The sequence below is a fragment of the Panthera leo genome, chromosome F3, assembly GCF_018350215.1.
Source record: "Panthera leo isolate Ple1 chromosome F3, P.leo_Ple1_pat1.1, whole genome shotgun sequence".
Lineage (NCBI taxonomy): Eukaryota > Metazoa > Chordata > Mammalia > Carnivora > Felidae > Panthera > Panthera leo.
In genome coordinates, this window is record NC_056696.1 from 63,690,843 (window position 1) to 63,761,569 (window position 70,727).

Genomic DNA, 70,727 nt, shown 5'->3' on the forward strand with positions numbered 1-70,727 from the left:
TCGGGACACTTAACCGACTGAGCCACCCCTTGACCCTTTTAAGTGTATAGTTCAATAGCATTAAGTACATTCATATTGCTGCATATCGGTCACGTCTTTCCATCTCCAGAAGTCCTGTCGTCTGGCAACACTGACCCTCCGGACCCATTAAACACCACCGTCCATCCCCCTCCTCCCAGTAGAATGGCCACCACCATTCTACCTCCCGTGTCCACGATTTTGACTAAGTTCCTCATATAAATGCAATCATCCACTATTTGTCTTTTTGTGTCTGGCTTATTTCACTTAGCATAACGTCCTCAAGGTTCATCCATGTTGTGACATGTGCCAGAGTTTCCTGCCTTTTCAAGGCAGAACAACACTCCTTCGTATAGGGTTCCTAATACTTTTTGTTATATTAAAAACTACCATCTTAAAGAGAATTATGATCCGGGGGCTGTCCTTTAGCGACATGCTCAGGGAAAGAAATAGCCTTTCTCCATCAGCTATCTTCCTTGTCAATGGACTCCTAGAGAAATATGTTGCCTTTTGCACCCAGAAGCATTGCCACAGCTAGTTAGTCCAATTTTTTTCCCTCCAGAATCTCAGTGTCTGGAAGCTCACCTTTTTTTTTTCTTAAAATGTTTAAGTTTATTTATTTATTCTGAGAGAGAAACGGAGAGAATGGGCGGGAGAGGGGCGAGGAGAGAGGGAGAAAGAGAATTCCAAGCAGGCTCCCCACTGTCAGTGAAGAGCCCGATGAGGGGGCTTGAACTCACCAACAGTGACATCGTGAACTGAACCAAAGCCAAGCGTTGGACACTCAACCAAGGAGCCACCCAGGAGCCCCTGGAAATTCACCTTTTAAAGAGAAGAAGTGGGAGGCGCCTGGGTGGCTCCGGCCGCTGAGCATCAGGCTCTTGACTTTGGCTCAGGTCCTGCTCCCAGGGTCTTGGGAGCGAGCCCCACCCACGTCAGGCTCCGTGCTGAGCCTGGAGCCTGCTTAAGAGTCTCGCTCTCCCTGCGGCCTTGTCTGCTGCCCACGTGCTGCGTGCTCTCTGTCTCTCATAAAAATAAAAATGAAGAGAAGAAGTGCAGGCAGGACAAAGAGAGGTGCAGGAATGGGCAGAAATAATTATTCCAGGGTGGCTCCCTGGACGGCATTCTCCAGCTAGCTCTGCGAAAGAGCAAAAGGGCCGAATTGAAGAGCTAGCTTTTGTAGGACCAGCAGTCGAACTTAGGAAACCAGACTGTCTTCCTTGCTGCCAGTGTTGCGGTTGAGAAGTGCAAAGGGGACTGGAGATACGCGCACTGACGTGGCGGCCCCCAACGTTCCTCACCCGAGGGGAGGGCCACAGTGTGACAGAATGTGGAAGCCTGCGTACCTAAGTCTCGGAGACCGGAGGAGACGCGGGGCGCCTGGGTGGCTCAGTTCGCTAAGCGCCCCACTTCTGCCCCGGCCCCACGCGGAGCTCGCGATGACCGCATGGAACCTGCCTGGGATTCTCTCTCCCTCGCTCTCTGCCCCTCCCCCCACCCGTGAACCTTCTCCCCAAAGAAATAAATTTTAAAAAAGGGGGGGGGGGGGGGAAGAAGAAGAAGTTCACGTAAAGGCTTCCCTGCTGAGGGAGTTTCCGGCCGGGTAGTTTCCTGTAGGTGAGGTCAGATGAGGGCTAGGGTAGCCAGGGCACAAGGGCCCTCCCATCCCCCCTCCCCAGCCCCCTCCCCCCCGCCAGGGGCCACTTTCAGGGTGGGCCAGGCTCTGCCCTCCCTGCCAGGAACCGGGGAGAGGCCGTGCCACGGCCTTTCCCCCCATCAGTCTCTGGGAAGGCAGATCATCGCGTCACTGGGGCTCTGGGGGAGTCCGGAGGGACGGCGGGGACGCCGGGAATCCATCCCCATGACACCTAACCTGGCTCCTGAGAATCCCTACCCGCGCCGTCCACTTCTCCGCAGAAAAGCTGTTGCCCCAGAGCACAGTGACGTCAGCATGTTAATCACCTCCTTTTGGCCCGAGGCGGTGGGAAACCTCCACCCACCGGAAGCTCAAGTTCCCCCGCCCCCAAGTCATCAAGGCTCTTAGAGCCTTTCCAGTTAGTTCCTCGTCCCCCCGCCCCGACCCCTACTTCCTTCTAAAACTTGACTCAGCCCCTGACGCTTTGCTCAGTACCCTCCACCACGTCCTCCTGCTGGCCACTCTGCTACCGACGTGATTTACAGACGGGGAGGCAGGGGAAAGCGGGCAGATTTCTTCCTTTGTGGCGCGGGGTGGCCGGGACTAGTTGTAAAACCAGCCTCCACTAGGGGGAGACTTCGCCTCACGAAAGACAAGGTGGAACTTTGTACCCAGGGGAAGCAGAGGTGTTACCTCGTTTATACAGCTTTTATACTGTAGACACCTCTCTTTAAAAAAAAAAAAAACAAAACTCTTTTGTTAATGCAACTCATTTTTTTTTTTAGTTTTAGGAGTTGCTTTCGCTTTTAAACTAATTTTATAATTATGTAATTACATGGTTCCAAACTCTGCAAAAGAAGGTACAAAGTTTATCTTCTATCCCTGTCTTTTCCACCTTATTTCTTCTCTCTCCCCGGTCATCACTCTTTAATTACACCGTTTATTTTCCATAATTTTTATGTTAGAAATACTATTCACATGTCCGACACCTTGCTTTATTCACTTACAAGTGTTTCTTGATGATCATTCCATAGTAGCCTCTGCCTCCCTACTTTTTAAAAAAAAATTTAATGTTTATTTTTGAGAGAGAGTGACAGAGAGAGAGAGAGAGGGAGAGACAGCGCGAGTGGGGGAGGGGAAGAGAGGGAGGGAGACACAGAATCCAAAGCAGGCTCCAGGCTCTGAGCGGTCAGTGCAGAGACCCCACACAGGCCCAAACTGCCAGATCATGACCTGAGCCAAAGTTGGACGCTCAACTGAGTGAGCCAATGAGGCGCACCTCATTGCTTTTCTTTTTTTTTTTTTTCTTAAGTAAGCTCTACACTCAAGGTGGGGCTTGAACTCAAGATCCCAAGATCAGGAGTTACATGGTCTACCAACAGAGCCAGCCCCCTCTTTGCTTTTTTACAGTTGCATAGTACAGTAGTTTAGGTTGTTTCCAGCTGTTACAAATAACGCTGTGTTTAATGGTGCACACTTCTTTTCATATTTTTTTGCTGGAGTATCGTTGGGACAGATTTCTCGAAGTGGCATTGCTTCATAAAAAGGTATTGCTGGCTGTGGTCAGCCGGCCAGACATGGCCCAACTCCCTGTGATGGAGGTTGTACCGGTCTGCATTTCCACACTAACCGTATCAGAGAGCCTGTTTTCCTCACAGCCTGGCCGGCAGAGCGTGCTCTCTACATTTTGGATTTTGGATTTATGCCAATCCCACGGGTGAGATATGATATCTCCATGTAGTTTTAATGTGCGTTTTTTACAGTTGTAAACAATGTCGAACGTTTTCATATGGTTCACAGCAATTTCTTTCTTTCTCTGTGAGATGTCTGAGTGTATCTCTAGCTCGGTTTTCTCTGAGGTTATCAGGGTCTTTCTCTTCTGGTTTTCTTCTCTTTTTACCAGAGATGTTAACTCTTTGTCTGTAATTTATACTATTTTTCTCAGTTGACTTTTCACTTTGCTTTTTGTTGCTATTATGTATTAAAATCTGTCATTCTGCATCTGTGGAGATAATCATATGTTTTGGTTCACTTTGGATCGATTAATAGGATAGATATTAGATTTCCTAATTTGATTGTCCATTTAAGAAAAAAATTTTTTTAATGTATATTTTTGAGACAATGCAAGAGACAGAGTGCAAGCGGCCGAGGGGCAGACAGAGGGAGGCACAGAATCCGAAGCAGGCTCCAGGCTCTGAGCTGTCAGCACAGAGCCCGATGTGGGGCTCGAACTCACAAACCTCGAGATCATGACCTGAGCCGAAGTCGGCCGCTTAACCGACCGAGCCACTCAGGTGCCCCTGATTGTCCATTCTTGCATTCATGGAGTTATCCATTTGGTCATGATAAATATATGTGTATATATATGTGTATATGTGTGTGTATATATATATATATATATATATATATATATATATATATAAATATATATATAAATATTTTTTTAATGTGCTGTTGGATTCTGTTTGCAACATTTTATATAAGATTTTTGGGGTTTTGTTGTTGTTTTTATTCTTATTTTAGAGAGAGAGTGCAAGCGGGGGAGAGGGACAGAGGGTGAGAGAATCTTAAGCAGACTCTGCATAAACACAGAACCGGATGCGGCATGGGGCTCGATCCCACGACCCTGAGATCATGACCTGAGTGGAAACCAAGAGTTAGAAGGTCAACCCACTGAGACACCCAGGCGCCCCTATATACGATTTTTGCATCTGGGCGCCTGCTGGCTCAGTCTGAAGAGCGTGAGACTCTTGATCTTGGGGACGTGAGTTAAAGCCCCATATTGGGTGTAGAGATTACTTAAACAAAACTTTAAAAAAAGATTTTTGCATCATTATTAATAAGTGAAATGACCTATACTGTTCTTTTTTGTTATAGTCTTTGTCACGGTTCCAAAATTCAGGTTTGGGAATTCATAACTCATTTCATAACATCAATTTGGGAGTTTTCCTTCTTTTATCATTCTCTAGAATAGTTTAAGAAGGTTTTATTTTTTTATAGTTTGATAGAATCTCCTAGTGAAACTGTCTGAACCTGTCTTGTTTTGTAGGAACTCTAGCTAGTAATTTTTTTTTTTTTTTAATGTTAAATAGTCTGTTTAGACTTTCTGTCCCCACAGGGGTCAATTTTGTTAAATTGGATTTTCCTACAAAATTGTTCACTTAATGTAGATTTTCAGGGGTGCCTGGCTGGCTCAGTCAGTGGAGCGTGTGACTCTTGATCTCAGGGTCATGAGTTCAAGCCCCACGTTGAGTGTAGAGATTACTTTTAAAAATAAAACCTTGGGGCGCCTGGGTGGCTCAGTTGGTAAAGCATCTGACTTTGGCTCAGGTCATGATCTCATGGTCTGTGGGAGTCTGTGGGTTCGAGCCCTGCATCGGGCTCTGTGCTGACAGCTCAGAGCCTGGGGCCTGCTTCGGATTCTGTGTCTCCCTCTCTCTGCCCCTCCCCCGCTCATGCTCTGTCTCTCAAAAATGAATAAAAAAATTATTTTTAAATTTTAAATAAAATTTTTATTTTAAAATTTTTATAAATTATTAAAATATTGAAATTAAATTTTGAAATATTAAAAACTATTTTCAAATATATTTACAGAGAATATTTTTAAAATTTCCTCTTCTGGGGCGCCTGGGTGGCGCAGTCGGTTAAGCGTCCGACTTCAGCCAGGTCACGATCTCGCGGTCCGTGAGTTCGAGCCCCGCGTCAGGCTCTGGGCTGATGGCTCGGAGCCTGGAGCCTGTTTCCGATTCTGTGACTCCCTCTCTTTCTGCCCCTCCCCCGTTCATGCTCTGTCTCTCTCTGTCCCAAAAATAAATAAAAAACGTTGAAAAAAAAAATTAAAAAAAAAATAATAATAAAATAAAATAAAATTTCCTCTTCTATGTCTCATCATTTCTAATTTCATGTATATGTGTTCTCACCTTTTTCTTGAGTAGTTTAGCTCAGAAGTTAATTTTCTTGTTCCCAAGTAACTGCGTTTATTAGTGTTACTTTCTGTTGCTGTTGCTTTCGAGCCCATTAATCTCTGCCTTTCTTTTTACTTATTTCTTCCTTCTGCTGTCATTGGTTTACTTTTTTCTCTAGTTTCTTGAGTTGTAATGTTTATTCATTCCTTTTTACTTTTTTTTTTTTTCAACGTTTTTTATTTATTTTTGGGACAGAGAGAGACAGAGCATGAACGGGGGAGGGGCAGAGAGAGAGGGAGACACAGAATCGGAAACAGGCTCCAGGCTCCGAGCCATCAGCCCAGAGCCTGACGCGGGGCTCGAACTCACGGACCGCGAGATCGTGACCTGGCTGAAGTCGGACGCTTAACCGACTGGGCCACCCAGGCGCCCCTCATTCCTTTTTACTTTAATCCATATAGGTATTTAATGTCATAAATATTTCTCTGATAGCTGTTTTAACTATTTCCCAGAGATTCTGGTTCTCATTATTACTATTTTCAAAAAAACTCTACAATTTGTGTTGCATTTCCCCTTTGACCCAGGAGTGGTTTCACAGCATGTTTTTACATTTCCTGTTAGAAGAGCCTTTGGGTTTTTTGTTGTTGATACCTTGTTACATTACACTGCGGCCAGAGACTACGATTTTATTTTTTTTTTTCCCCTTTGAAATTCACTGAGATTTTCTTGATGTGAATGTGCTACATTCTTGTGGATTTTGTGAATGCCTGAGAATGCATTTGGGGAAAAAGTGTGTCCTGTATTACCAAGGTTCAGAGTTTCATGTACATTAAATCTTACTTATTATGTTATTTAGGTTTTCTACACCCTTACTAATTTCGTGCTCGCTGCATCTGAGAAGATTTGTTAAAATCTCCAATTATTGGTATGCCTATATTTCTCCCTGTGTTACATCTAATTCTTTCTCCTTTTTTAAAATTGTGGTAGAACTTTCTCTCTTAAAACATTTTAGTCAGAACTCTCTTTTCCTGGATAATTACAACTGTAATCCCTGCTTATGTTTAAAAAAAAAAATTCTGGCCTGTTTTTGTTTTTGTCATTTATTTGTAGCCTTCCTGATTTTCCTCATCTCAGATGTGTTTCGTTTACACGGCATACTCTTGGATTTTGTTTCGTTACTCAACGTGAAAATCATTTTCCTTTGATGGGCATGGTGGACTTGTTAATATATTTATTAACGTGATCAATATGTCTGACTTCAGATCTGCCTTACTATGCTATATTCGTTATATATTTTAGTCTTATGCCATGTGATCTCTTTCACTTGTTTCCTCCTCTCCCTCCTCCCCCCACCCACCTTTTTTTTTTTAACATACTTTCTGGCATTTAGGAAGAGTTTATATTTTTGTTCTAATGGTCACCTTGATCCTAAAACTTTTATATCATACGTAAGTTCTCTCTCTTTTTGGCTATTGTCTGTGTGAGAAGAAATGGATCTATTGGTCTCGGCCCCTCCCATCCCTGTTCCCAGCACAGGGCTCCTAAAACACTTGTAATTTCCTGGGGAATAGGAGTGTCTTTTGTTCTGATGAGGCGACTCTGGGTGGGCTCCTGGGTGAGGGGCTGGTCAGCAGAAAGACAGAGCCAAGATTAGAAGCCTGGAATTTTCAGGCCCACCCCCATTTCCCAGAGAGGGAGGAAGGGCTGGAAGTGGAGATAATGATTGATCATGTTGACGCGATGAAGCTTCCATCAAGATCCCAACAGTACAGGGTTTGGAGGGCTCTCCAGGTTGGCGAACACGGGGAGGTGCCGGTGAGGGGCCTGCCTGGAGAGGGCGGGAAGCTCCACACCCCTTCCCACATCCCTTGCCCTAAGCCATCTCTTCATCTGGGTGTTCCTCTGTGTCCTTAATCATATCCTCTTACGGGAGGCTGGTAAACAGTAAGTAAACAGCTTTCCTGAGTGCTGTGAGCCGCTCTACCAAATTAAACTCGAGGAAGGCGTCATGAGAACTTCTCACTTATAGCTATCAGGTGACAATCTGGACCTTGCAACTGGCACCTGAACTGGGGGTGGCTGGAGAGGCGCGGTCTTGTGGGACTGAGCCCTTCGCCTCAGGCACCTGATACGATCTCTAGGTGGACAGTGTCAGAACTGAGTTCAATTGTAGGGCACCCAGCTGGAGGAGCCACAGATTTGCTTGGTGTGGAACCCACACACACATCTGGTGCCGGCAGTGTTGTGAACGTGGTAGCAGTGTGTTTGAAAAACTCCTAATATGGAGAAACAGCAAACCCATCTAGGAGTCTCTCCTTTAAAAAAAAAAAAAGAAGTCTTGCTGAGGGGCTGCCTGGGTGGCTGTCGGTTAGGCGTCCGACTTCGGCTTAGGTCTTGATCTCGAGGTTCCTGAGTTCAAGCCCTGCGTTGGGGCTGTCAGCACAGAGCCTGCTTTGGATCCTCTGCCCCTCCCGGCTCATGCTCCCAATCTCTCTTTCAAAAATAAGGAAACGTTTAAAACATCATAAAAAAATAAAAAAGATTAAAAATCTCTTGCTGAGTACTTTTATACCTGCTAGTCCTAGCTGACTTCTGTACCTGACAATCAGGACGTAGTCTACTTCTTACATATTCTCCCCGAACTCCCCTCGCTGATGGCTGTACTACATTCACAGGGTTACGAAACCTGACATAAGAGAATACATATTAATGGTTTGTGGAGATTACATTTCAATACGCTGGAGAATAATCGTATCTGTTCTCAAAGGGAGGGCCGCCCCGCGTGCTGTCCCAGCATATGGCTTAGCACATGCCACACTGTGTCCATCACAGCCGTCGCTATGCTTAGTTGTGCAAGGACACGTAAGTTTAACTCTCACCACTAGTGACACATATTGGTGTCTGCTCGTGTTGGTTGCGTACAGTTTGTTCTCTAGATTCCTCATGAAGGGTTCTGATCAAGAATATTCTTTTCCGGTGTGTGCGGGGTGCGGGGAGATGTAATAGTTTCCAATAGAGGGAGCCTTAGATTCCTCGCAGGAAGAAAACAGAATAGGCGATTTGTAATCTATAGAGAAACTTTGAAATAGCTTCTGTATTTGGGCCCTCCATTTCTTCTGTGCTGTGTCTAGAACTGTCCTATGTCTGGAACTCTGAGGGAATATATAGAAGCCAGGGGAGATAGATAGTTCAAGGTTGGGCCAGTACTCGGTGGGATAAGATCCTTTTAGCCCAGGAAAATAGCCACAAGCCAGGTTTCTCAGCTAAGACTCACCGCCATCTGCCCCAGTAAAGTAGCATGAAGGTACCCTTGGAACTATCTGGAAGAAACCTTCGAGAGCTGATGGTAGGACCAGAGACAGTGATTCAGGAGGTCAAATCGTAATAGATAAGATGCCCAGAGTTTTACTCATAAGGGGTTACTCATGATTTTTCTGATTTAAAAAATTACCGGGGGGGGGGGGGGGACACATGAAAAGTATAAGTTGCTGACTTTTGGCTGTTATAAATTAGAAAGCACCAAATAAGGGAGTTTGTCTAACAATGCAAATTTTTGAGGGAGAAGTTGCTCTAGATCCCTTTAATTTCTGGGAAGGAGTATGGGATGAAAGGAAACAACTTGGGAGATCTGATCAATCTATCAACATTCCAAAATTTGCCTGAGAACTCTGACACATTGCTGGAGGGAGTGTAACCTCTTTGGAAGACGATTTGGCAATGTCTGTCAAAATGCAACACCCTTTGGGCACCCAGCTGGCTCAGTCAGTGGAGCATCCAGCTCTGGACCTAGGGATTGTGGTTTCAAGCCCCACGCTGATGGGGAGAGCACCTCAAAATAAAATCTTTAAAAAAAATGCAATACCCTCTGACTTTATAATTTCATTTCTATAAACATATCCCACAAATATACTCAGAGATGCAAAACAACACAAGTACAAATTATTCATCTCTGCATTGTTGTAATAGCAAGAAACAAACTAAATGTTCAATAATAGGACACTGATTAAAGTGTAATATATCATCCATGTAATACTATGCAGTTATAAAAAAAAGCAAGGAGGCTCTTGATACACTAATATGTAATGATATTCAAAATACATTTCTTTTAGGGGCACCTCAGTGACTCAGTTGGTTAAGCTTCCGACTTCGGCTCAGGTCATGATCTCATGGTTTGTGGGTTTGAGCCCCACGTCGGGTTCTGTGCTGACAGCTCAGAGCCTGGAGCCTGCTTCGGATTCTCTGTCTCCCTCTCTCTGCGCCCCCCCGCCCCCCCTCCCCAACTCGCATGCTGTGTCTCTCTCTCCCTCTCAAAAATAAACTTTACATTTCTTTTCAAAATGTTTCTTTTTTTTTTTTTTTTTTTTTTTTTTTAAAGATAATTTTTTTTTTTTTTTTTTTTTAACGTTTATTCATTTTTGAGACAGAGAGAGACAGAGCATGAACAGGGGAGGGGCAGAGAGAGAGGGAGACACAGAATCTGAAACAGGCTCCAGGCTCTGAGCTGTCAGCACAGAGCCCGACGCGGGGCTCGAACTCACGGACCGCGAGATCGTGACCTGAGCCGAAGTCGGCCGCCTAACCGACTGAGCCACCCAGGCGCCCCTCAAAATGTTTCTTAAAAAAAATTATTTTTAAGTAATCTTCACACACAACGTGGGGCTCAGACTTACAACCCTGAGACCAAGAGTTGCACGTTCCATCAACTGAGCCTGCCTGGCACCCCAAAAATGTATTTCTTTCTTCCTTTCTTCCTCCCTTCCATTTTTTCTTTCTTTCCTCTTTCTTTTCTTCCTTCTTGAAAGTGCAAGCAGGGGAGAGAGAGAAAGAGAAAAGGAGAGAGAAAGAGAAAGAGAGAGAGAGAGAGAGGGAGAGAGAGAAAGAGAAAGAGAAAAAGAGAGAGAAGGAGAGAGAGAGAGAAAGAGAGAGAGAGAGAAAGAGAGAGAGAGAGAAAGAGAGAAAGAGAAAAAGAGAGAGAAAGAGAGAGAGAAAAAGAGAGAGAAAGAGAGAGAGAAAGAGAAAAAGAGAGAAAGAGAGAGAGAAGGAGAGAGAGAGAGAAAGAGAAAAAGAGAGAGAGAGAAAGAGAGAGGGAGAGAATCTTAAGCAGGCTCCGTGCTCAAGCATGGGGCCTGACTCAGGGCTCATTCCCACAACGCTGGGATCATGATTTGAGCCTAAATCAAGAGACAGACGCTCAACCAATTGAGCCACGCAGGTGCCTCCTAAATATATTTCTTAATCTTAAAAGTAAGTGGTATAGCATGCTATAATTATTGTAAAAGATAACAGTGATGAATAAAATACATGTTTGTATTTATTATTTCTAGTTTTTGTGTAGACACAAACTACAACGTGTAGTTTGGAAAACTATACAAGAACTGATCATTGGTTTTGGGAAAGCTATTCCTTATTTTTAAATTAATTAATTAATTAATTGATTTTCATTTATTTGTTTTTATTATTTATTTTTTTAATTAAAATTTTTTATCACTATTTTTTTAAATTTAAATTCCAGGTACTTTTTTTTTTTTTTTTTTTTTTTTTTTTTTTTTTAAGATCTACTGGTTCAAAGCAAAAGCAGGAAACTTTCACCTTCTGTGGTCTCTCTCCACTTAAACTGACCAGTATTCTTTTTCTTCTTCCCAAATTCTATGACATTAGTTAAGACTCTTACTAGGTTGCAAGAAAGGTACAAGCCCAGGGTGCCTGGCTGGCTGAGTCGGAAGAGTGTGTGACTCTTGATCTCAGGGTCATGAGTTTGAGCCCCACATTGGGTGTAGAGATGACTTAAATAAAACTTTAAAAAGAAAGGTAAAGCCTATGTTATTTCAGGATGATGGCTGCCAACGAGGGAACGCTGGCTTTCAGAGAGGAAGAAAGCACTCCCGGGAAAAACACAGATGGAGGAAATGCAATCTCTCTTCATGATCACGTTCTACCTTCTGCATTCTAGAACCCTTTAAGACCCAAACATCTGCTATCTGGGCATATCAGATGTGTCTACCGCTCAAAACGAAGACTCTCCCCAGTTCACACCACAAGGGAACTGAGACGCAGAAAGATGGAGTCACTGTCCAAGGTCACGTGTTTAGGCAAAACCAGAATTTAAAACCAGGCAGTTTGACTCCAGGGTCCAGGCTGGTGGTTACCCTCAGCTAGAAACAATTTACACATTACCTACGGATACAAAGCAAACTTGTAACTCCACAGCAGGTGATCTGAATCCAAATGAAAGATTTCCTGAGGTCTAATTTCAGGCATCAGAGAACTGAAGCAAACAATGAAAATATCTTGAGGCATATTTTGTGACTGGGACCTTTATGGGGCCTTCCAACTTTGAAAGAGTTAAATCTGGTCCAATGAAAGACCATCTCCTGTTCCGGAAGTCAACCGATCAATCTGAAGAAAGACTAAAATTTCAGTACAATTTTGTGAGAAGCTTGAAAATTGCCTGTTATTATTTACAATTTCCTAGTCTTTGTGAAATTCTAACTGGAGAGTTGACACGGGTTCAAGCCCGGATTGGATTTTAAAGAGACAACCTAAAATGGTTACCCTTCCCCCAAGAACAATAGGTTAGAGGATCCAGAAATAGACCTAAATAAATTAGGAAATAAAATAAAGGTGGCATTTCAAGTCAGCAAGGAAACCATGGTTTATTCAATGAATGATTCCAAGACAGCTAGTTAGGCATCTGGGGCCTGATCTCAGTCTAGTCACCAGAATAAATTCCAGGAGGAATTTAAAGCTAGGGGCACCTGGGTGGCTCAGTTGGTTAAGTGTCTGACTCTTGGTATCAGCTCAGGTCACGATCTCACGGTTCATGGGACTGAGCCCACTTTGGGCTCTGAGCTAACAGCATGGAGCCTGTTTGGGATTCTCTCCCTCTCTCTCTGCCCCTCCCCTACTTGGTCTCTCTCTCTCTCAAAATAAATTTAAAAAAAAATTAAATATAAAAAATGAAACTATGAATTATTTTTTTAAACATTCAAATTTACAAAAAGCCATTCAAAGCTTAAGATACAGAAGCACAGAAAGAGTAATCAATTTGACTATGTAAATATTAAAAACACATCCATGGCCAAAAGAAAGAAAAAAGCCCACAACAAAAAATTAAATGACAAGCACACTGGCAGGAAATGTTTGCAATGTTTGCAGCATATTTGACAAAAGAACTAATTTCCTTAATATATAAAGAGTTCAAGATTAATAAAAATGATCAACAGCCCAATTGCAAGTGGCAAAAGACACAGAAGGTTATTTTCAGGGAAAAAAAAATATGAGAAATAATAAACATATGGGGAAAAAATCATAATTGAAAAAATGCAAATTTAAAACAATGATAAGCCATGGTTTGTTCTTTAAGTTTATTAATTAGAGAGAGAATAAGCAGAAGCAGGGGAGGAACAGAGACAGAGGTAGAGAGAAAGAATCCTGAGCAGCCTCCACTCTTTCAGCCCAGACCCTGATGCAGGGCTTGAACTCATGACCTGTGAGATCATGATCTGAGCTGAACCCAAGAGCTGGACACTCAACCGAGTGAGCCACCCAGGCGCCCCCAATGATTTACCACGGTTTACCTCCAACTTTAAGAGATAATATGGTGGAAATGGTTAAAACTGATGGCTCTAGAATCAGAATACCTGGGATGAAATCCTGGCTCTACTCCTTCCTGGGTATGCCCCGGTTTCCTTGACTGGGGTGGTTACGAGAGCCAAGTAAGAAAATGTAATAAAAAGCAATTAAAACCGTGGCTGGTATATAGTAACTATGCTCATTATTGTCAGATTGACAAAAAAAGGAAAAACATTAGTAATAGTGTTAGGAAGAGAGTGGAGGACTAGCCCTCTCATGCACTTCTAGAAGATGTACAAACTGGCATAGTATCTTTGGCAACGTGACATTGTCTACTCAACGTTCTAAATGCACAAGCCTTTTGACTTTCCAATTCACGTTTAGGAACGTATCCTATCAATCCCGTACGTTCGTAGGAATACATACAGGTCTATCTATATCTATTCATAAAGATATATATGCATATATAGATTTTCACTGCAAGCACGTCTATAACAGCAAAAGGCTGGAAATAACCTAAATGGTCAAGTAGTTACGACAGCAATAGTAACAGTAGTTGCCTCTGAGGAGCAAGACTGGGGGTTGAAGTCAGGTAGAGACTTGACATCCTTCTGTAAAACTGGAACTCCCCCCACCCCCAGCACATTGCTTCTCCCATTAAACAACAACTAGTTAATTCTTAAAAATAAGAATGCGGTCATCAGATAATTACAACTCTATCAGAAGAGCGAACCAGCTGAAGGCAGAAGTTCCATGAGAAATGCAGTTGCTTAACTGTCACTGTGCTTTCAGGACCACGAAGGATACCCTAGAGCGCAGTCCTTGGTTCTTAACGGTATCACTCTAGGGTGTTGAGGACCGCAGGGAATGAGCACACACGTCCTTTCCAGACTTCAGGTTATCCCGGGGTTAACTGCCAGAGCCTACAGAACCACGGCTCTTTGTACCTCCAATTCTAGAAGCGCAGGAGTGTTCTTATACCCGGTGTGCTGGTTGGGGTGATGACTTGGGTGGGGGTGGGGGAGAGGAAGGGAGAAGGGACTGACGACTCCCTTATGACGCTCTCTTGGTTCTCCATCATTTCTTTGAACAACTGACTTTTTTCATCTTAACATCTCATGTATGAACAGACTTTACAACTTATGTGGCAGTGCCACTTTCTCATGAATTCTGACAACCCAGTAAATGGATATGCTGATGCCATCTTACAGGAGTCTCAGAGGGCTTGCCCAGTCCCACAAACATTAGGTTTGTGCCCTGGCACCACCACTTAATTCCCCAAATCTGGTGCCTTCCACACCATGGTTTTCTCACCATCCCTGCCCGATCTCCCCCCACCGGCTCCTGATCCTATCCCATCCCTGCCAACACCAAGTATCTGTGTTCTTAAGCCCTGAGATTCTGAAGTGATGGAGGAGACAGGAGCCATTTAAGGACAAAGGACAAGAGATGTTTTCCTTCTGGGGATAAATCTAAGTCGCGTTTTAAAACATTATTCCTCTGTCCGAGAAAATGAAGTAGGGGACCTATAAACAGTTGCCCTAGTACGGAGTACCTCCTATGCAATGACACTGTTTAGACACTTTGCACTTTATCTCATTTACCCTGTAAAGGGAGGCCCTATTATCTTCACAATACAAATGAGTCTACACGAGTTTAGAAGGGAGGGTGGTGCCTGGGTTGCTCGGTCGATTAAATACCCAGCTCTTAGTTTCGGCTCAGGTCACGATCTCATGGTTCAAGGGGTTCGAGCCCCATGTCGGGCTCCGTGCTGATAGTGCAAAGCCTAATTGGGACTCCCTCTCTCCCCCTCTCTGCCGCTCCCCTGCTCACTCTCTCTCAAAACAAACTTCAAAAAAAAGTTTTTTTAAAGAAGAGAGAGGGCTGCTATTTAGCTAACTTTTTCATGTTTAATTACTCTCTCACATCCCTAAAACGAAAATGAACCAAAGTGTCACGGGAAAGGTTGGCGCAGTGTCATCCGAGAAAACGAAGAACAAGTAGAAGGGACCGGCAGTCCCGGAAGGTCCGCCTTCTGCAGTTGCCAGGCAACAAAGGTAAACAGCGAAAAGTGGCAGGATCATGGCCACCAACTACAGTGCAAACCAGGTAAGCTCTTTTCCCATCTCTAACATTTCATCTTGCCTTCCAGACTCCAAGTTTGGACTGACCCTCCCATGGGATTCTGATTATTGAATGGACAGCTGAAAGTGGGGTGAGACTATTTTTCACCTCCTTAGCTCCTCACGGTAGAGGGCCCAATGACGAGCAAAAGGTATTTCAGGGTTAAGTTTGTAGGATCTAAACAAGAGGTCAGCAAGTCTTTTTTTCTGTAAAGGGCAAAGGGATAAATATTTTATTTTTAGGGCCAAGAGACACAATCAGAGATATTATGTGGGTACTTACATCAGCAAAATATTTTTCCATAAAATTTTGACAAGATTGAAAATACAGTAACTGCATTTTTTTGGTAATACTAATGAAAAAACGATTTTTTTTTTATAGATCGTGTTTATTTAAGTTCGAGAGAGACTGAGGCAGCACCAGCGGGGTGGGGGAGGGGGAGAGGGGGAGAGGGAGAGAGGGAGAGAGGGAGAGAGGGAGGGAAGGAGGAAGGGAGGGAGAGAGAGGGAGAGAGAGAAAATCCCAAGCAGGCTCCGCACTGTCAGCACAGAGCCCAATATGGGGCTGGAACTCATGAACTTGCAAGATCATGATCTGAGCTGAAACCAAGAGTCGGGTGCTTAACTGACGGAGCCATCCAGGAGCCCCGAAAAAAATGGAATTCTCATGGGATGAGGAAACATTTTAGTTAATTGGGATACAAAGCTAGCGTCACCTTTTATCATATCAATCGCAAATATTCATCTGTAAAAACCATTCTTAGCTTTCTCAGGTCATCCCAAGACAGACTGGAGGATGGATCTGGCCCACGGGCCAGTTTGCTGACCCCTGTTCTAGACCAGGGGTCCCCAGTAAAAAGATAATGCGAGTCGCAATGTAATTGAAAATTTTCTAGTAGCTACATGAAAAAAATTAAAAAGAAATCAAATTAAGTTTATTTTGAGAGAGAGAGAGAGAGAGAGAGAGAGAGAGAGTGTGTGTGTGTGTGTGTGTGTGTGTGTGCACGTGACCAGGGGAGGGGCAGAGAGAGGATCCCGAGCAGGCTCTGCACTCTCAGCACAGAGACCAATGTAGGGCTCAATCCCACGAACCAGGAGATCATCACCTGAGCTGAAATCAAGAGTAGGATTCTCAACTGCCTGAGCCACCCAGGTGCCCCCGAAATAAAATTAATTTTAATGATACACTTAGTAAGTCCAAAATATTATTTTAATGTTTAATCAATACTTTAAATGTCTGCATTCTCTTTTTTGTACTGTCTTCATTGTATTTTCTATTTCCAAAGCACCTCCATTCAGACTAGTCACGTTTCAAGTGTCCACTAGCCACATGTGGCTAGCGGCCCATGTTGAACAGCACACATGTAGACCAAGAGTACATCCCTTCTACAGTGAGTTAAAGCCTTCAGATCTTTGGTCCTCTGCTCTCAAGAACTCGCCTGGTTATCATTTCCTGGGCACGGGGCCTTTGAGCCTCACAGAGATTCTCGTCTTTCTCTCCAGTATGAAAAAGCTTTCTCACCCAAGTATCTGCAGAACTGGTCTCCCGCCAAGCCAACAAAAGAGGTATTCATGGGCAGGGCTCCTGCAAGGCCGGTTTCTGATTCTTTACCCCATGTTGTCTGTCACTGACTGGCACCTAACTCCTTTAGCCTGTTCTAAAGTCTAAGACCCTCCTCTCCCTCAGCCCTTACTTACCTCAAGCCCCTAGGACACCTTCTCTCTTTTCCACTCCATTTTCACAAACGCTTCTCTCCTCGCTTCTACCCTAGAGAATCTCTTCCCACGAAGGCTACACTCAGTTTATCGCCAATGATCGTGGCCATCTGCTGCCCTCGGTGCCCCGTTCCAAGGTGAGATACTGATCTCCATTCCTACTGAGAAAGGTAAAGAACTGAGGCACAGAACTGGGGTGACCGAGCCTGGAGGTTTGCAATCTAGCACAGCCACTATCTGGAAATTAAAATTCCATCTAATTCGCCACTGCAACACGACCACCCCCAAACTGCCAGTTTATCCAACATGACAGAGTTAGCACCCAGAATTCCTTACACTGATGAACACCTTCACGTGATGATACTTATGCAGTGGGCACTCTGCCAGACTTAGCCCAAGGACACAGGATTTAATTTAGGCCCTCAGAGTTAATATGCTGAAAAAAATGAGTGACCTAAATGAGAAAGGGGGTAAAGCGAGGGTGGGGAGGCTGTGTCTCGGCCTGATTTCGTCGCCACGCCTCCAGAGGGTACAGGGTGGAAGGGAGACAATAGACCTGCCAACAGGTGCGGTACTGGGAGTGGGGACCCTGCCGCAGGACCGCGTCGTCTTCCTTTTAGGCAAGTCCTTGGGGATCCTTCATGGGCACCTGGCAAATGCCTCTGAAGGTGCCCCCCGCCCGGGTGACCCTGACCTCCCGTACAGTGGCTGGTGCTGCCTCCCTCACCAAGTGGATACAGAAGAATCCGGATTTACTCAAGGCCTCCAACGGGCTGCGTCCTGAAATCTTCGGCAAGGTGTCTATTCCTCCCACCCAACCTCAAATCCTATTACCCCCGCTTCTTTTCGACCTCAAAAATGCCTCTTGTTATGGCATCACTATCACAGCAGGGGGAGCCTCTAACCAGCTCTGTCTTAGCCTGTCTAGTGTCTTCTGACACCTAAGGAGAGGAGCTAATGACATTTTACGCCCTCCCCCCCCCCAACTCCCCCCCCCCCCCCGGGGAAAATGACCTGATCTGACCTTTTGTCCATGGTACGGGGAGAAAGGGAGCTAGAATTCTAAGGATTCTAGGGACCAGGAACGATCTAGGCCTGACCAGAAACAACTCTTGCATTCTACCCGACAGCCTCGCGACCCAGACAGTCAGAGGAAACTCGGGAAGTGGGTCACAAAGGCCGTACAACAAGCACCAAGTCCCATCATCATCCCAAACTCCCCAGCTGTAAACCTCAGTTCCCCAGACCAACCCCAAAGCTCACACCCCTCTGCAGGTCACACTCCAGGCCCCCAAAGCCCAGCCAGCTCTCCCAAGAGCCCACCTGGAAGCCCACGCGTGCCGGAGCACTGGGCAGGTCCTAATTTAGCTGAGGTCCAGACGTACAAACCTGGGACTCCGGAGACACCCAGGGACCCTACTGAGAAAACCTGTCTGGAGACTGAGTGAAGGAAGCAAGACCCCTGGTGAGGGATATAGAACGGGGAAATTTCAGGGTGGGGATAAAGGTACGTCTGGAAAATAAACATCATTTGTTGAATCTTTTACTGACTTGGATGTTTTCCTCCTGTTATGGCTGCCCCCGGTAACCCGTTAGGAGGAGGAGGGTTGGAGGAAACAGAATAGGAATAAGAACACGACAGTGGCTTGAGGCGGAATACGTTTTTACAAAGGTTGAGCCACTTATACTCCAAAAGTGACCAAGAGTAAGTTGGCCTGAATCGTAGCAAAAATCTCAAACCACCAGTCCCTCACTGCCACTCCTCATTTTTCACCCCGAGCATTCCTACTACAACTTCTGGGTCAGAAGTACAGGCGTTGAGTAGAGGCTGCATGCGTGTGTCTGGAGAAGATGGGGAAGAAAGGGTAAGGAAAGCCAGACACGGGCAGAAGACACTACCCTTGTGTAAGACTTCACGCCTGAAGATGGTGAACACACCAGGAAGACAAACTAGAGAGAGCTATAAAGGTGAAACTCAAGCAAACGTACATCCATAGTTTGAAAACTGAAGATACAAAAGTGATTAGAAGACAGAGGGGGAAAAAAAAAACCTAAAAAACAAAGAGAGATGGTAAGTAGGAATTGAGGGCAGAATAACAAACTTGATGACCACCGGACCCCAACCCCAACGAGTCAAATGGTTAAGAAGCCACCAAAAAAGTTAAGATCCGCTTCCCGCCTTCTAACACCTGTTTACCATTCTCCTGTTCTGCATCGTTCTGGTGCTGACTGTTCAATGCAATGCCCTTGCCGAACCTTTCCCAGTTCCGATGCCAAAACCTTCCCTCATGGACATTTGTCCCTCACTCCAAGGACAAGGACAAAGGACATAGGGTTTAAGCGGGAGGAAGGCTACAAAGACTCTTCAGGGCTAGTTGCACAAAAAGGGAGAAGCAATCCGCGTGGAAAGCCAAAGACCCCTTGGGGGCCGGGAGGAAGACTCTTGTGGCAGCAGGTCCCCGCGGTCTTGGCTTAAGTGAGGTCTTCCTGCCCAACGGCCACCAGTTATACAGTCCCCGTTCCTCCTCTCCAACCCACAGCGTTAACCAGTTGGCCAACAAGTCAGACAGACAAGACAGATGTTACCCCTGAGTTTCCAAAGAATATCAAAACAGCACTCCCACCAAGGGAGTTAGGGACCCAAGAGCCTGGCTCATATGGATTTTCAAAGCAGCAAGTCTTCCGATTAAATTATAAATGTTTGCCGGGTCTTGAATAATCCCTCCTGTCTCGTCTCTGCCCCCCTTTCTCTCCCGGTCTATGTACCCAGCTCATGATCCCTCAGCTGCCACCTCTGGGGCTCTGGCTCCCTTCCTGGCTCACAGTGTGTTGAACTGCACCAGGAGGTTTAAAAGCAGTTCTCAGCGGGATTCTGGAGCCTGTGGTAACGCCGAGCTTCCACATGCTAAGCTTCCTTTCTCTTGCTCCTTCCGTCTCTGAGGCTTCTGTATGATATTCGATCTCTGGCTACTTGCATTTGATTCCCTAAAGACTGTTGCAGTGGTCAGTGGCAGAGGGACGAGCGGTTTCCCTCCTGTGAAAGGTCAGATTGGGGGATGTGAACGCCTGAGAGCAGAGGGAGTGGGGAGGAAACTGGCTCCTCCCCGACCGCCGTTCTCTGGGTTTCTCTCGATTTCAAGGAGAGTCAAAGACAAAACAATTTTTTTAATTCCGTTTCAGAAAAAGATGCTCTATGAGCTTGGATGAGCAAAGAGGCTCGTTTTTCCAGAAATGCAGGGAGGAAAAAATAACCCTTCACAGGTTCGGCGATAACTTTCTGGGTCTTCCTTTTGCATCAAGAGCTGTGTATCTCCCCCCCCAGAGCACCTGCTTCAAGAGTCTACTGACTCTCTTTATCTCCCTGTAGCTGGGACAGGCTAATTCCCCGCTACCCCCACCCCTCTGCTTTCGGTCATGCTGTGTGGGCGCTGAAGACCCTGGGCTCTGACCAGTGAACAGAACTGTCCTTTAAGCTAGCAACCCACAGGCGGTGGCGCCCACAGCCCCACTCCCAGTCCCCGTGGCAGAGGCCACAGAGCTGGCATTGTTTCCACTGTCTCAGGAAGAAGGAGCCAAAAGCTGACCGTCAGCACAAATCAAGGCCCAATATGGACAGAGAATGAGGGCTCCCAGGCCCGGAGTAGGCTGTAGGCTGGGGGCAGGAAAAGGGAATTTTTGAGTCATTCCATCTTTAGAAACGAGGGGAAACTGGGCCCTTTCCCACTGCCATGGCTCTATAAGGTATCTACTGCTACTGAGCTCCAAGGGGATGTGCGAGCACAAAGGGTCTGAGGAAATCAGAAGAACTGCGCCTCGGCTGGAGAAGAGAGTCACCAACAGGAAGACAGGTCAGTGAATCATTTATGGGAAGACAATGCTGGGAACTTCACTCTTCACATGGCTGCCAGCCCTACAGAGGACAACACAGTAAGAACCAAGACAGCCACTCCAGACTGGTACAGCTGGGGGATCTTCAGACCTTTCCCGAGGTCCCACATCTGCAGAAAAAAGAAGAAAAAAAAAAAAAAAAAGAAGGAGAAGAAAGCAAGCAAGAAAGGATTTCAGCAATCAGTGTCCTGGCTACTGTCCTTTCTGACACAGGAGCCCCACCTCATGGAGGGCAACTGCCCTCAGCCCGGGTCAAGGGGGAAAGCGCTTCTCTCGCACCCGACCCACCTCCACCTTTCTCAAAGCCCGTGCGACATGGCACCCACCACCCCCTTCTCCCGGGGACAGGAAAGGCATCCTCGGCCCCTACATACAGAAGCTTCCAGACTGAAGAGATGTAACTTTCCCTCGTGACACCACCACCAAATCAGTGTTTCCCCAAGTGTGTCCCTCCACAAACTAGTCCCTCAGAATGCTGAAAGTTACTGCACGAGAAAACTTCTATGGTCAAGTGAATTTGGTGGCCGTTTAGCTGCAAGACTTCTGAAACAACTTATTGACGTACAGCGCGAAGCTCCACAACGGGGGCGCACTACACGTGATTCCTCAGTCACAGTTGCTCACGGGACCCCCGCTGAGAAGTCACATCTGTCAGAGAACCAGTACCCTAAGAAAATACTCTGGGATCTAGAACACCAGGTCTCAATTCTGTTTGTCAGTATATTTATAGCGAAAGTTCACGAAAGAATAAGCGATATTTACCATTAGTGTGTGTGTGCTACGTTCTGTATGCCGCATCCTACTAAATTCCTGTTTTGTTGTTTTTTTAAGAACCTCTATGCCCAATGTGGGGCTTGAACCCACGACCCTAAGACCAAGAGTCGCACTCTCCACCGACTGAGCCAGCCGGGCACCCCTAATTTCTGGTTTTGTGGGTAATAACCCACTAACCTGATTTTCTACCCATTGCAACAAAAACCAGGGGTTTAAAAACACTGATCTCGACTCTCTTGTACCCCAGGGACACTAACATACTGTACTCTGAGTCACTAAAAGATCCCCTAGGGCAAAAGCAGAATTTCTAGGTTCTACACTTTCCACACTTGGCTGCCCCCTGCACAGCACCAACGCCCACGCTCTGGGTTAAGCTAAGTCAGGAGCACTTCAGAGAAAAGTCAGGGAGAGCCCAGCGCAGGATCAGGGAGTAGGAGTCAGGCCTCTCTCTACCTGGATCAGATTAGGAGTCAAGCAGATTCCACATAGAGCTGTTCTGCCTACATAGGAACGGTGTTTTACCAAAACAAAACAAAACAAAACAAAACAAAACAAAAAAAAAACCCAAAACAAAACAAAACAGAAAAAAGGAGCCCTACTGGCTGGTAGTGATGGAGGGACACTCCTCAGAACGCCAGAGACCCTGTCACTTCTCAGTCTCCTACATCAATGCCACTGACCACACCCCATCAGGTCTTCAGGGAAGGCAGCTATCAGGCTCAGAGAGGCTCAGAGGGCGAGAGCTAGCACTGTCCGTGCAGAGTAGACCAAATCCTGTCCCACACTCAGAGCCAGCACTCGCCACAAGAAAAAAAAATAAAAGCAGATTTAAGGGCTTAAGAAAAGCCTTTAGGCTCCCCACTTGTGTCAACAAAGAGATTACCATTACAGGCAGGAACCAGGGCAGAAAAACCTTGACTGCATTCTGAGATTTTGCAAGACCTCCTCCCCTAACCCCCCCTCTTACTGAGACCAAAGCAGATACAAGGCAAACCCCGCCTGAGCCAGGATGTGAACAGAGGAAGCTGATCGGCTGATTTTCATTAGAGAGATCTGTTCTGCGGGATAAGAAGTCATTAATGGAAATGCCCTCCTTCCCTATCCCCTCCCAGGGGGCAGTGAAGTCATTGTGAATCAAACTGAACACCACCCCAGGGAACAGTTGATAGATACACTTAATTAAATAGGTCATTCAGTCCCTCACTTTTCTGATTCCATTAAAGTGTCTTTTGGACCAGACTGAAATTTAGAAAGTGCTTGTCTCTAGACTCTGATGTGGAAGGTTTAAAGGTCACATTAAGGCAAAAGTATCCATCTGGCAGATGACTCAGGTTCAGAAGGAAGGAAGATGAGAAACAATGGAATCAAAATTGTCTTCCTGGGAAAGAAAGCAAGGCTGGGGTAGGGAGATCACAAAATCTTAAAACGTTGGAGGAGAGACTAATCTCTGGCCCGGGGCAGGCGTGATTAAGCTTTAATCCCTTTATAAAATAGAAGCGGAAACATTAGTTTTGAACTGACCCAAAGGTCACACAGGAGGCAACATCAGGACAGCTTTTAGGCCATCAACAAATTTTTAACCCCAATATTAAAATCTGGGATCCTAGCTACCCAGCTTCTGTTAAAGGTGGCCCCATTCTCTCTAACAGCTCAACAAAAAACCAAAAACAGTTCGGGCATCTGGGTGGCTCAGTCGGTTGGGCGGCCGACCTCAGCTCAGGTCATGATCCTGTGCTTTGTGGGTTTGAGCCCCGCGTCGGGCTCTGTGCGGACAGCTCGGAGCCTGGAGCCTGGAGCCTGCTTCGGATTCTGTGTCTCCCTCTCTCTCTGCCCTCCCCCACTCACACACACACTCTATCTCTCTCAAAAATAAACACTAAAAAACAAAAACAAACAAACAAAAAAAACAAGCACTCCCCCCTTATCTCCAGTTAAAAAAAAAACAACAACAGTCAACGCGATCCGATGTTAAGATAACAGAAGTTAACAGAAGTTAATATATTTGACTCCAGCAGTTTGTCACCTGGATTGACAGGAATCAGCAACCATCTAGCTCGTAACTGAAACCCCAGGCTCTAGAACAGAGGCTGACACACAGTAGGTACCGTGTACTAAGTACGCCTCCTAGGCCAGAGGGACGTCCTGGCTTCAGGGGTCTCTTGTAGTGACGCGCCTCACACAACGGACGAGTTCGCAGTGAGACCAAGCAAGGGTCTGGCTGGCCTACACCCAGTGCTCGGCGGGGCTGCCGAGCAGGGCACGGGATCCGGGGACCCGTCGAGCTTTCCCCAAGAGGCCCCCGGGCAAAGGTCAGCACAACTAACTTCAGGGGCAGCACCAAACCCAGGCAACAAAGGAGAGAACCCTACGTTCCCCTATATTCCCTTCACCCAGAAAGCGTGTAGACAATGAACTTACCAAGTGTCGGATCCCATTCCAGGTGTGATACATGAGAGGGAAGACAAGAGCGAACTTGGCTGTGTAGATCAGCGATGGCCCCAGACACAGGGACTTGACAAGTTCCAGATGAGACTCAAAGTTCCCAGGGACCAAGAGGGCCGACAAACCAAACAGAGAGACCCCTGAGGAGAAAACCAAATAAGCCCATTAGAGCTGCCCACCAGCTACGGCTAACATAACACATAAAACTGGTTCTACGACAGACCCTGGCACCCGTCGTACAATTCTCACCCATTTTGAAACGGGCAAGATTTAAACTAATGCTCGTGTCTGTGGTGAGCGGGAGGCTGCCTGGCACCTGACCCTAATCTCTGAAATCTGCCACACACGTTAGCACATTATTCCTCCTGTCAACATCCCTCTCTACAAGAGCGACACCTGCCAGTCCAGAAGTCACCTTCTGACTGTATCTAGATTATCATCTCAGGAAGAAAAAAATAAAAACAGGATATTCAGTCCTATGTCAAGACTGAGAAACATTTTTTAAGCCGTTCAAATCTCCACCACACACACACACACACACACAAAATGTAACTCAAAATGGATCAGAGAGCTAAATGGAAGAGCTAAAACAATAAAACTCTCAGGAGATCACGGGAGTAAATCTTTATGACCCTAGATTAGGCGCTGGCTTCTTAATATGATGGCAAAACCATCGGTGACAAAAGAATAAATTGGGCTTTTTTTTTGCTGGGAACCATGTCACCAACAAAGTCAAAAGACGAATAAAAGGATAGCATAGGGAATAAAGTCAATGACACCGTAACAGCGACGCAGCGACGTATAGTGACATGGTGGCTACACTTGCAGCGAGCACAGCGTAATGTACAGAGAAGCTAAGTCCGTGTGTTGTGCACCCGAAACACGCAACACTGCGTGTCAACTACACTCAAAAGAAAAAGTAGGAGAACACAGAAGCTGTTTGTAAATCGTCTGTCTGATAAGGGACCTGTATCCAGAATACATCAAAGACTCTTACAGCTCGATAATAAAAAGACAACCCAATTTAAAAACAGGCAAAGGAGGGGCACCCGGCTGGCTCAGTCAGAGGAGCATAAGACTCTTAATCTCGGGGTCAGGAGTTCGAGCCCCACACTGCTAACAGAGATTACTAAAAAAGATAAACTTAAAAAAATAGGCAAAGGATCTAAATAGTAAAGATAAATAAATGGCTGATAAGTACGTGAAAAGATGCTCAACACCATTAGCCATTAGGGAAACGCAAACCAAACCCATAATGAGCAGCCCCTGGGTGGCTCAGTCAGTTAAGTGTCCGACTTTGGCTCAGGTCATGATCTCAGTTTGTGAGTTCAAGCCCCACACTGGGTTGTCTGTCAGCTCAGAGCCCACTTCAAATCCTCTGTCTCTGTCTGCCCCCCCCCGCTAATAAATTTTTTAAAATCTTAAAAAAACATCACAGTGAGAAGCTACTTCACACCTACTAGGATGCTCCATCTAAATGTAAAATTACGTGCACCTTTATATAAAATATGCACATTTATATAAACATCAAAAGCGTCCAGTCTGTCTTTAGTAACATAAATATAAAAAGACAGATAATAACAAGTGTTGGCAAGCATGCAGACAAATTAGGATCTCAAACACTGCCGGTGGGAATGTGAAATGGTGTTACAGTCACTTTGGACAACAGTCCGGCGTTCCTCAAAATGATAACAGAATTAACACATGAACTAACAATTTCACTTCCAGGTATATACACAAAAGAAATGAAACAGAAGTCTACTCAAACACTTACACACAATAGCAGCATTACTCACGGTAGCCAAAAACTGGGAACAACCCAAATACCCATCAATCGGCGAATGAGTAAATTAAACACGGTCTAGCCGTATACTGACACGTGCTACAACACGGAGGAAATTTGGAAATGTTATCCTAAGTGAAAGACCTGTCACCGAGGACCCCGCGTTGCAGAATCTGCTTATATGAAATGTTCCACACAGACAAGTCTACACAGACCGAGTAGGTAAGTGCTTGCCTTGGGCTAGACGATTGGGAGGGAAATGGGGAGCGATAAACGATATGGGGTTTCCCTTTGTAATGATTAAAACGTTCTAAATCTTCACTGAGGAGGGCACTTGCACTGGGTGTTGTATGTAGCGATGAATCACGGGAATCTGCCCCCAAAACCAAGAGCACACTGTATACACTGTATGTTAGCCCACTTGACAATAAATTATATTAAAAAAAAATATGTTCTAAATCTTATCGTGGTGATTGTTACACAACTCTGGGAAGGTACTAAAAACTGAATTCTACACTTTAAGTGAATTGCATGGTGTATGAATTATGTCTCAATAAAGCGGTCATAAGAAACAATCTCTACTCCAATAGCTGCCACCTAGTTCCCACCCCTACACATTTCCACCAGTAACTGTGGCTCATTACAGAGTGATTCTGAACAGCACGGTGAAAGGCTATTAACTTTATTTTAACAAGCATCTAATTTTCCATCTCCACTCAAGGTAGAAGAGGGACCAGAACTGTGGCAACTGAACACCAGAAGGAATCTTGTGCAAGTCAGGCTATTGAGATGGCTATGCAAACTCTTTCCAAGAAGATCTGTTTTTCTTCAAGCGAGCAAACAAGGGAGAGGGGGCAGAGGGAGAGGGAGAATCTTAAGCAGGCTGCACGCTCAGCATGGAGCCCAATGAGGGGTACGATCCCGCAACCCTGGGATCGTGACCTGAGCCAAAATCCAGAGTCGACACTTAACCAACTGAGCCACCCAAGCGCCCCTCCGAGAAGATCCTAAAGAACATGAAATATTTACAGCGGCAGGAGTTGGAAGACAGCGTGCAGGGAGCGTAACTTCTAGAAGGCCATTCTACTCCACTCTTGTCAAGTGTGGCAAACATGCACACCTCCATTCCACAGACACTTACGAAAAGCATCCTTCGTACTAAATCTGTATGAAGCTTGCAGACAGAAAAATGAAGACCTGGTCTTTGCCCTTAGGAAGCTTAGTGTCCAGTTTTTTTTTTTTTTTTTTTTTTTTTTTTACTTAGGGACATCAATCCACAGGACCAAGTAAGGGGCTAAAGGGCACCAGTCCACAACCAAGGTATCTGTGTGCACAGGGCGCTAAGGAACGCAAAGACAACAATCAAGATCCATCTGGTGGGAGGAGCAGAGTACCCTGAAAAGCTTTTTCGCGGAGGTGCATTTTAGCTAAGTTCAAAAAATCTTTTGTTTAAGTTTATTCATTTATTTTTCAGGGAGGCAGAGACAGTGTGAGCAGGGGAGGGGCAGAGAGAGACAGAGAGAGGGGGACGGAATCCCAAGCAAATGCTGCACTGTCAGCACAGAGCCTGCCACAGGGTTCAACTCACGAAACCTGAAGATCATGACCTGAGCTGAAACTGAGTCAGGTGCTTAACCGACTGAGCCACCCCGGCGCCCCTGAGCTGAGTTTTGAGAAAAGAGATAAGGGGACAGCAAAGTGGGGAGTGGCGGGATACATCCAAGAGGGCCTTACATGCCAAACTACAGAGTTTAAACTTGATCCTGCCGGTTGGGGATGACAGATTTCAGGGGCACCTGGGTGGCTCAGTCAGTTGAGCGGCCGACTTCGGCTCAGGTCATGATCTCGCAGTCCGTGAGTTCGAGCCCCGCGTCAGGCTCTGTGCTGACAGCTCAGAGCCTGGACCCTGCTTTGTCTGTGTCTCCCTCTCTCTCTGCCCCTCCCCTGCTCACACTCAGTCCCTCCCTCTCTCTCTCTCTCTCTCTCTCTCAAAAATAAATAAAAACATTAAAAAAAAAAAAAGGATGAGATTTCATCCTGGTACCAATCAAACGCAGTTCACCTCAGCGCCAATCCGTACCAATTAATAATGACTGTCTCAAGTGTTACACTAAGACATGCAGACAGCCAACAGGCACATGAAGAGATGCACGCCAAGGGTCACCTGGGAAACACAAATCAAAACCACAAGGACACATCACCTCACACCTCTCGGAATGGCTAGTATCAAAAAGAAAAGAAATACCAAACGTCAGCAAGGATGTGGAGAAAAGAGAACCCTTGCGCACTGGTGAAGGGAATGTAAATCGGTGCAAACACTGTGGGAGACAGTATGGAGGTTCCGCAAAAAATGACAAACAGAAATGACATATGATCCAGTAATTCCACTACTGGGTATTTACCCAAAGGAAACAAAAATCTAATTCAGGGCCACCCGGCTGGCTCAATTGGAGGAGCATGTATCTCTTGACATCAGGGTCATGAGTTCAAGTCCCACATTGGGTGTAGAGATTACTAAAAAAACAAATACGTGAACTTAGGGCCCCTGGGTGGCTCAGTTGGTCAAGCGTCCGACTCAGCTCAGGTCATGATCTCACGTTTCATGAGTTAAGCCTCGCTGTGCTGACAGCTCAGAGCCTGGAGCCTGCTTCGGATTCTGTGTCTTCCTCTCTCTCTCGCTCTCTCAAAAATATCAAAAAAAAATTTTTTTTAAATAAATGAACTTAAAAAAATTCACTAATTCAAAAAGATATATGTACCCCTATGTTTATGGCAACATTATTTACCGATGGCCAAGATATGGAAGCAACCCAAGTGTTCACTGGTAGGTGAATGGACAAAGAAGATGTGGCGTATGCACCCAGTGGAATACTACTCGGGCATAAAAAAGAAGGAGACCTGGCTATCTGCTACAACACGGCTGGAGTGAGAGGGTATTATGCTAAGTGAAATAAGTTAGAAAAAGACAAATAGCATATGATTTCACTCATACGTGGAATCTAGAAAACCAAACAGACTCTTAAATACACAGAAAAAATTGGTGGTTGCCAGAGAGGAGGTGGACGGGGGAAGAGGTTAAATAGGTAAGGGGGATTAAGAGGTACAAACTTCTGGGGCGCCTGGGTGGCTCGGTTAAGCGTCCGACTTCCGCCCGGGTCATGATCTCACATTCGTGAGTTCGAGCCCCGTGTCGGACTCTGTGCTGACAGCTCAGAGTCTGGAGCCTGCTTCAGATTCTGTGTCTTCTTCTCTCTCTGCTCCTACCCCGCTCATGCTCTCTCAAAAATAAACATTAAAAAAATTTTAAGAAAAAAAGAGGTACAAATTTCCAGTTATAAATTAAACAAATCACAGAAATGAAAAGTACAGCACAGGGGAGACAGTCAGTAATATTGTAATGACGTTGTACGGGGACAGGTGGTGACTTCACTTATACTGAGCACTGAGAAATGTAGAGTTGTCAAATCAATATACTGTACACCTGAAACAACCAACCAGAAAAAGGTGTTGTAGTGAGAAGGACTGTGAGGCTGTATCACATACACAAACACTGATCTGCCCTGGGCTCAGAAGGAGGAGATGTTTACTTGAGCCAAAACCTGCCGTTCTTTTTTTCTTTTTAATGTTTATTTATTTTTGAGAGAGCGAGACAGAGACAGAGCATGAGCAGGGTAGGAGCAGAGAGAGAGGGAGACACAGAATCTGAAGCAGGTTCCAGGCTCTGAGCTGTCAGCACACAGCCCAATGTGGGCTTGAACCCAGGAACCACAAGATCACGATCTGAGCTGAAGTTGGACACTTAGCCGACTGAGCCACCCAGGTGCCCCAAATCCTGCCATTCCTAATGGGACTGATAAATCCTCAAGAGTTTTAAACTGGACAGTGATATGGTCACATATGCCCTTTGAGAAGGTCAACCTGGCAGCCACAGGGGACAGAGGAGAGTAATCACAGGGGAGGCAGGAAGTCTGAACAGGAGGCTGTGGGTAATTCCGGGTCTTCGGTGGATGAAGGTGGTAGCCTGACTGAAGACAGTAACAGAGTGAAGAATGGACAACTAAAAAAGATATAAGGAGGTAAAATGTGGGGACATGGGGTAAATGAAGGAAGTCAAGGGTGGTGGTCTGCATGGGCGACTGATAATGCCCTTTACCCACGCAGGGAACGATGGAAACGCATTCAGGTTTGGTTTGTCAGAGGACTGACGTTGATACTCTGGGAAGGGAAAGACAGGTTCAATTCAGAGGACACCTAAGGTGGAGGTACGGGAGGAACGTCAAGGTTGCATACGCAGTAAGCAGCTGGACCAAGGTCTAAAGCTCTGGCCTGAAGACACAGATTCGAGCGTCATCCCAAGGTCAGTGATAAGTGGAGTCGGAAGTGTGGACGCGGCAACTGGGGGGAGGGAAATCCACCTGGCGATGAGGTCCTCAAGAGCAAGGGCCATGGCTTACTCATTTCTGTAACCACAGCATTTCACACAGTGGTCGGCACAAACCAGGGTCTCTACGCGACTGGGTCGAGGAGTACAGGTGGCAAGCTGGGACTTGTGACTGGAGCCTAAAGTGGGGGACCATCAGCCCGAAGGGCTGAACCCTTAACCTGTGAGGTCTGCACTAATTCTGAGTGGTGAGTATCACTACTGAGCTGAACTGGAGAACAACTGAAAAATTTGTCGTTAATGGGAAAAATGTGAATTTGGTGTCAGAGTGCTGTGTGTAAAACAGTTCGGAGAAGAGCCCCCGTTTTTTGATGTCTATTTATCTTTGAGAGAGCGAGCAAGCGTGCATGGGTGTGTGCGTACAGGCGAGGGGCAGAGAGAATGGGGGGACAGGGGATCCAAAGCGGGTTCTGTACTGACAGCAGAGAGCCAGATGTGGGGCTCAGACTCCCAAACCGCTCAGTGACCTGAGCTGGAGTCGGATGCTTAACTGACTGAGCCACCCAGGAGCCCCAGAAAAAAAAAGCCCTTTTTAAAAGAACAGAAAGGCAGCCAGCCAACACGGTCTCTCCTCTAATTATACATAGATTGGAATTTGTGTGATGATCCCCAGATCTCCCTAACCTCCCAAAAACATCACTTAATTTTTTTTTTCTGATTACAAAAATACATTGCAAAGAACTACAACATTATAGAAGAGTATGGTTTACAAAGGTTCCCCATAATCCCACTACTCAGAGATCACCATTTTGTGTATATCCAGAGACACTGTGTCATTTCATGTCATTTTCATATCAGAAAAACACCACCTACTGCAAATACCATTATTGCTACAGCCATCGTTCACTGAAAACTTACATAATTATTTAATCCTCCGAACCACCTGAAAAATTAGTACCATCTTCACTTAGCAGTGAATGAAATGAGGTTCAGAAACATGAAGAAGTGTATCCAAGTTTACTTAGCATCAAGTGAACGGGCTGGGATTTGAACGCAAAACTCAGATCCTTTCCACTAACACCACACTTTTTTCTTAAGCACTTATAAACTCCTGACTCGTAATTGTTTTTTTAGACTTGCTGGTGTTTCCATTGTTTAAAAAATACTGATCTTGAAAAAATTGGCTCGGGGTTATGGAGGAGAATGGTGTCGAGAACAACTGATTTATTTTGAGACATTTGTTTGCTTTTGAATTGATTAAGCTGACAAAATTCTATGACATTCATAGAAGCAAAAGCTGAAGACGTTGCTGTTCACATCCCAGGATTTCCATTAGTTTTGACTCTGGAAGGTTATCCCAGAGTAGGTGGTGTTATTCTAAGATGAGGCAGCCTGACCAGTCTGGTCTTCTGGGAGGGGAGTGTTGCTATGAGCGGCCATTCCTGGGACTCAGCAGTTAGACTGCTGTCACATGGGGTGCACAGACCAGAGCGGAGTCTGTCTGGATATCCTAGGCATACGTGTGCCTATCAAAGTTTCGGATGAAGGTTTGCACTGGAATTCCAAGAACAGTGGAGGGGTCCTGTGACCTTCTAACTTTCTATCCAGACCAAATCTATCCAAAGATCCTTGAATCGTCTTGGGCCATATCTTCTCAAATCTTCTCAAACTCTCTCAGTTCATGGTACCTCAGTGTTTTCAGTAATTTTTTTTAAGGGTACCCCTAAGCCAAAAGAGATACCTAACAGTTTTGTTTCTTAACTAATTAGATCCAAACAACTCAAGTATTTATGTCCTGACAATTCAGCAGCCATCTGGAAAAACAAAAAACAAAAAAACTATTCACATAATGGCAAGAGGAATTTTCTTTTTAATTTCAGTTGTCAACAACCACAATGACTTACTAATGGGATGTATACGCTGTTGGATACTGCACAACTTCTCCAACCCCGGCTATCAGACTGGCCGTCACCGTCATCATTTCCAGGTCCACAGATTCTCACACAGGCCAGGCTGAAGGATCAGCCTTTCAGTGAGAGACTGCTTGCGTACACGGGCAAACCTCTGCTCAGGCAGTCGGCTTCCTTTCTGGAAAAGCCAAAGGCCTTACGTACAGACCTATAGGTAATCAGTGGAACTCTGAAGTGGCTGCTTTTCTCTTCTGGGCTTGGCATGAGAGGGAAGGGACATCGGTCACCGATTCTCAAATGTGGCGTGTTATGGACACAGCAGGAATCCTGGCCACTGAGGCGGCGTGGAGAAAGCAGCAGCACAACCTGTGCGGTAAGACAAAGGAGTCCAGTTCTTACTGTCACTACCGGCCACTTACTCCTCACTTCCCTTTCTGCTTGTATTCATGCCAGTTAGGATGGTGAGAATTAAATTAAATACTAGACGTGAATTTCCTAACACAGGCCTGGTGGCGATTATTATTTCTGTGAGTGCTGGGGATACTTCCGCACCGTTCAGAAAATGTCTCATCATCTGTAGCTGAAGAGCTTGTTCTCGGCCTTTCCTGCTCACAAGTGCTACGGTTCTGTCCTCGCATTACCAGGATGAAATGGCCTGGCAAAATCGATGGTCTCCAGAAGAGCAAATGCTTCTCCGAAGGGTTTTACTTTTTCTCAGTGCAGGAACACTCCTGCCGCCGCCCCCTCCAGAGGCTGCAGGGAGGCCGACAGGCACAACAGGACACGATGGATGAGATTAGTGTGTGAGCACTTCGGATACAAGAACAATCAGGTGCTGTCACCAGGGCTGGGTGAACCATCACGTCGACGGCTCCGGCAAGGCTCTTGCACGGGTTTCCGTTCTCATCTGCAGGGACATCTGCAGGGGCGTGCTGGGAAGAAGGGTCTGAAAGGGCTTCGGATGGCTTCTGGAAGCGGCCACAGGACTTGCTGCCAACCTGAGGGGCTCTGTATGTAGCGCTTTACTGCAGTGCAGCAGGCCAGAGCTGGTCCCCACAGCCCAGGGAAAGCACCACTTAATTTGTCTGACTGATTACATGGGACAACTTCAGTGGCTTTGTTTTCCTAATTTACGTTGTTTAGCTGTTAGAGGAGCCCCCCCCTCGGGCACTGAGGTCATTGGAGGAGAGGCTATCACCAGCTTCCTGGTATACTAGGCATCAGAGGGGAATTTGGGAAATCGCATATTTGGTTTCCTCTCATATATTTTTTTCACTTGTAATGAGGAAAGCTTTGGCCAAAGTCACTTTTGACTGAATTAACTGATTGATATTCCTTGTTCAAAGATGTGCTATGGTAAGAAATATATATTTGGTCTCTCCCCCTAGTTCCTGGCACACCAGTCCTGACACCTTTGGAACTTCTAGAGTGGGAAGAGTGTCTTGGGATGACCGGTGGCTGGGGGCCCCTAGACAGCTTCAGGATGGGGGCTAGTTGCCAGAAAGACCCAGGCAGGGATGGAGGGTTGGAACTTCCATCCCCGCCCCCCACATCTCTGCAAAGGAGTGGCTGGCGCTTGAGCTAATCACCAATGGCCAATAACGTGATCAATCCTGCCTAGGTGAGAAACCTCCATAAAACCCCCTGAACGACAGGTTTTGAGCTGCTTTCAAGTTGTTGAACACATCAGGTGCAGAAAGGGTGGTGTTAGAAAAACCCACAGGCCGACCATGGTGACGCTTAGGGCAAAGCAGCAAACCTAACTTGATACCTAAGCTAACTGCAGTTTCAACTTCCCAGCAGTGTAACCAGTCAACACGGAATTTCCTGGTCAATCTGAGCAAATTTACCGATAGGAAATTTACTGATAGATACCTTCCATGCCCCTCAGGAGGGCAACCTTGCCTAAACAATGCATTCCTTGCTAATAAATTCCTTTCCTTCCTTTCCTTTTTTTTTTTTTTTTTGAAGATTTTATTTCGGGGGCGTCTGGGTGGCTCAGTCGGTTAAGCATCTGACTCTTGATCTCAGCTCAGGTCATGATCTCACTGTTCGTGGGTTCAAGCCCCACATCCGGCTCTGTGTTGACAGTGCGGAGCCTGCTTGGGATTCTCTATCGCACTATCTCTCTGTCCCTCCCCTGCTCGCTCTCTCTCTCTTTTCTCTCTCAAAATAAATAAATAAACTTAAAAACATGTTAAGATTTTATTTTTAACTAATCACTATACCCAATGTGGGGCTCAAACTCACAACGCCAAGATTGAAAGTCACATGATCCACCCACTCAACCAGCCAGGAGCCCCTCTTTTTTTTTTTTTTTAATGCCTTCTCTCTACCTTTAAAAACCTTTCTTTTGTTTAGCTCAGCAGAGCATCTCCTTGCTAAAAGGGATGCTGCCCAATTCATGAATCAATTCATAAAGCCAATCAGATCCTCATTTTTACTCAGCTGAACTTTGGTGTTACTTTAAATATACCAGAGAGGGCATGGGAGCTCCACGCACACTGACAGCCCCCCAGTCCACCCCTATAAGTTGTCCTACATTCCTCTTCCATTTGGCTCTTCTGAGGGGCATCCTTCATTTAAAAAAATCACTAAATGTAAGTAAAGTGTTTTCAGGAGTTCTGATGAGCCGTTCTAGCAAATTATCAAGGGAGGGGTCATGAAGACTCTGATTTACAGCCAGAACCTTCTATCTAGTGTTTAATTCCCACAATCCTAACTAGGCATTAATACAAGCAGGAAAGGAAGTGAGCCTATATAGCACCTGGTTAGTGACACATCGGGAACCGAACACAGATCTGTCCTACTCTCAAAGTTTACTCTTGTTACTTTGTCTCCACTGCCTCGGTGACTAGGATTCCTAACACATTCGAGAATCAATGACTAATGTCCCATCTCATGACAAGCCCAGAAGACAAAAGCAGTCATTTTCAAGTTCCATTAGTTACTTTAGAAATCTGTAAGGCCTTTGGCTTTTCTAGAAAAGAAACGGACTGCCTGAGCTGAAGGCTTGTGTATGCATTCAGGCAATCTCTCACTGAAGGTCTCTGACCTGACCCGTATTTCCTAACAACCCCAGACCTTCAGGACCATTCCCACACCCCTCTGAGGTCACTGTAAACTTCATTTGCAGTCGCAATTCCTCTGAATACCTGCTATTTTGCACCCGCCCGGGCTTCTGCTAAACTCATGGGGTTTCCGGTGGTGTTGCCGCATCCTGACTGCCTCCCCCAGCCTCACTCTTGCTGCAGCTTCCGCTACCTGCCACTCTCAAGGGACTGACCTGATCGCATCAAGACTGTTATACCATCCGTCACTACGAAAAGCCATGAGTGTTTTACTCCCTACTGCATCTAAGCAATGGAAGAGTATTACTGGCCATCTCTTCCCATATTTTAAAGTATTGTTTACGAAGTCCCTTTGCAATAAATTCTATTTTAAAGTCAAACTAGCGTCATCACACTTTTCGGTTCAACATGCTTTTCACAATTTACATATTGGCTGCAAAATCTCTACAGTGGATTTGTCCCAGCCAGCCTGTCCTATTACTGGAATGAGAACAGGAACTTTTCTTTCTTTCTTTCTTTCTTTTTTTTAATGTAAAGCTCTATGCTCAATGCGGGGCTTGAACTCACAACCCCAAGATCAAGAGTCAAGTGCTCTACTGACCGAGCCAGCCAGGCACCCCAAAAACAGGAAACTTTTATGACTTCCAAAGATCTACAGGATCAAGTTCCAACTTGTCCACACGGCAGTCAAGGTCCTTCACTGTCTAGCACATTTTCCAGCCTTACCTTCTGCCACTTCTCCCGTAAACACTACTCTCAAACAACCAGACCCAGTCATCACCATCCAGTGACTCTGGACACTTCCCAACCCCTAGGCCATAAGGTAGTTTCTCTGTTGGAATGTCCTCCTCTACCACCTCTTAATGAACTCTCCTCCTCATCCTTCTCTCAAGCTCTCCAACTCCTTCACAGATGGTCTCTCTTCAGGGACCCCATATTTCTATTAAAAAGTTATTGCAGAGAATTATATATATTTATTAATCTTACTCCTTAGACTCCTCTGCCCTTGAGGGTAGGGGCCATTACTATCACTATTTAATGTCTAATGCAAGCAGGAGGTGAACTAGAAGGCAGGAAAAATGAACATTTCTGAAATGACCACTATGAGCAAAATGACTTAGATGGTTGTATTCATTTAGTAAACAGAGATCTACTAAGCACCTACTGCGTGTCTGCCAGTGGGTATGGAGGGTAAAGAAGGTACATGCAGTCCCCACTCTCTGTAGAGTTAGCAGTCTAATAAAAGAGACAGATTTATAAAAAGTAAGCAAACAAAAGAATTACAAATATGTAATAAAAGCTCTGAAAGAGGCGACCAGTGCAATAAGAACTATGAAGGAACAGTGCTGGAAACATAAAATTAACAAAAGAACTAGAACTGGAAACTCCTTAATTACAGATGGTGGTAGGCAAAGTACTTTTTTTTTTTTTTTTTTTAGGGGGGAGAGAGAGAGGGAGGGAGGGAGGGAGGGTGGAAGGGAGGGAGAGGGAGAGAGAGATGAAATAAATGAATCCCAAGCAGGCTCCACACTCAACACGGAGCCCGATGTGGGGCTTGATCCCATGACCCTGGGATCATGACCTGATGATTCTGGTCAATGCAATCATGCAATGATTCTGGGGTGAGAAAGGCTTTTGCTCATTCAAAGGAATTCAAAGACCAGTGTGGCCAGAGCACAGGAAGCAAGGGGAGGCAAGGCCAGACGAGGCAGGGCACTTTATGCCATGGTGGAGATTTGAATTTTAATCTAAGCGCAAAGGCAAATGCAGTGATAGGGTGACTCTAAGTGTGACACGATTCAATTTATTTTCATAAGGTTTTGTTTCTCCTGCTGTTAAGTGAAGAACAGATTGGAGGAGAGCCACAAGAATGCAAAGATCACAGATGCTGGGACTGACTTCATTTCAGGCCAAGTTCACCATCTGGTCCAATGCACTTCATCTTCTAAGAGACCGCTGCCATTAAATTTATCATACTTCTCATTCCTGTTTTTGTAAGTCAACATCCAGAGTGTGGTTTCTTGAAATCCCATCAATTCTGGGAGAGGCATTAATAAGATGCTCATTTTAACAAGGAATAAAACTGAGGTTTAGAGAGCTGACCGGGTTGCCTACGTCACCCACCTATTGAAAATAGGTTCCCTTCCAGTTTTGAATGGACCTTCAGCATTTGAGGGAAACAGGAGAACTACTACCATACACACAACAGCCACTACGTTCCATCCTGGAATCAGGGGAGAACGTTAGGGATAAACTGGATACGTGCTGATGAATACAAGGTCTTTCAAGGGGGTAAAGATAGGAAAGAAGTAAGTTACTGCTAACTACGGTTGTGAAAAAAATATGTTTCACCGTTAGCTATGTTTGGCAAACGAATATTTTTTAATTAGTATGGTCTATGAAAGAGTCAACATCCTTTGTCTCATTCAGTGGTGATAAATACACTGAGATGAAAAGGGAAACTAAAGCCTGATAAACTGCTCTTGTTCTTTCAATGATTTTTAGGATTAAATTTGTTCATCAACACCACCAAACTAAGCATAAAGAATCAATCTAGCAATTATAAGATTCAAAGTAGGCAGAAAGAAAGTAACTGTGAATTTACAGCTAGCATAACCTAATCTTGAAGTCTGTTATATTATTTTCAGTCCAAGTGGGTTAAAAACCGGAAACTATACACAGATTCCAAGACAATAGCAATCATCCTTCTACCTGGATTCCATCATCCCTTTACCAACCAAAGGAATGATAAGTAGGGATGATAATATCCGATCTTAGGTAGGAGTTCCTATCCCTACTTGATTACCAACAAAACAAATCTGACTTTGAACGGCAAAGACATGGCATTAGCTAATTTCTGCCAATGTCTTAGCAGCAGCTGCCTAAATACAGGGTCCCTACACTTGAGCCAGCAGTCCCACTGATGAGCACTTCTGTAAAAACACAGTCTACAGGAGTCCAGGGGGGCGGTCCCTGAAGAACATCACAGAAAACAAAAATATGTCCATATTTCCTGTACCAGCCAGGGAAAAATTTAAAATACAGCTGATCCTCTTGTGAAGTATCTCTCTATTGTAGAAAGATGCATCAGATCCCAAAACCTGATTAAAATCTGCATCCTTCCTGCCTGTAATAAACCTGACTACCTGAAATGGATGCACTAAGACCAGCATACAATTCATACCACGTAAGTAAATAAATAGACATTCTGGGCCGTAAACCAAGATTTTGCGAGACTGGAGAAGGACTTGGTTTTTTGGGCCTAATCAATTCTAGGTGATACAGAATGGGTGCTAAAGCTGAGTTTCTGGAAGAATAAGGTTGATGACTAATCTCGGACGGTGTTTGGTCAATGTGTAGTCGGCCCACACATCTCTATGACATTTCTACCTCTGTTCTCTGTAATTTCAATAAATATATAATAGTGTGCTAGGGATAGGAGCGCCTAGGTGGCTCAGTCGGTGAAGTGTCCGACTCTTGATTTCAGCTGAGGTCTTGATCTCAGGGTCATGAGTTCAAGCCCCATATTGGGCTCCTCGCTGGGTGTGAAGCTTACTAAAAACCAAACAAACAAAACACCTGGCTAAGGAAAGAACATAAGCTTACTGGGAACTCATGATGAATTGTTAAAGGAACAAATGAACAATAAGCTTAAATGGACTCGTCATTTTCTCTAAATCAAGTTGCTGATTTGCACAGGAGGGGGTGCTAAGAGACACAGAAACAGCAAAGTTCTTCAAAGTGCGTGTGCCGGTGTGCACGTATGTGTAAATACACGTGTCCATACCTGCACTCAAGGCCATACCAGTACCACGGTGGCAAATGGACATCGCCATGGGAAGCGACCAACTGCAAAGAAATACACAAAGGCAATTAAAAAAAGGAAAATATGACACAATAGAGAGTTCATTTAAAAAAAAAATTTTTTTTAATGTTTATTTATTTTTGAGAGAGAGAGAAAGAGAGAAAGAGAGAAAGAGAGAGACAGAGCTCAAGAGGGGAAGGGCCAGAGACAGAGGGAGACACAGAATCTGAAACAGGCTCCAGGCTCTGAACTATCAGCACAGAGCCCCATGCGGGGCTCGAACTCACGAACTGCAAGATCATGACCCGAGCCGAAGTCGGACGCTCAACCGAGTGAGCCACCCAGGGACCCCGATACACAGTCCATTTTGGCGAAGAGAAGATAAACTACTTGGATATAGGCACTATTTACATATAAAAACGAAAACAGCTTTTGCATTCTTGTTTCCACTTTCTAGTGTGAATACATGAAAACTGATTTATTTCAGGAGAAGCATCCCTCCCTTTCACCAGAAGGAAACTCCTCCTTTCCTAAGAAGGAACAATATGGGTGGGTCAAAGACGCCAATTAAAGTTGCATCAAGTTAGAAAATAATCACTAGACTACAACCACCTGGGTCTTCCCTTGCTCTAGTCACAAGATTGGAGGAAAGGGAAAACCAAGTGAGTTTTGTTTATCTAGTTTCACAGAACACACAGTCACCCCTGAACTCTTACTATATGCCCGTAAATATTCCAATTGAGCATACCATTTACTCCCTGATAAATTACCTATCCCAAATTTTTAAATCCAATTTTTCTGGATTTAGTGTATGTTTCCTAATCCACGGTAGTTTTGAAATACTTTGTCATCAAACCCCTTTCTAAATCACGCTCTGAATCATTAATCTGCCAAAGCGTTTCCACAGAAGGACAACTAACACTGCTATATTCTGGACCTGGTTCTCATGCTCGAGAGAATTGGTTAGTGAAATGGAAAGAACAGAAGTCTTTGGATAAAGTGAACGTTCACCCTAGAAAGTCAGCTTAGATAGGAAATGCTGAGCCTACTCAGACCATATTTTCAACACTCTAGAGGGAAGGTACCCAAGCAAGTTGAAAAAAATCTCAAAAAGAAATTCTAACTATGTAATGAAAATGGTCACAGTAAGAAAGGAGTAACGTCCAAAGAAACCAAAAAAACTGGCTAGACACCACTCTGCTTAACTCAGACTTAACAGGATAAATATAAAAGGCAGAAGAAGAGCCACATAACAAAGGACAAGCAGAGAACAATGACATAATTTGGTTAGATAAATCAGGAGACTAAAACCCAGAATGAGCTGAGGCTTGCAAAAATGTCAAGGACAACAAAAAGGGGCTTTTAAAATTGTATTCAGGGAAAGAAAGCCTCCTAACTGGGATGGACAATTTTATGTTAATAGATGACAGAGTACAAAGCAGATTGCTCAACTATTTTATTTGTCAAAGAGCATGATTATCAGACTGAAAAAGACAGAACAAATATTGATTTGAGAGAACTGAAAAAAACAGAGGTGGGGAAATTGTAAGACACTGCTTAGCATTCCGAATGCACTTAGGGCCCATGGCCAGTGAATGAAATCCCATGACTGAAAGAGCTACCCGATAAAACATGAGCACTGCTCTGGTATTTAGACATACTGAAGTGGAAAATGGGAGTGATAGGAGAAACTGCTGAAGTCAAATGTTACCCTAATTTTCAAAAATGGTTAAAACCATAGCCTGGGTTAGCTTAGTGCTGAGTAGGTAAAGGAGATTTTATTTCCCAAACAACCACAGTCCTAGTTCCAGTTTCACGTGACCTTCCAGAATCTTGTCACTCCTTATAACTCCTTGTAACTCAGGCAAGTAAGTGTTTAGCCCTTTGAACCTTCACGACTGACTCCCTCAAGAAACAGAATGTAGCAGAATGGACATTGCGTTACTTCCAGAACACACTCTCTCCTGCTAAGAGGAAGCCCAAATAGCCTATGCAGAGAGATCACGGAGAAAGACTCAGGTGGAGAGAAAATGATGGTGCCTTTAGAAGCCAAAATCAACCCAAGACATAGGAGTGAATGGATCTTCAGATTAATTCAGCCCCGGCCTTTGTGTTTTCTAGCTGAGGCCTAAATATCACAAAGACAAATCATTTCCACGATTTCCTGTTCACACATTAAGTAAGAGTCTAGTATAGAAAATCAAGATTGTTTTAATTCATTTACAGAAAAGATAATCACTAAGAGCCACTAAAATTTTCCCTTAGGAAAATTTTTTTTCAGGACATGAGATCCCTTTGAACACAGATGATATCTTATTCATCTCTGTATTTCCAACTCCTAAAAGAGTATCAAGCACACTGAACAATCAACAAATACTTGATTTGAAATGTATTCATTTTATTTCCTTTTTGGACTGTTAATAGAACGCTAATCAAGGAAAAGCTAGAGACCTAGGATATATGAGTTTCAGCATGTGACTTAACAATCGTGCTGCAAATAATACCATCGACAAAGTAAACGACATTTCTCCAAGGAAGATATACAAATGGCCAGTTAGTATACGAAAAGATGCTCAAAGTCACTCATCATTGGGGAGACACAAATCAAAATCACAACGAGATACCTATTGTTAAAAACAATAAAGAATGAGCGTTGGTGAGGATGTAGAAAAATTTGAACCCTCAGGCAGTGTTGGTGGGAACATAAACCAGCGCAGCTCCTGTAGGAAACAGTATGGCGGGTTCCGCAAGAAATTAAATCATTACCATATGTCCTGGCGGTTCAATTTCTGGATATAGGCCTACAAGAACTGACAGCAGGGATTCAAAGAGGTATCTGTACACCGATGCTCATTGCAGCATTATTCCCAATAGCCAAAAGGTAGAAGCCACACAAATGTCCGTGGACAGATGAATGGATAAGCAAAATGCAATGTATACATACACCAAAGCATCTGTTCAGCCTTAGAAAGGAACAGAATTCGGACACATTCTACAATATGGATGAACCTAGAAGACATTGTGCCAAGTGAAAGAAGCCAAGCACAAGAGGACAAACATTGTATGATTCCATTTCACAAGGCACCCAGAGTAGTCTAATTTACAGAGACAGAAACTCAGTGGTTAGGGGTTGGTGCTGGCGGCAGAGAATGGGAATTATTGCTTAATGAGTATGGAGTTTCAATTTAGGAATATAAAAGGATTCTGGAGATGGATAGTGGTGATGGTTTGTACAACAATGGTGAAGACATTTAATGCCACTGAACTGTATATTTAAAAATAGTCAAAATGACAAGTTTTGTGTATTATGCATATTTTACCACAGTAAAAAAAAATGTTAAAAAATAAGACAACCCAATTAAACAAATGAGCGTAGGATTTGAATATTCCTTTCTCCAGAGAAGACATACAAATGGCCAATAAGCACATGAAAATCAATAAATGGATGTTGGAGAAAAAGTGTGCTTGGATTTATTTCACATGACTCAAGGTAAAACCAGAGCCACTGGATAGAAGATATAAGTTGTAGCAACTTCTGCAGTGCGTGGGTGGCTCAGCCATCAGACTTTGGCTGGGATCATGATCTCATGGTTTGTGGGTTTGAGCCCTGCGTCGGGCTCTCTGCTGTCAGTGCCCTGTCTCCCTCTCTCTCTGCCCCTCCACTGCTCACTCTCTCCCTCTCAAAAATAAACATAAAAAATTTAAAAATATAATAATAAGTTGCAGCAACTTCAATAAAAGAAGGGTCTTTCTGATAAACAAAGAAATGCCCAAACTGGAAAAGGGCGGTAGGGAGTTCCTTGTATGCTAGAGGGGTATAAGCCCAGGCAGAGACAACCATGTGAAAATAACGCAGAAGAGATTCACTCATCAGGTACAACCGTGACTTTTAAACTTCTTTTCTGTTTTTTTTTGGTGAGCAGCACCTTTCTTAAAATGCAAAAACCCAATACAGTGAAACCTTGGATTGCGAGTAACTTATTCTGCGAGTGTTCCGCAAGACGAGTAAACATTTCCAGTAAATTTTAACTTCATAAACGAGCGATGTCTTGCAATATGAGTGGAACATCACATGATCCCAAATGAGACAACGGTTCCTCTCTCTCTCTCTCTCTGAAGGATTGTGAGTGATAGTCTCCCATGCTCAGATGCTCAGTCTCAGGCCATGGTGTTTGGCAGAAATCGGTAATTTTTTTCAGATTGTTGGAAGGTGCCCACACTGGCACCACTGTATTTTTTGTCACTTCAAAGCACCTATGGGCAGTCCTTTGCTTTTCCATCCAAGAGTAAGCTTAGGAATGCTTTGCTTCATTCTAGGTCAGGCTGCCTGCCGATATAGACCTTTTCCTCTGCTGCCTTATTGCCAGTTACATTAAATACAGAACATGACAAGAGTTTATTAATACTGTACTGTAGGGGCGCCCAGGTGGCTCAGTCGGTTGAGTGTCCGACTTCGGCTCAGGTCATGATCTCACAGTTCATGAGTTCAAGCCCCACACCTGAGCTGTCTGTGCTGACAGCTCAGAGCCTGGAACCTGCTTCAGATTGTGTGTCTCCCTCTCTTTCTGCCCCATCCCCACTCATGCTGTCTCTGTCTTAAAAATAAATAAAACATTAAAAGAAAAATTAAAAAAAAAATACTGTACTGTAGCCAAAATCCATTGGTGATAGTGAAAGACGTCCTACACAATAACCCACCTCTCTCTTGTCTCCCTCCCACCAGCCATGAAGGTTTGGAAAGGAAAGTGCAGGTTAATTTTTCTTTATACTTTGTATTTTCTTTATTATTTGGTATTATGTTACAGTATTATAATCATTTCTTTATGAATATTTTTGGGCAGGGGCGCTTGGGTGGCTCAGTCGGTTGGGCGGCCGACTTCACGGTCCGTGAGTTCAAGCCCCGTGTCAGGCTCTGTGCTGACAGCTCAGAGCCTGGAGCCTGTTTCAGATTCTGTGTCTCCCTCTCTCTGACCCTCCCCCGTTCATGCTCTGTCTCTGTCTCAAAAATAAATAAACGTTAAAAAAAAAAAAATTGAGTATTTTTGGGCTGTAGAACAAATCATCTGAGCTTCCATTATTTCTTATTGAGAAATTCGCTTTGACATACAAGTGTTTTGGATTACAAGCATGTGTCTGGAACAAATTATGCTTGTAAACCAAGGTTTTACTGTATATAAAACAGATCAAAGTGAAGTTGCTTTGGTTACCCAGGGCCGGGGCCCACAGTGCAATCTGCATGTTGGCCAGCCACACACAACTACCCACAGAAGCTTAGTGGAATATCCAAAGTCCCAAGGAACATTCTTAAAACAGTGAGGTTGGCTCAGTCAGTAGAGTGGGAGACCCTTGATCCTGGGGCTGTGAGTTCGAGCCCCACATTGGGTGTATAGATTCCTTAAAAAATAAAATCTTAGGGGTGCCTGGGTGGCTCAGTCGGTTGGGCATCCGACTTCGGCTCACGGTCCATGAGTTCGAGCCCTGCATCGGGCTCTGGGCTGACAGCTCAGAGCCTGGAGCCTGTTTCGGATTCTGTGTCTCCCTCTCTCTCTGACCCTCCCCTGCTCATGCTCTGTCTCTGTCTCAAAAATAAATAAATGTTAAAAAAAAATTTTTTTTAAATAAAAAAATAAAATCTTAAAAAACAAAAACAAAAAACACCAATGAGGTTGATGAGGAAATTAAATGTTATGGCCCCTTTCATCTCTAAGTTTCAACCCTAAGTTTTAAAAAGTTTTCTAACATCCTTTTCAGTGGCTCTTGTTCTCCTGATAACTTAAGCCCTGTATACGCTTTTGCTTTGATAAATTGATGCAATTTAGTGAAATAAATAATACTTCATAAAGTGCTACCTTGACCATTTACTCCCTCCCATGCCTCCTCCAAAAAACTCTAAAGAAGTTAGTAATAGAAAATATGATTTCATAAAACATAAATCAGACATCTTTCCTGGACATATCACCTTGGAAACAGCCCCATGCTCTCTGATGCTTTTTTCCCCCCACAAGTATGTCTAGAAGGTAGTGAGAGACTCACGCCACCAGCTTACTAACATTCGTTACGTGACCCAAGCAAAAAGGCCAGGGCTTTAAATACGGATTCAGAGTAATTTGAGAAGTTCTTCATCATTATCATTTTTCCCCAAATATTTTCTCTCTTAAAAAAAAAGTTCCACCAAGTTGCAAGGCTTAAGATCACCTATTAGTCTCCTTCTGTTTTAGAATGCCCAATTTCTGCAATCAGAATTATTTCTGGAATCTGGCTTGGAAAAAATCTGAAGGGTTGTGGTATTTGCGGAGGTGGTAAAGAAACGGCCAGCCTCCCTGGCAGGAACCCAAGTAGAGAGGGTAGCGGGGCTCCAGCTGCTTTGCTGCATGAACTGGAAAGGAGCAGACCTAGAAGGGTTTTTCTTTGAAGACACCAGCTTACCAGTTATCGATGCGACTTCCGAGGACAACGGATGAACAGCTACAGATGCATCTGTGTTTATGTATACACTCACACCTACACAGACACCTGCATTTGCATCCACACATATCCTAGCTCTGTCTACTGAAAAGGCCCTACAAGCAATGACATCCTGGTAGCAATGAGCACATCTAGCACCCAGATCTTGATTTCGCAGGAGCCTTCTTGAAGCACTCCCACCGGCTAAGTGTGGGACAATCTGAACATCAAAATAAAGGAGAGTAACAGTGTAACCCTTTAGGCAGAATAGGCACTGGGAAATAAGAACTATGTATCTACACTGTCTCTCTTCCTGGTTCTTGACACAGAGCTCCTAAAACCCTTATCAACTCCTTAGAGATAGGAGGGCTAGGAACATCTTTTGTTCTAATATTTGGTCTTTGACCCTGATTCCTGACACACAGTTCCTAAATCCCTTGGAATTTCCTGGGCGGTAAGAGCGTCCTTTGCTCTAATGAGGTGACTCTGGGTGGGGGCTGGTTACCAGAAAGACCAAGCCACGGTTAGAAATGTGGAACTTTCAGGTCCACTCCCTCTTTTTCCAGGGAGGGAAGAGGGGCTAGGGATTGAGTTAATAATTGATCATGCCTACGTGATGAAGCCTCCGCAAAAATCCCAAAAGTAAATGGTTCAGTGTCTCCAGGTTGGTAAACACAACCACATGTCACGAAGGTGGTGTACCTCAACTCCATGGGGACAGAAGCTCCTGTGCTCAGAACTTTTCTGGACGTAGAGGTGCGTCAAAGGGTACCTCATGGTTGATCTGTATCATGTGTAGTACCCTTTATGACGAACTAGTAAATGTTAAGTAAATGTTTCCAGGTTCTGAGAGCAATTCTAGCAAATGATTGAACCTAAGGAGGGGGTAGAGAGAACTCTTGATTTATAGCTGGTCAGTCAAAAGTACAGGACTTGCCAACAGGCATCTGAAGTGGGGGACAGCCTGTGGGACTGAGCCCCTAACCTGTAGGCTCTGCACTAACTCCAGACAGTAAGCGTCACGACTGAATTCCTGGATACCCAACTGGTATCCGCAGAGATGGAAAACTGGTTGGTGTGGGAAAAACCTCCACACATTCGATGTCAGAAGTACCAAGAGCAGAGAGGAAACGAGGTTGTTTTTCCTTTAGTTGGTGTCATCACAGTAGAAAAGAGTTTTTCCTTTTAGGATTCCTTGGGTCTGCACCGATAAAGTATGCTTCATCCTATTAATTTATTTATTACAAATAAATCTAGAAGGGATGATGGAATTAGAAAAATTACAATCTGGCAACCGTCACAGTAATAACTCATTGTAATAACTAATAAATGATGATAAGTACCATCAACATGGTGGTAAAAGTCTCCCCACAAAATAATGATCAATTATAAGCACACTATCTTTATTCATTAACTTTACAGAGAAACCGAAGCAGACACATTTATTTATTAATGTTTATTTATTTTTGTGAGAGAGCGAGCACGCACGCACTCTCAAGTGGAGGAGGGCAGAGAGAAAGAGAGGGAGACACAGAATCCGAAGCAGACTCCAGGGTCCGAGTTGTCCACACAGAGCCCAACGTGGGGCTCGAACTCACAAGCCGTGAGATCGTGACCTGAGCTGAAGTTGGACGCTCAACCAACTGAACCATCCAGGTGCCCCTGGTGATATAACTTTTATCATTAGTTAAAATGTGTCTGCTTAGGGCACCTGGCTGGTTCAGTTGGTTGAACGTCCGACTTCGGCTCCAGTCGTGATTTCATGGCTCGTGAGTTCAAGCCCTGCGTCGGGCTCACTGCTGTCAGCATGGAGTCTGCTTTGGATCCTTCGTCCCCCTCTTTCTCTGCCCTTTCCCTGCTCACGATATCTCAAAAATAAACAAACATTAAAAAAAAAAAAGAAAGTTGACATCACCAGTAACAGGATAAATCATCATCATGTTTATCCCTGGCCCCACACACTGAGAAGAGCACAGCATCACATTAGAGGCATTCCTGCCAAGAACATCAGGCAAACAACCCAAGCTGAGGAACATTCTAAAAATGTTAAGGTCATAAAAGATAAGGTAAGACTCTTTCCTTACCAAAAGAGATTAAAGAGTTAAAGAGATAACTAAATGCACTACATGATCCTGGATTGGATCTTGGACCTATAAGGGACAATATTAGGACAACTGACAACACTTGAATGAGATCTGACGATTAAATGGTAACAGAGGGTCAAAGTTAACTTTCTGACTGTGAAGGCTGTACTACAGAGTGTCCCTGAATTTATGAAACATGCACTCAAGTATTAAGCCTACTTGAGTAATGAGTAATGATCTTCCTAAAGATGTCTGCATTCTAATCCCTGAAACCTGTGAGTATTTTACCTTAAATGGCAGAGGAGAATTAACAGTTGCATATAAAATTGAGTTTGCTAATAAACTCACCTTGAGCTAAACAGACTAGCCCGGATTATCTGGATGGTACCAACATAATCACAAAGGTCCTTAAAAGTGGAAGAGGCTGGCAGAAGGGAATCAGAGAAGAAATGTGACAATGGAAGTAGGGCGGAAGTGGTGGGAGAAGAATGTCACCCATCACTGCTGGTTTTAAAGATGGAGGGAGGAGGCCACAAGTCAAGGAATTCGAAGTAGCCTCTGGAAACTAGAAAAGGCAAGGAAACAGATTCTTCACTTGAGCCTCCAGAAGAGAATGCAGCCCTCCCAACACCTTAATTCTAACCCAGTGAGACCTGTCAGACTTCCGCCCCACAGAGCTGTAAGATAACAAATGTGCTGTTTTAAGCCACAGAGTTTACGATCACTTGTTACAGCAGCACAAGAGCTAACACAGGAGTAATGGGACACGATCATCTCTGCACTTGATCTTAAATCACTTGGACATGTTCACAAATTGGGAATGTGCACAACAGTATGCAGGAATTGAGTGTATTGTTTTTGCAACATCTATATAAATTTGAAATCATTTCAAAATACTGGTTTTCGACTAATAGAAATTACATTTTGACTTGCCATTTTCCAAATGGTAGTTCTTCAGGATAGATTACCCTCTAAGGCCAGAAGGCAAAAAACAGTCGTCTTCTTATAAAAAAGGCCTGAGCGAAATAATCAGGGGCGCAATGGCCCAACCTCCAGGACCTTCACCCATTACCTCTAGATTCCCTGGTTCCAGAGTGCTCACCTGTAGATAGTGATATGAGGAGACAGAGGACGGTTTAAACCAGCGTTCTTATTCCAGAACCTCTCCATCTCTTCTTTGGCTGTGGTTCCCAAAGGGACAGCACTAAAATAAAACCAGAAGATGGAAGACTTTAAAATGATTAGAAATATACTTGTCTCAAGATTTTACATAACAAAAAGTTAAAATAAAAAAAGCTAAGCTGGGCTGGATGAACCCATTGTATAAAGAAAACATGTCTGTCCAATCCTCTTATCTTTATGCCAAGTTTGACTCAGTTATTAACAACCTCAATCACCCAAGGAAGTCCTAGCAGAGGAAAACTCTTCTTTCCAATTCCCCACCACGCAGGTCCTGCCACAGAAGCTCTACTTCTTTCGTGCCAGGCAGCAGAGCAAGTACAATATTTCAAAATCATTTATATAAATGGATCATCCTTTCCCGAGGGCACGGGTGTGGTCTCATACATCAGCACCACCTGCTCTCATCTGGTTTGTCAAGACTCCCTTTCACATCCTCAAAAATCAAGACCTCAGCACCTCTGAACAGTTTCTTGGGTTTCCCTTGTCAATGGGGTGGATGGAAGCTAAGTGTTGAACAGCTACGTCCAATAATTTATTACATGCCTGTATTAAATACATTCCATCCCCCTCAAGAAAATATAACCTATGCACAGATGACCCATTAATTATAAAAAAAGAAAAAACCCAATAACTTCATAGTGGAAAAATACCTAGCAGACATTCCATTATTCAAATGATCAAAGTTAAAATCACTGACAATGGGACAAATGGCATCACATGCCCTTGATGTGAATATAACCAGGAATATAACATACTTACCTATTACTCCTGCCCAAAATGGGTAACCTGACTCTAATCATAGCAAAGAATCATACAAGCCCAACCTGAAAGGCATTCTACAAAACAACTGGGCCGTATTCTTCAAAAACGTCAGTAACGGGGTGCCTTGGGTGGCTCAGTTGGTTAAGCATCTGACTTTGGCTTAGGTCATGGTATTGTAGTTCGTGAGTTCAAGCCCCGCGTCGGGCTCTGTGCTGACAGCTTGGAACCTGGAGCCTGCTTCGGATTCTGTGTCTCCCTTCTCTCTCTGCCCTTCCCCTGCTGACACTCTCTCTCTCTCTCTCTCTCTCTCTCAAAAATGAATAAACTTAAAAAAATTTTTTTCTTACATAAAAAATAAAAAAAATAAAATACATAGAGCTCTAAGTAAACATAGCAAATGTCTTCCAACTTTTCTGAAAGTATAAAATATTTCCCAAATTTAAAATTTAATATTCTAATCCTTCCTTCTTCTACTACCAGATGAGAAAAATAGTGACCACAATCACTAAATTTTCAGCCAACCATCTACAACTATTTTCTTCCACACATACCCCCCAAATCTAAACAACAACCCACTGCTGTTCCCGAAGGAAAAAATGTTAAGTCATAATAGCCTCCACAAATTTAGAAACTTACTTTCTGATACAGAGCTGAGGACTAAGGTGGGCACGGAGGCAATGACGGCCAACCTGTCTGCAAGATAAGAGAAGAAGGAGTCAATGGAGGGCACCTGGCTGGCTCAGTCAGTGGAGCATGTGACCCTTGATCTTGGGGTTGTAAGTTCAAGTCCAATGTTGAGTGTAGAGATTGCTTAAAAATAAAATCTTAAAAAGAAAAGAGAGAGAGAATAAAGAGCAACACACATTTCGAGATCAATTTCAGTTTATCAAGTTCTCTATTTTTGTACCATATTAGACTTAGGAGTGAAAGGAAAAATTAAGAGTAAGATGAAAACAATGACAGTATCACTGTCCTTGAAATGATTTTTTAGTTGGAAAGCTACAACTTTAAATAACTTGAGAATAGTCACAAATACAACCTACAAATGCAAAATAAAGTTTTAGCCCAACACAAATAATACAAGGTAAAAGAATAATGAGCGTTGGTAACGTTCAACAGAGAAATATAGAATGTGATTTATTTTTAAGTGAGGTTTTAAAGGAGGTCACGGTTAAAAGATAGGGGTTGGGGCGCCTGGGTGGCTCAGGTGGTTGAGCATCCAACTTCATCTCAGGTCATGATCTCGCAGTTTGTGAGTCTGGGCCCGGCTCAGGCTCACTGCTGTCAGCGCACAAAGTCGGCTCCGGATCCTCTGTCTCCCTCGTTCTCTGTCCCTCCCCCACTCACACTCTCTCCCAAAAATAAAAATTAAATGTTAAAAAAAAATTTTAGAGAAAAAAAAAGATTGGGGTAAAGAAGAAGAACAAGAATACAGCTCAGTTAACTGCTGCAAAGGGAGGAACTAAGAAGGCTGAAGAATAAGGGGTTTGTAGAAAGAGGGTCTTAAACATTAAGCTGTCATTTTAGGAACTACGATCAAGTTCCCGACAACACAGATGAATTTCAAGTCAAAAAGTCTGTAATAGGGGCGCCCGGGTGGCTCAGTTAAGCACCTGACTCTTCATCTCAACTCAGGTCTTGATCTCAGGGTCCTGAGTTCAAACACTGCATTCATAGAGTCTACTTTAAAAAAAAAAAAAAAAGTCTCTAATAGTGCAAAAAGTATGGGAACGCAAAGATTTCATGGACCACGTGAAGAGTTGCACCAAGAGGATACACAAGTTTTCTACTAAAAAGTTGCTATTTTCGAAATGCATCAAAACAGTACCAGAACTGCTCCTCAAGCCTAAAACTAAGATGTGCCTGGGCATTCTATGTAAAGAGAGTTTAACTGATCCAGAGAGCACACACGAACTGAAAAATACGACCACTAGGCCCCTCTATTCACATTATCATATCAAATCTTTCCAGAAGTATTTAAGAAAGGTATCAGAGTGAAGCGCTGGGATTAAAATGAAAAATATGTTGCTTCCACAAAAGTTTACTATAGATCCCCTATGCGCAAGGCACCGTGGGGAAATAAAATCGCACTGAGGTCCGACGACCTTGTAAAAAAGCTCACAGTGTCCATCACACCATCGGTATTAGAGGCACAAACGTTTCAAAATCCCTCTGCTTGACACTAGGACAGTGGAAGGGTACGCTATTTGAAGGTAAAATAATCCAGCCAACACTTCCTTCAGCTCCTCTCTCTCTCCAGCCCTGGAGACGAGAGGTGAATGCAGACATTGTGTACCCCAGGCTCCCAGAAGGCAGTGGGAACAAATCTCTTTAATCAATCGAAGTAATTGTGGTTCTGAAGTTCGCAGGACATGCATTCCGCACACCAGGCTAGGTCCAGTCACTCGGCTGCCCAGCAAGAGTTTGCAGATGTGGGCTGGAATCTACAGCACTCTGTCTAATGCTATTGTTTCCCAGACAAATACCAACGTAAGCTTTCCACAAGGCCCTCACAGAAACTAGGTGCGCAAAGTCCATAGCCTTATCTGAAACAGGACCAAAGTAGGTATCGATCCTTGCCTTTTGTGGGAAACCAGGAACTTGGCGTTCTGTGTTATGGCCAAAAAGTAATCGTACTTTGTTTTCTTTTTAATGAACAAGCCAGAACTTACCATTCTAGTTAGCACTGTCCCTTTCTAAATGCATTATACATGTGTACCCAAAAAATGTAATCGCTGTTCAAATCATTTGTGAAACTCTTCTCTGGACTGGGGTGACAACAGAGACACAGGAAGAATATTAAAGTAAAAACTGGAATTCCGGTTCTGCATAAATCATGTAACTTTAGGGGACCACTGAGCTTCAGCTTCTTTATTTGTAAAATGGGACTGAAAAGACCTACCTAATTGGTTGCTGGGAGGATTACATAAGAAAATGGCCAGAAAATCATTCTCCAAACTGCAATTCGGCCCACATGTATAAGATACGACCAGTATTTCACTGGTTTCCCCCAAGGTCTTTAGAATTCACATCACATTCTTTTTAAAACCATCAGTGGTGATAAAAAGATTCATCTGCTGAAAATGGATTTGACTTTTGGGGGGAAAAAAAGTTATTCAAAGCCAAGTCTATGCGATCAAACTAAATAAAACCATTTTTGGTCCAAAACAAGATGCGACTATAATATAATGAGTTTCTCTTATATGACCTCTAAACTTGATCTGATGGTATGCCAAAAAGTTTCAGAAATATCTGGGGTAAGAGCAACACTAAAATAGATGTATAACCTCAAAGAACAGGATGAAGAGAAATCACTTAAAGACAAAAATTCTGATTCATGACTGTTAGCCCCCACCCACTCCCAAACGACAACAGAAGTCATCCTTGATTTTTTTTCTCTCACCCCCATATATACGTGAGGCATCACCCAGTCCTATCAATGCTATCCAGGACTTCAGTCCATTGTTTTAGTCCTTATCCTCTCCATTTCTCACAAAGAGAACTGTAAGAGGAGCTCCTGAACTGATCTCCCTACCATCAGTCTCTTCCCAGTCATTCAATATTACCAAAGCTAACTTACTGAAAAATAAAGCTGATTTCATTGGTCTTCTGCCCAAAGTCTTTTAAGAGTTCCCCGTTGCTTGTAGTGTAAGGTCCACACCGTAGCCAAACAAGGCCCTTCTCAACACGGCCCACTCCAACTCTCTGGACCCATTCTCCTCCAAATTCCCGTCAGCCCCTTATATGTCTGCCACGCTGAGTACTGCACTACACCCAGACAGAGCAAGCCCTCTTAGGACTATGTGCCCTCGCTCATGCTCTTCTCTGATTGGAACCTCCCTCACAGTCTGATTAAACTCATCCTTGAAAACCCGACAACTCCTGGATGGCAACTTCAGTTTCTTTCGCCTTACTTGCTGCCCCTGCCATGCCTCACACCGCTTCTTCGTATCTCTATAGCAACACATATTATGGTACTTAATAATTAATCTATTTATCGCCTCTACTAGACTTTGAGCTCCTCAAGGATAAGACTGGACTGCTCTGTGTCTATAACACCTATGATAATGTCTGACACGTAGAAGAGGCTCAAAAAAAAAAAAAGGTTTGTAAATGAGGTATGCTTATTTTAAGAAGCAGCCTTATATATTTAAAGTTAAGCCTTATTTTTAGAGGGTTTCACAGGTAGTATTTTATATGATGAGCAACGTGCACATAGTTAACAACTCTTGGCGATTTTGTGCCTAAGCGGCATGAACTTTATTAGACAGAAGCCTAGCTGTTCTTTGCTTAGTTCTCCATCTCCGTCTTGGCTTTGGCAAATCATTCCTTGACTAAATGCCAATGGCGTTGCATTACTCGGCTGGTTATTCATTCCTGGCTAGTCTGTGAACTGTTTAGGGAATATACAAAATATAGAGCACTATTTAAAAGCCATGATGTACGGTACTTTGAAAACTAATCATTTTTAGTTAGCCAATTAGCCAACATTAAAAACGTTTAGCCAATACTTCTTTTAAGTGGGCCCAAGTTATTACTATTTTCACTCACAAATGAGGATTGATGACCTTGACTTGTCCAAAATAAATGGAACTAGTGACACTAGAACTAGAATCTAGCTCCTAGGATTTCTTAGAAGGTATTTTTCTTTGAGGCTAAGTTAGCACGTTATAAACAGTTCCAAATCCCTCTAGTGAAATGGAATTAGACTCAGAATTTCAATCAGAAAAAGAAATTGTTGTTGTTTTTTTAACTCCCTATGCCCCCTCCTAAGAAATCCCTTGTGAAAAAAGAAGAGAGAGGCGCCCTTCCCATGAGCTTCAGATTAATACTAATGAAAAAGTCTATTTCTTGGCATTGAATGCTAGCGGTGACAGTCGTACACATCTCAAAATGATACTGTCTGGACATATTTACTGAGTATGATCATTGTCACCTTCCAAACAATAATCCTGAAACTCCTAAAACGAACTGTTTAGAACCAACATGATCATTTCAAGCTAAACATTAATTCTACCAAAAGGCCCCCGACATCCACCAAAATACATCAAGGATTCAAAATCATTCAGTTACGGTAAAACTGCCTGGAATAAAGAGTGCAGTTCTGGCAAGACTGGGGCTGGCAACACCTTAGGAAAAAAAGATACATTTGGAAATGAGAGGGAAGGAGGAAAATGATGGATTAAGATACCCCACTCCTGATCTCAACTCCGAAAGGAATCGTTCTGTCACAGAGAAAAACTAAATAAAGTCCCTCTATTTTTATACTGGGTGTACTGCTGTGGAAAGAGAAATAAGAAGGCATTTGGGGAAATCAGGAATTAAATCTCAACGACATTAAAACTAACTTTCCATAACAAATAGTTTCCAAAAATAGGCCTGGCACGAAACTATGCTGGGATTTGTACCGGGTGTGTCTAAAGTCACTCGAGTTGCCGCGCCTAGAAAGGCTCTGAGTGGAGAACGAGGTCTAGACAGTGGACGGGACAGAATAGAAGAAAATCTAGGATACTTCTCCGGGCGGCGAATGACCTTGTATAGAAAAACTGAGACATCCACTCCCTACCCCACATAGAAAGATAAACTGAAACTGAATTCCCTGGGCCGCTTTAGGACAGTAGAGCGACCGCTATGGGCGCTATTTCTAACCGCCGGCGCGGTAGGGATCCAGGACTCCTGTCCCCTCCCCCAGGGGCCCGTTAGGAACTCAGTGTCCACTCGTTGCCAGCAACTAGTGTCTGCAGGAGTTCGAAGCAAAAGCAAAGTACACCAAGATCTCTCTTCCCGAGGCCCGAATAAGAGCTCGAAGTCGTACGACCGACGGTCCGCTGACCTCGAAGTCCTAACTATTTACTCTCTCGGAGCGTGGCTCTGGGTGCAGCCCCGAACGCAACCTGGGGGGAAAGTATTGAAGCTGGGGGAAGGAGAAGGGGCGACAGCCGCGCGACTCCTCGGTAAGGAGTTCAGGAGGAGATAACGGGCCCGTGACCCCGGGGACCGGAGCAGCTGGGAGGGGAGGGAAGGGGCCCTAGGACGCCAGAGCGCGCGACCTGCGCACCCACGGGCCCTTCCCCCGCCCCGGGACGGTGCAAACAGTCGTCAGCAAGACAGGAGGGGCAGCGCAGGCCTCCCCAGGGCCGCGGACACAGACCCCCAGCCCCAGGATAAAGTCACCTCAACAGGAGCGCAGCCATCTTGAGTTCCGGCCTGGACGGAAGTGACGCACAACGTCTCCGCCACTTGGGGGCGGGGCTATGTCACGTGACGCCTCCGGCTCTTTAAAAGGCTCGCAGCGGTCCACCTCAGCGTTGTTCACGCTTGATTTTTTCTGGTTTTGTGTGTGTGCACGGCTCCCCTCGGCTGGCTTCTGCTAGAATTTGCCAGGGGGTCGGCAGAAATGGCGCTGACTCACACTCTGCGGTCTGCGTTTCACCTGTGAACATATTCATTTTGCTTCGCACCACTGAACTTCTGACTTGCCCTGATTCTTCACCAGGGACTCCAGAATAGTTTCGCTCTCCCTCTTTCCCAGGTAGGCCGGCCGAGGCTCCCAGGGAAACGGGCTCCATCCGTTCTGATGGGAAGCTTCACAACAGAGTACAGAGAACACGAGTTGAGGCCCAAGTTGAGGAAGGATCGTGAGAACTACGTAGACCACCATCCCAAGGCCTGGGAGCCTCGTCTAACCACCTGGATCAGCTCTGTGCCCACAATTCCTGGGCTTGAACTGCCGCCTGAGCTGGACGCCCACTAGCCAAATACAACACTCCTTTGTTCCTTGTTTCAAGACTGTGTGGGTGACGCCCACAGCCAGAAGAACCTGGAGTGGGGGAGAACTCGCTTTGATTTATACACACACACACACACACACACACACACACACACATACATGGTTTTGAGGAACCCAAGCACTGCAATCAATTGCAGAGCATTTGTGACTTAAGGAAGAAAAAGGGAGACAGGAATAGAAAATTGAAAAAGTTCTTGAGTCTTTTTGCGGGCGAGGGCGGGGCAAAGAGAAGTGAAGGAGACAGCCTAGAGCAACTCCTATTCTACAATAAAACATTCAGCTAACATTACTATTCAGATCTCATTTATATTTAGCACTCCTGCACTTTCAGGATTTAAATAGCACAAATTCACTTATCTCTGCATCAAATGAAAATCCTGTTGTGCATTTCTATAATACTTGACAAAGAAAGCACTTTTATAGACTTTTGGACTGTTCAGAGACCTTAGCGGCTCTCTAACTTTAGTTTCTATTCAGTGCAGGGATCTCCTATAAAACATTGATGGCCACTCATCTTCAGCACTCTTAACACATTCGGTAAAGGTTCCCTCAAAACACAAGTTTTGTTTTTTTTTTTTTTTTTTTAGTAAACTGCTTAATCATTAGAAAGTTGTTACATTCAAATAAAGTTTTCTGGGGAGCCTGGCTGGATTAGTCAGTGTAGCATATGACCCTTGATCTCAGGGTTGTGATTTCGAGCCCCACATGGGTGTAGCGATTACTTACAAGTAAAATCTTTAAAAAAATAAAATACAGTTTTCTGCTATTGAACTTCCAGTCATTGGGGTGCCCGAGTAGCTCAGTCAGTTAAGTGTCCTACCCTTGATTTTGGCTCAGACAGTGATCTCACAGTTCATGGGTTTGAGCCCAGGATTGGACTCTGCACTGACAGCACAGGAGCCTGTTTGGGATTCTCTCTCTACCCCTCCTCTACTCACTCATGTGTGCACACAGAATAACAATAAATAATAATTAATTATATGTATAATGAATTTATTTAAAGAGCTAAGTAAAGGAGGCATCTACATATATGCCTATATATATATATATATATATATATATATATATATATATAAACTTTTTGTAGAGGATGTGAAAGTGCTTCAGGGGATTCAAAAACACAAACGTAATTGTCCTCAAGCAGCTTATGCCTTAGCAGGATCAGTAAGTAAATACAACAAAGAAAGTAGCAACCCCGTGAAAGAGGTATAGGTAAAGGGGTGGATGAAAGCAGAAAGTGGGTCATTTGCAGCTGGGGAGACGTGGTTAGGGAGGTGTAATTGACTACAACATCCTGTGGTTAGGGAGGTGTAATTGACTACAACATCCCCTGAACATTTACTGATAATTTTGCCTGTGGAGTTTATGATCAAGTCCCACATTTAGAGTTCCACAGTTCAAATCCAATACTAATCATGGAACCCTCCATCTCCTGTGTAAGGAGATGACCGGTAGGTACCAGGAGCCTGTGGCTTTACAGGTGAACCTGCAGTGGTCCCAATCGCAGGAAAACAGTGGCCTCTTCCCTCAAATTAACCTGTAGGGCTCACAACTGATTGAAATTAATTACACTGAAATTCAAACAAGATAACTAAGTCAAGCCCCTTATCACCAGGGTTTATCTTTAAAATAAGCAGGAGAGAAAAGCAGGGTCTCTCCAAGGCCTGAGATCAGAGAAAGAAAGGGGGGAAAAGAAGGGGAAACATTTCAAATGGAAGTATGAGAGGTTCAGTGAAAACCAAAATCATTTTAGATAATCCCAAGAAGGGAAACAAAGGAGACAACAATTCGGAGAGCTCTGGTGGGAATGATTTTTTTTAGCCAGGTTTGTCTTAAAACTCAGCTCTGACCATGTGGACACTCCCATCTCTAACCCAAAATATCACCCTCAAACCATCAGGAAATTCTTATGATGAACCAATGAAGCCCACCCTCTTTCATTTGCCGTTTAATGCCTTTCACCAATTGGCTTCAACTTTCCTGTACAGACTTGTTTCCTATGATGCCCCTCATGTTCCCCTAAATCAAGTCAAAGTGGAGGCCACAAGATCTGCCTTGAATATCCTCAGTACTTCAGAAACCTACACACACACACACACACACACACACACACACACACACACATTTTCTTCTGGCTTTGTTTTTGCTTTTGCTATATCTGCCTGGATAACTTTACCCATTCCTTTTCTTCAAAATGGCACACATCCTTCAAAGCTGGTCCATATCTAAAGTTGCCTTCCAGACACAACTCCCCTGCCTCTGAACTTCATTTAGTAAATGGCTTAGTTTTGTTTTTAACCCTCCGTTACTAACTTAATCTCCTGGATGTTTGTGAACTACTACGCATGTTCAAGCAGATCTGGTTGTGCCCTCCTTGGTATACTAAGCACTTGGTTCATCACTCTGCTATGGCAAGAATGATGGTTGATCGTGTTGGGTATTGATGGATTTGTCCTTTGGTCCTCCCCTCTCTGCCCCCGCCAACTAGATTTTAAACTCCTTCAAGGAGAAACTTAATTTTTATTCCTCTTTCTGTTACCCACAAACCCATACTTTACATATAGCTGGCATTCAATTCAATTGTGTTGCCTTGTCCTAAACCGCAATGGACTTAAACTGCAGCATGAGGCATTGAAAGATTCCCTGACAAAGAGGGAAAGCTCGGGGAAACTATTTCCTGGATATTTTCCAGTGGAGAAAGCTTCTATCAGGGAAGAATCACCCAGGATGCAGGGAGATGGGGGGTGGGGAGAAGGACTCCCAAATGACCTGGTCATCTCAAGAAGCCTATAATGCAACCAGCAGTCATCGAAAAAATTAAAAATTAAAATTAAAAAAAGACAAGGGATATCCCATTTTCAGAGTTCTCTGGGGGAGCCATTCTCTGGGAAGGAGGCTATAGAGAAATTCCCTCTCATGGCCTAAGGATTCAGGTTCCCCTGCCCATCTATCCCTCGGAGAAGTGTGTTTATGTCCCTTTTTCTGTCCCTCTCCCTCACCTCCCCCCCCCCCCCAGGCATTCCAGCCTAGGGCAGGGGGAGGCCATCAGACACAAAGCCCTCTGTGTATGGGGTGGTATGTGTCCCCCCACCCCTCCACCGAGAGGACACAATGCCCCTTCTGCTCCCTGTACTCTTCCCCCCTCCCCACCACCTCTCAACTGCACATGCCAGGCTGCAATTGGTTACTGGCTCAGGACAGCCCCCTCATACTGGGGCCCCAGGGGATTTTAAGCGGATTCCAGGAACCCCCCGCTCAGTTCCTTGTCCCCCACTCTCCCATCCCCACAGACGCTCCGAGCCCTTGCCCCTGCCCCAGCTATGGCTCCTGGGGCTCCCTCGTCCAGCCCCAGTCCTATCCTGGCTGCGCTGCTCTTCTCCTCTTTGGGTAAGTGGAGCCACCCCAGTCTGGGAGCCCTGGAGCTCAGCTTGCCTCTCAGCAACCTTCTCCCTGCCTTCACTGCATGCCCCACCGCCACCAAAGAGTGAGCAGGAGCAGGAAGGTGATATTATAGTCGGAGAGAAAATATATATAGCTTAGAGGGAGACAATAAAGGTATTCTGTGAAGGGAGAAGGTAAAAGAGCGTAGAGAGCTTCCCTGAGGTGGACCTGACTGGATCCAGGTTGGAAGGTAGTAACATGCCCCCAAAGCCATGCTGAGCACCTGGTGGGAAGCAGTGTTATGGTGTGGTAAGGAACAGGACAGACACCTGGGTCGGGTACCTAATCATTCCCTAGCAGTGCCTGAGGTACTTAACCTTAGTTCCCCTGAATAGGAAGGTCGGGAAATGTGATCTAAGGAAGGAGCCCAAGGTCTGTGGTCCCAACTCCTCGAATCTTTGTCTCTTGGTGCCTCAGTTTCTCTCTGTGGATCCATTGTCTATTATGCAGGCAAAAGGAGTAGGAGGGAGGTTCTATGAGATTCTAAGATCTTGTCCATCTAAAGCAGTCTTCCTTTATAAGGTGACCAAACCCTTTCTCACCCCATGGCAGATGTTGGGTGGGCAAGTGAAAGTCAAAAGTAGAGATATTTGAATGGACAGTTCCCTTCTCCAAACGGCCCCAAAGCCTAACACGATAGATGAGTAGTAGGCAAATTGGGGGTCGGGGAGAACGGCTCAGAATATCAGCTCTTTGAGTCCTGACCCCAGAATCCAGACCCTTCTGGGTGCTGTGCTGGACTAGTCTGGGACACCCAGAGAAAATGTTAAAGATAAGGAGTTGGAGAAGGTCATAGTGAGGGCAATGGGGAGAAGGAGTGTTGGAGAATAAGGAAGAGGGTTCTGTTCTAGCACCTGTCCCTCTCATAGTACCATTGAGCAGGGCTGAAGGGCAGTGGTTGATGTTAGAACAGGAGGAATAGAAGTTAGATCCAATGAATAACCTTCGTTGTTGCATTTGGGATTCCCAAGAGACCTCTAAGGAGAAGGGGGCCACTGATCTTGCATGCTGAGGTGGGAGATTTGAGACTATGGAGCAGGAGTGGGGGGTGGTGATGGGGTCTGGGGATGGCAGGAGCCCCCAACATTGGTCAGACAATGGGTCTCTGTTTGTTTGGTCGCTTCCTCCCCCTCCCATAGAACAAAAGGGTCTACAGTTGCCCCCACCCCGGGCCAGCCCACACACATAATCTCCCTGGAATGGCCTTCCTTGTGTGGGTGAGTCTTGGGAGTGGCACTGGGCCAGCATGGCCAAGAGGAGGGTGACAAGGGTCAAGCCACAGAGGGCTCACATGCAAAGTCATCTGAGCTCTGAGCTTGGGATCTTCCTCTGTACCCAACTTCCCCTGAGAAGCTCCCTGACCTCCCAGTCGACAGCAAGCTGTATGGCAACCAGGGATGCAGCAGCGAGGACAGTTGGGCCAGGAAAAAACAGTCTTAATTATCTTCATTTTTTTTCTGTGAGAAATTTGAATGTGTGATGCTGTGAAATACTACGCAGCTGTTAAAAATAAGATTGATCTCTATGAATCAACATGGGAAGTTCCCTCAGACACATAGGCATATTATACATCCTCTTAAGTGAAAAAAGCCAAGTACAATATAATGCAATGTATCGCAAAAAGGAAAGAAAAGCTCCATAAGACAAAACTATTTCATGTTTTGAGTTTGTTGGGTTTACACTGCACTCGATACATAGAAAACGGTTACTTACTAAACTGATCGACAGTGGTCATATTTGGGAGGGGACTACAGGAAAAGCATTTGTTGGGGGAGGCGTCAAGAAAGACTCTAGCGGGGCGCCTGGGTGGCCCAGTCGGTTGAGCGTCTGACTTTGGCTCAGGTCATGATCTTGCGGTTTGTGAGTTCAAGCCCCATGTCGGGCTCTGTGCTGACAGCTCAGAGCCTGGAGCCTGCCTCTGATTCTGTGTCTCCCCCTCTCTCTCTGCCCCTCCCTGACTCATGCTCTCTCTCTGTCTCAGAAATAAAGAAGCATTAAAAAACATTTTTTTTAAAAGAAAGACTTTAGCTTTATCTCTATTTGAATGGTTTCTAAAAAAGAATGCAATATGTATTACCATATAACTTATAAATTAAAATTTTTTGAAGCCTGCATCTTAGGGGTACCTTAAGAGTTAAATACTGACCCAAAGGGAAAGGGAGACTTGGAGACAGAATCCACCTTCTGGAAGTCCTCAAGAGAGTTCTGTTACTGCTGATTTCATTTCCTCTTATGAACACACTGAACTTGAACCCAACGCAGCGTTTCTGCCTAACTGTTCAGCTGGCCCAGAGAAATCTGGGCTTGACAGTGGATCATTTCTGCCCCAGCTTTGCTGTGGTCTCTACTCAGCCCTTGGCTTCCTATTGGTCTCGCTTCCTCTGGATCCCTTAGTGGGTCCCGGGCGCCCATCTGACTCCCCTCTCTGCTTGCAGTGCTCCCCCTGGCCCAGGCCATTGTGGTTTACACTGACAAGGAGGTCCATGGCGCCGTGGGCTCCCGGGTGACCCTGCATTGCTCGTTCTGGTCCAGCGAGTGGATCTCAGATGACATCTCCTTCACCTGGCGCTACCAGCCCGAAGGGGGCCGTGATGCTATCTCGGTGAGTGCCTGGGGGCGTCCTGGGATTGGATAACCAAACGGTGCTCCGAAGAACAACAGAAAAGAGCACTTGGGCAACCGAGGGGACATCCTTTGAGCCCTAACCCTAACTGTGGCAAGGTAAGTAGCCATCTGACTAGGGCCTATCTACACTGTCTCCCCCACCCCCAACTACCCTCTCCAGCCCAGGAGCCCTTACCCTGAGGCTAGACCCACATACTTCCCCTCATTCCTCATAGATCTTCCACTATGCCAAGGGACAACCCTACATTGACGAGGTGGGGACCTTCAAAGAGCGCATCCAGTGGGTAGGGGACCCTCACTGGAAGGATGGCTCTATTGTCATACACAACCTGGACTACAGTGACAACGGCACTTTCACCTGTGACGTCAAAAACCCACCAGACATAGTGGGCAAGACTTCTCAGGTCACACTCTATGTCTTTGAAAAAGGTGTGAGAGGAGATGGCCCAGGGGGTCTGGCAATACAGGGAGGACTGGGGGTGGGGGGTGGGGGGGAGGGAAGGGCTGGGGGAAGAGGCAAAATACCTGGGCTAATGCCCTTCAGGCTCTGGGAGGGCGGGCAGAAGACAGCCGTGGCTGAGCGCTGTACGTCTGAAACAGCAGGGAGTGGGTGTGGGGCCAGGAACCGAAGGTGCGTGGCCCCGCTCACCCCTTTACTTGTTTTCCCTCCCCTCCTAGTGCCTACGAGGTACGGGGTGGTGCTGGGAGCCGTGATCGGCGGTGTCTTGGGGGTGGTGCTGTTGCTGCTGCTGCTTTTCTATCTGACCCGATACTGCTGGCTACGCAGACAGGCGGCCCTGCAGAGGAGGCTCAGGTAAGGGGAGCCTGGCGACCCTCCCTTTAACCCCGCTGTTCCCCATCGGGGCAGAAACTTCTTGGGGGGGGGGGAGCGGCAAAGGGAGGAGGAAGCTATAGCTGCTCTCCAGGGGGGCCTGGAGCGGGGCAAACCCACAGCACCGCCTTTCCCTGCAGCGCCATGGAGAAGGGGAAATTGCACAAGGCTGCGAAGGACTCGAAGCGCGGCCGGCAGGTCAGTGGAACTCGGGGCCTGGACAAGGCGCGGAGCTACCTGGCAGCAGTAAGGGATGGGATGGGACCAGGGTGGGGCTGGGCCCCCCCAGAAGGGTGACTGAGGTGTGACCCCCTCCCTGCAGACGCCAGCGCTGTATGCCATGCTGGACCACAGCAGAAGCACCAAAGCTGCCAGTGAAAAGAAGGCCAAGGGGCTGGGGGAGTCTCGCAAGGATAAGAAATAGCGGTTAGCGGGCCGGGCGGGGGGTCGGGGGTCAGGGCGGGAGCCCACCAAAGGCTCTCAGGTGGTGGTCATAGAGATGGAACTGCGGAAGGATGACCAGAGCTCGGAGCTCCGGCCTGCGGTCAAGTCCCCCAGCAGAACCAGCCTCAAGAACGCCCTCAAGAACATGATGGGTCTGGACTCCGACAAGTGACCACCCCCCTGGGCCCTCCCAGAGCAGGGGGACCTAAGCTCCTCTTCTTCCCCCCGTCTAGGTGCTTTCCTCCTTAACTCCCCAGCCCTGCCCTGCCCTCAGCACCCTTTGAGATGTAAGTTTCATTCCAAAGTTCATGCCCCAGGCCCCTCCCATCTCCCCCCACCTGCACCCACGGCTTTCTGGGAACCCAGGGGCCTCACCCTCCCCTTCACCGGCCCCAAGGACTGTGTGTTTGGTGCCCGTCCCTCTGGCACCGAGAAGAAAGGGACCTTGATACCCCGTGCCTCAGCTCCAGGCCACCTGGCGCTCCCATCCCTTGCGGCACCCGGCCTGTCCCTCCTTCTTTTCTTTCTGACCCTCCCTCCCCTTCATCAGGTGGCCCAGCTCCATATTCTGTCCTCCCGGCTAACACCCAGAACATCCAGATCAGACTCTCCTTCAGGGTTTATTTAGGTTGTTAGTTATTTTTTATTTTTTAATCCAGTCTTGTTTGTTTGTTTACCGGCGCCCTCCCCCCATGACTGAGTACCAATGACGTCATGTGGTTTTTGCATTTCCCCCTCCCCCCTCCCCATTAAATCCTTCATGGAGAGCTAGCCCAAGCAGAGGGGCCCCTGGTCCTCAATCCTCAGCTACAGGACTGGTGCCCCTGACCACTTTAGGGCACCGTTCCGGGACTCGAGGTCATGGGGAAGGAGAGACAGAGAGAGACAAAGAATCCTCACAGGTCAGGGCATTGAGGACGGGGCAAATAAGCCTTAAGAAAGGGCTTTAAACAACCAAACAGAAAGGAAAAATAAACGGGAAGTGGGGGGGGGGGGAGGGGAAGGCTGCACTCCCAGCCACAGGGGACTCTTAGGATTTTTCTACATTCTGTATATTTCTTCTCAAACTCCCAAATGTCCTTAAATGTTTAATAAACACTGACATTTCCAGAAGTGCTGCCTCCATCTCCAACTTCCTCATTCTCCTGGGAATATCCCTGCCCCCTATTCCATCCCAGGCCCCCTACGTTCCCCCTTCCTTCCCCTCTCCCAGTCCTCTTCCTCATCACCTGGTTTCGGTTGTTAAGAATTTGGCTTTATGTTACGGACCTCCCATAGTACAGTGGAAAGAACTCTGAAATAGGCTCCCAAGACGCCTTCAGCAAATATCCAGTGAGTTTATCCTGTGTGCTGAACTGTGTATCAGCCTCTGTGTTTACATGGGTTAGAACACAGACTCCCTCTTTACCAGGATCTGAGTTTTTAAAATATGCCCACCCATCTGTGTGGCCCATGGCTGGTTATTTGACTTTTCTGTTTCTGCCTTTGTAAATTGAGATGATACCTGCCCTGCTTAATTTTTTTGAGAAGCAAATGAGATCCTGTATATGGAAACCTTTGTAAACCATAAATGGATATGCAACTAAGATATTAAGGATCAGTCTTTTAAAGATGTTTCTACAGGGGCGCCTGGGTGACTCAGTTGGTTGAGTGTCCGGCTCTTGATTTCGGCTCAGGTCATGATCCCAAGGTCATGGGATTGAGCCCCACAGCAGGCTCCTCACTGATCATGGAGCCTGCTTGGAATTCTCTCTTTCTCTCTCTTTCTCTCTCTCCCTCTCCCCCTCTCTCTCTCCCCCTCCCCACTGTCTCCCTCTCTAAAAAGATTGCTTGAAGATATTTCTACATCTTGCCTAAAGGATTACACTTTACGAATTAGCATAAATCCCATTCCCCCTACCAACACAGGCATGTGTAACTTTAGTTGGTGCATTATTTTAGCTATGCTATTAATACCTCATTATCTAGTTTGTTGGTATGCTAACGTAGGTACACCATTAATGGCCTGGGATACTAAGATGATTGTGGAAAGATATATATAAAAGTTTCCTGGGGGGTCACTGATGGCAAAAAAAACCCCAAGACTCCTGCAAGTTATTTCTTCACCTTATTAAGAGGTTAAAGATAAGATTTTTTTTTAAATTTAAAAAAAAAATTTTTTTTTTTAATTTATTTTTGAGACAGGGAGAGACAGAGCATGAACAGGGGAGGGTCAGAGAGAGGGAGACACAGAATCGGAAACAGGCACAGAGCCGGACGCGGGGCTCAAACTCACGGACCGCGAGATCATGACCTGAGCCGAAGTCGGCCGCTTAACCGACTGAGCCACCCAGGAGCCCCAAAGATAAGATTTTTTAACACCGGCTTTGCCCAAATCCAGAGTGCTTTCATTTATTTCAAGCCATGTCTTCTGCTTTTTTATTTTTTTATTAAAAAACATTTTTTTTATTTTAGAGAGACAGTGTGCACAAGTGGGGGTGGAGAGGAGCAGAGAGAGAGAGAGAGAGAGAGAGAGAGAATCTTAAGCAGGCTTCATGCTCAGCCCAGAGTCCCCAACACAGGGCTAGATCCCATAACTCTGGGATCAAGACCTGAGCCTGAAATCAAGAGTCGGACGCGCAACTAACTGAGCCACCCAGGCAGCCCGGTCTTCTACTTTTTTATAAAGAAAAATTAACCCAAATTCATTTCAATACAAAAGCGAATAGATTTCATTGGATAAATGCAAATCAAAACTACAATGAGATAAACCACTTCACACCCATTAGGATGGCTCCTATCAAAAAACCAAAACAAGGGGCACCTGGGTGGCTCGGTTGAGCATCCGACTTCGGCTCAGGTCATGATCTCACGGTCTGTGAGTTTGAGCCCCACGTTGGGCTCTGGGCTGACAGAGCCTGGAGGCTGCTTCGGAGTCTGTGTCTCCCTCTGTCTCTCTTCTCTCTCTCTCTCTCCCTCTCTGTCAAAAATAAATAAACATTGGGGCGCCTGGGTGGCGCAGTCGGTTAAGCGTCCGACTTCAGCCAGGTCACGATCTCACGGTCCGTGAGTTCGAGCCCCGCGTCAGGCTCTGGGCTGATGGCTCGGAGCCTGGAGCCTGTTTCCGATTCTGTGTCTCCCTCTCTCTCTGCCCCTCCCCCGTTCATGCTCTGTCTCTCTCTGTCCCAAAAATAAAAAAAATAAAAAACGTTGAAAAAAATAAATAAATAAATAAATAAATAAATAAACATTAAAAAAACCCAGCAAAACAAAACGCAATGACAAGTGCTGGAGAGGATGTGGAAAAATTAGAAGCCTTGTACCCTGTTGGTGGGAATGTAATTTGGTACAGCCCCTGGGGAAAACAATATGGAGATTTTTTAAATAATGAAATATAGAATTACCATATGATTCAACAATTCAGCTTTTGGATGTATACCCAAAAGGATTGCAAGCAGGGCCTTAAAGAGGTATTTGTACAGCCCTGTTCCCAACAGTATTATTCACAGCAGCTAAAGTGTGGAAGCAACCCAAATGTCTGTGGATGGGTGATCAGAGAAGCAAAATGTGGTATATGCATGCAATTGACTATTCTTCAGAAAGGAAGAAAATTCTGACTTATGCTACAACGTGATTGAACTTGAGGACACTATGCTATGTAAAATAAGCCAGTCACAAAAAAGACAACTATCGTGTGATTCCACTTATAGGATATGTACTTAGAGTAGTCCCGATCGTCCAGACAGAGAGTAGAATGGTGGTTTCCGGGGACTGAGGGAAGGGGAGACAGAGGAGTTATTGTTTAATAGGTGTAGAGTTTCAGTTTTATCAGATGAAGAGTTATGGTGACGGAAAATGGTGACGGCTGCAGAGTATTACAGATGTGCGTAATACCGCTGAACTGTACAAAAAAAAATAGTTAAGATGGTAAATTTTTTAAGTGTATTTATTTTGAGAGAGAGAGTAGGGGAGGGGCAGAGAGAAAGGGAGAGACAGAATCCCCAGCAGGCTCCACACTCTGAGCACAGAGCCCGTTGCGGGGCTCTGTTCCAGGAACTGAACCATGAGATCGTGACCTGCGCCGAAATCAGGAGTCCGGACGCTCTACCGACTGAGCCACCCAGGTGCCCCAAGATCGTAGATTTTATGTTAAGGGTATTTTATCACAATGCCAAAAAAATGGAAAATCAAGGCTAATAGAGGCCATATAGCTTTTTTGGGGGGGGAGAAGAAGTTTAGTCACAACTCAATGAAGTTGAGAGTCTGAGCTGAAGAGTCCTTACCAGTGGAACAGACTACAGAGTCCAGAAACATGCAAATAAGTGTGAGGCTATATTATATTATGAAAGTAACATTCTAGTTCAGTAGTAAATAAATGGATTATTTAATAAAAGATATCAGCATAATTGACATGTGTGTCTGGAAGAAAGCAAAGTAAGATCTTTATCGTTTTGTATTCAAAATTAAAATCAAATGTAAAAAAAAAAAAAAAATATATATATATATATATATATATATATATACAAATATCAAAAGGGGGGGGAAGCAATATCCAACTTAAGATGATTGTTGCCCTGTGACAATCAAATGTAGCTTTCATTTGGATAAACAAATAACACATCATGTATAAGAATATTTGCTTAATCTCCAGATGAGGAAGTCTTTTAAGCAAGTCAGGAAGTTCAGAAATCTTATAATAAGCGCATAAAATCTTGAACCACTTTAACGGAATAATATATTAGAAATGAAACTAGGGGCACCTGGGTGACTCAGTCAGTTGAGGAACCAACTTTTGATTTCGGCTCAGGTCATGATTCCAGGGTCGTGGGATCGAGCCCTGCATCGGACTCAATGATGAACATGGAGCCTGCCTAAGATTCTCTCTGTCTCCTTCTACCCCTCCCCCACTTGAGTGCAGGAGCGCTCGCGCACTCTCTCTCTCTCTCTCTCTCTTTCTCTCTCTCTCTCCCTCTGCCCCTCCTCCCCTTGTCCCACCCCTCCACTCCCCAGCCCCCACCCCCCCACTCATATGCACCTGTCTCTCAACATTCAACATTATCAACCACTTCCTCTTTCTGGTACCACTCTAATTCTTGGCTTCCTTGAAACACTATCCTCGTGTTTCTCCTCCCTATTTGAGAAATCATGAATTCGTCTTAAAGTAGAGATTGAAGCAACCCCGGGGGCGCCTGGGTGGCTCAGTCGGTTAAGCGGCCGACTTCAGCTCAGGTCATGATCTCGCATTCCGTGAGTTCGAGCCCCGCGTCGGGCTCTGTGCCGACAGCTCAGAGCCTGGAGCCTGTTTCAGATTCTGTGTCTCCCTCTCTCTGACCCTCCCCCGTTCATGCTCTGTCTCTCTCTGTCTCAAAAATAAATAAACATTAAAAAAAAATTAAAAAAAAAAAAAGAAGCAACCTGGAAGACATCTTTTGTTTGTCCCACATGATGTGTTATTTGTTTATCCAAATGAAAGCTACATTTGATGGTCACAGGGCAACAATCATCTCAAGTTGAATATTGCTTCCCCTCCCCCCCACTTCAAGTGAGGCCTCCATACTCACTGCTCACTTCCCTACCTGCCTGACGACTCTTAGTGTATGAATTTGCTACCCTGCCTGAAAACACCTAAGAAATTGGACAACTATTCATGTGTGGAGCGAGGGTGGGGTAGGGAGGCTGCAGTCAGACTTACACACACAGACTTACACACACACACAGACTTACACACACTCCTCACGGCTCCTCAAACAGGCCATCCGTCACGATGCTCATCCGGCTACATTAGTTACTCCTCAGAATAAAATGCCTAATTTAGACCAACACATATCTAAAACAAGCAAATAAAAAATGTGTCACATCACTATAGTCCTCATTTCTGTGACTGATCAAGAAGCCATAATTGATATCTATGAACTGCTTCCCCCATTCATTCCGTATTTTCCCTGCCCTCAGCCAGAATCTCAGATAGTCAAGGTTCTTTACCTGGTAAAGTGACCCAGACTTCCATTTCCGGCTCAAGGTCTGAGCCCTCAATTGTCCTGCCTTTTTTTCTGCTGCTACGTTTTTCCATTAACCTTTACTATTAGGCATGGAAGTACTAAGTGGGCCCAGAGAATCCCCTGGGTTCTCTGAAATAGTTCTTGCTGCTCCCAGTGGGCAGCAGCAACCCAAATTCCCCCAGGTTATCAGGATCAACCACACCAGTCAGCTGAGTAATCCCTGGACCTCTTGGTTCAGTGGTACATGGAGTCCCGAAGGACCAGGTGACAGTCTCATCTTCCAAGTCAATGGAACCATCGTGTTCCCTGGTGGAAACATTCTCTGTTTGGGAACAAAGTCCTTCAAACCAACAGAGCCCGAAGTTGCTGAGAGAAACAAAAATTCTGTGAGGGGGTTATTAGGTGTAACAGTGAAAGAACCACTCCACTCCCACCCCTGACTTCTGAACCACATACTCTGCTATAGTAGGGGAGACGACACCATATAATGGTCTCTGATTCAAAGCGTAGGTTGCGTCTTGTGAGACAGAACTCCATTCCTTCGGTGTTGTCTCCCAACCGTTGCTGTGGTCTTCAGTAAGCCCTTCCATGTTTCAAACAGGTATCGGCTTCCAGGTGATGGGGGATATGGTAAGACCACTTCATTCCAGATGGTAGGGTATGTGGTAAGACCACTGAATTCCACTTAAATCCCATTACCGCACCTTCCCTTGCTATGCAGTAAGTTCCTCGATTAGACACAATGCTATAGGGAGTGCTACAACTGTGGGTAAAGCATTCTGTGAATTCACCAATGCTTTTCATTCAATTTTCATTGCTTCCACCAATTCAGATGTCTGGCTGGTTCCCCCAGGGAATGGTACATATCAGGGACTCAGTGTTGGTCTCTGCTGTTGACATATTGGCATTCGGCAATAGCGCTAACCAGATTAGCCTTGGTAGAGAGAAATCTATGTTTTTGAGCTCATTCATAGCCTCCATGTCTGTCAACATGGCCACTTTATTCAAGAGACCATTGAGCAAGCACCGGGGTGAGCAAGGACAGAGGCCCTTGGTGGACACACACAGTCTGAGCCCATTCTCAGCATTCCATTGGAGCATCTCTTCCCCAGGCTTCCTTG

The 70,727-nt window shown here is 45.0% G+C and overlaps 3 protein-coding genes across 5 annotated transcripts; 2 read left to right on the forward strand and 1 right to left on the reverse strand.

The window, feature by feature from the left end:
- The first annotated feature begins 14,143 nt into the window (after positions 1-14,143).
- On the forward strand, positions 14,144-18,514 carry CFAP126 (cilia and flagella associated protein 126). The gene is made up of 6 exons (XM_042924497.1): positions 14,144-14,251; positions 15,084-15,240; positions 16,758-16,820; positions 17,027-17,107; positions 17,591-17,767; positions 18,101-18,514. The coding sequence occupies exons 2-6, from the start codon at positions 15,214-15,216 to the stop codon at positions 18,416-18,418; spliced, it is 666 nt and encodes a 221-aa protein (XP_042780431.1). The 5' UTR covers positions 14,144-14,251; positions 15,084-15,213; the 3' UTR covers positions 18,419-18,514.
- Positions 18,515-20,115: 1,601 nt separating this feature from the next.
- On the reverse strand, positions 20,116-55,732 carry SDHC (succinate dehydrogenase complex subunit C). 3 transcript variants are annotated; one of them, XM_042924499.1, is made up of 6 exons: positions 55,671-55,732; positions 50,133-50,189; positions 48,655-48,756; positions 39,007-39,068; positions 24,051-24,214; positions 20,116-20,968 (listed from the first exon to the last, which is right to left on the reverse strand). In XM_042924499.1, exons 1-6 carry the CDS (start codon positions 55,688-55,690, stop codon positions 20,864-20,866), a joined length of 510 nt encoding a protein of 169 aa, XP_042780433.1. In that variant the 5' UTR covers positions 55,691-55,732; the 3' UTR covers positions 20,116-20,863. The 3 variants fall into 3 exon arrangements, with proteins under 3 accessions (XP_042780433.1, XP_042780434.1, XP_042780432.1); XM_042924500.1 differs by lacking the exon at positions 55,671-55,732 and adding an exon at positions 55,330-55,347; XM_042924498.1 differs by lacking the exon at positions 55,671-55,732 and adding an exon at positions 54,581-54,836.
- A 3,829-nt stretch (positions 55,733-59,561) lies between these two features.
- MPZ (myelin protein zero) lies at positions 59,562-64,754 on the forward strand. Its single transcript, XM_042925325.1, has 6 exons — positions 59,562-59,673; positions 62,163-62,329; positions 62,568-62,781; positions 63,031-63,166; positions 63,325-63,382; positions 63,507-64,754. Exons 1-6 carry the CDS (start codon positions 59,607-59,609, stop codon positions 63,606-63,608), a joined length of 744 nt encoding a protein of 247 aa, XP_042781259.1. The 5' UTR covers positions 59,562-59,606; the 3' UTR covers positions 63,609-64,754.
- Positions 64,755-70,727: the final 5,973 nt, after the last annotated feature.

Bases quoted from the DNA above. Each gene is read 5' to 3' on its own strand.
- CFAP126 (XM_042924497.1), top strand. From the start codon at position 15,214: ATGGCCACCAACTACAGTGCAAACCAG. The intron at 15,241-16,757 runs GTAAGCTCTTTT...CTTTCTCTCCAG, and splicing joins CCAACTACAGTGCAAACCAG to TATGAAAAAGCTTTCTCACC. The intron at 17,108-17,590 runs GTGAGATACTGA...TCTTCCTTTTAG, and splicing joins CCTCGGTGCCCCGTTCCAAG to GCAAGTCCTTGGGGATCCTT.
- SDHC (XM_042924498.1), bottom strand. From the start codon at position 54,645: ATGTATCTTTTTTTCCTAAGGTGTTGCCAGCCCCAGTCTTGCCAGAAC. The intron at 48,757-50,132 runs GTAAGTTTCTAA...GTTTTATTTTAG, and splicing joins CCTCAGCTCTGTATCAGAAA to TGCTGTCCCTTTGGGAACCA. The intron at 24,215-39,006 runs GTATGGACACGT...TTTTCTCCTCAG, and splicing joins TGGTATGGCCTTGAGTGCAG to GGGTCTCTCTGTTTGGTTTG.
- MPZ (XM_042925325.1), top strand. From the start codon at position 59,607: ATGGCTCCTGGGGCTCCCTCGTCCAGCCCCAGTCCTATCCTGGCTGCG. The intron at 59,674-62,162 runs GTAAGTGGAGCC...CTCTGCTTGCAG, and splicing joins GCTGCTCTTCTCCTCTTTGG to TGCTCCCCCTGGCCCAGGCC. The intron at 63,167-63,324 runs GTAAGGGGAGCC...CTTTCCCTGCAG, and splicing joins GCCCTGCAGAGGAGGCTCAG to CGCCATGGAGAAGGGGAAAT.